The 72,089-nt window shown below is 40.2% G+C and overlaps 1 long non-coding RNA gene across 5 annotated transcripts; it reads left to right on the top strand.

Annotated features, from left to right (window-relative positions):
* Positions 1 to 47,107: 47,107 nt before the first annotated feature.
* LOC110343046 lies at positions 47,108 to 70,510 on the top strand. 5 transcript variants are annotated; one of them, XR_005879292.1, is made up of 7 exons: positions 47,108 to 47,148; positions 49,164 to 49,224; positions 51,765 to 51,834; positions 55,721 to 55,857; positions 65,682 to 65,809; positions 68,784 to 68,888; positions 69,247 to 70,510. It is a non-coding gene; the product is annotated as an uncharacterized LOC110343046 (long non-coding RNA). The 5 variants fall into 5 exon arrangements; XR_005879291.1 differs by having other exon boundaries at positions 47,109 to 47,148; positions 49,077 to 49,224; XR_005879293.1 differs by lacking the exon at positions 47,108 to 47,148 and having other exon boundaries at positions 47,468 to 49,224; positions 68,766 to 68,888.
* The last annotated feature ends 1,579 nt before the right edge of the window (positions 70,511 to 72,089 follow it).

Raw genomic sequence — 72,089 nt, 5'->3', positions numbered from 1 at the left:
ATGCAAGCCTTCAGTTAAATGCTTGCCCTGTGTGCTATCTTGGTATTTCACAGCAAGAGAACAGGATTTCTCTTTTTGCTCTGTTGTGGTGGTTTGAATAGGGATGGCCCCCATACACTCGTGTGCTTGCATACTTGGCCCGCATTATTAGAATGTGTGGCCTTACTGGAGTAGGTATGGCACTGTTGGAGGAAATGTGTCACTGTGAGGGTGGGAGTTGTGGGATATTTATACACTGTGTGAAGTTGTATTGTGATTGATATTATAAAATCTGAATGGTCAATAGCTAGGCAAGAGGTGTATGTGGGACTTCTGGGCTAAGAGACAACTCTAAGAAGAAGAAATGTGGGGTTGCCCACCAGACATCAAGGGATGTGCAGGAGGAGAGGTAACAATCATGAGCCATGTGACAGGATATAGATAAATAGAAATGGGTTAATTTAAATTATAAGAACTAGCTAGGAACAAGCCTAAGCTATAGGCTGAACTTTCATAGTTAATAAGAACTCTTCATACCATTATTTGGGAGCTGGCTCGTGGGACAGAGAAAGACTCATTACATATGGTGTCCAACATGGGGACATATATTTCCAAATAGGAGCTGAGGAAGCTTCAAAAACGTTTCAAACACAAAACATGGAGCCAGACATGGCTTCCCAGTCCTGTAGTCTCTCAAACAGACTGCATGTGGGCTTGAGCCAGCCAGCACCATGTGCAGAGTCACATAGCAGTAGCTTAGCAGCTTCAGGCTTGGCTCACATGGTCAGAGAATATGAAGATCTTAACTAAACAAACAAACTACCATAAAAAAAGCCAAGTCCAAGCAGAGAAAAATTCTTAAAAGGCTTTTGTTTTAAAATGAGCTTAGATGCTAAAGAGAGAAAATAAAATGGGTATAGGCAGCCATAGAAAATAAATAATTCAAAAATTATAAAGTCTTTAAAGAGAGAGTAAAGTAATATAAAGGGAAGAAGGCATGTAAAGATGGGAAATTCACTGGGTGTCCAGATCCTGCATGATGTTTTATTCACTTTGAATTTTTAAATGCTAATGAACAAATAACAATAGCTGTTGAGAGACACTGAATTATGGAAACTGATAAATTAAACCAAACTATATATTTTAATAATGTCTTAACTTCAAAATGGAAGTCAGAAAGTATGTTGTGTTGGGGAAGATGCCTTTGTTTATACAGGAAACAAAAATCTGTTGATGTCTTAAAATTAATAAAGGCCAGAATTGACCAGGGGAAATTTTCTGAGGATCTTGTCTATAGACATGTAGGAGGGAGACAGTAAATACTACAAGACGGGTGACCTGTGTGCTGATCCCTCTGCATGGGAACAGCTCTGAAACTAGATGAGACATATAAATCTTATTGGCTACAGAGTACTCAGGACTTATTATTAACATGCCATCCTTTCAGATATCATGGATAGGTGATTATATTACAGGGTGGTTATATAGTCTAAACAGATATATAAAGTTGATAGGTGCTTTTACCTGCTCAAACACAGAACAAGATACAACAGGAGGCAGTCTAGAGAACATTACACCCACATTTACAAGAAGTGGGGTGTGTGGTTTCTCATCATTTGACAGATGTTTGTTATTGTTTAGGGGGAGATAGTTGCAAGTTGTTATTGCTCATGGTCGAAAAAATTAAACAAAGAAGGTTGTATTCAAGGATCTCTTTCTGAAAAGAAAAGGGGTATATTGAAATAATAGGATAAGAGGGTAGATAATTCAATCTGCTTTCAAACTAAAAAAGCAACTACTAGTCTCAAATATCTTATATTGGTATGGATGCAAAGTTAAAGTTATTTTTATTATACTGTATTCTGTTTCTACTCTTGTTTAAGGTATAGTACCTATGCAGCTCATTTAACAATGTAATATAAATTTCTAGTCCTTGAAGGTTATTATTACAAACTGTTTAGGATAATTAAAAAAATATAGGTTAGTAGTTAATTATCTAACAATCACATTTATGGCCATGTTTGATATGTTTCCAAGGGTATATGATAATATATATATATATATATATATATTAGACAGAAAAGTGGTCTTCAACCACTTTACAGACCCACAGATTATGATATTTAAAATATTTTAATAGCCTAATGCTTTTCATGATAGTGAGATACATATATTCCTGGCAACACCAATTTACTTCAGAGAAGATGATGAACATCAAGGAACCTCCATATGGTTTTTGCTTTAAATATGGCAAAGCTAACCATTTGAGCAAAAAACTGCCCTTGCCTTGGCTGCTGACAGTATGTTGTCAAAAAGTAGAACACAAAAGAAAGCAACTGCCAAACTTTGTAAAGACAAGGTAGGACAGTCCTTCAAAATTCCTGATTCACAGAAGAGTCTGTTAGACATTCTAGGCTGGTAGGCCAAAGATAGATGCCCCAATGTTTCAGAGGAACCTTGGGTGACTGTCCAGGCAGCCAGATATCTGTTGTTTCTGTGGTTTTGGAGGTTGTTTGCCCTGCATTTTCTGTTTACTCAAGCAATATATTAACCTTCTTGGGTCACTGATGGGGATTGAAGACTATATAGTTACACAGTTTTCCTTACTATTAAATTCACAAAAAAACTTACATTAAAGATGTAGAGTTTGTAAGGTGGAGAAACATGAAAGCTTAAGTGGTTTTGTCTAAGATGCTTTAAAATCTAAAATGATAATTTTAGGATGGTAATATAAGTTATGATAGGAAGTAGTTTAGGTATAAAACTTTGGACTCATCAAGATAAAATAGATAACAGAGTCATTTCTCCAAATTTGCCAAATGCAAATGGACTTGATATTGTGAATGTAATTTTTATTTGATAATTGTTCTTATTGTATGTAATTTTCCTGTATTAGAGTTAAAACCTTTCCTTTTTATTTAGATAAAAAAGAGGAGAAATGTTGTGGGAAATTTGTATACTGTATAAAGATGTATTGTGTGATTGGAGCAATAAAAACGGAATGCCCAAAGGCCAATAGCTAGGCAGGAATTATAGGCAGAACTTCCAGGCAGAGAGAACATTCTGGGAAGAACAAAGGTGGGATTACCAGCCAGATGCCCAGGAGGGTGGATGTGCAGGAGGAGAGGGAATAGCCACAAGCCAAATGGCAGAATGCAGATTATTTGAAAAGGGTTAATTTAAGGTGTAAGAACTAGTTAGGAACCAGCCTAAGCTACAAGCCAAGCTTTCATAATTAATAAGAAGTCTCTGGGTCATGATTTGGGAACTGGCTGGAAGGACAGAGAAAGATTTGTCACAGGTGGACTTTGAGGTCTCAGAAGCTCAGGTCAGTTCTCTCCCTGCTGCTTGCAGATCAAGATGCTGAACTGTCCACTTCTTCTGCAGCACCATGTCTGCCTGCACACTGCCATGCTCCCTGCCACAGTGGCAATGGACTAGCCTCTGAACTGTGAGCCAGCCCCAGTTAAATGTTTTCCTTTATAAGAGCTGCTGTGTTCGTGGTGTCTCTTCAAAGAAATAGAAACCCGAAGATATCCGTATCCCAAAATGCCACTTTATCCTGACTAATATGGTGCTAAAAATGTCACCAATGGCCTCTCTCATCCAAGGACAAAAAGGGCATTCTGCAACATTCCTAGCCAATTCTGGACCAGTTTTGGTCAAATGATCTCTCCAAAACCATTAGCTGGTGAGAAGAAAGAATTTGTTGCATAGGTCTCTATCACTTTAAACCGGGAAAGGCTTCAGGCTGTGAAGATAATGCAAGTTTCAGAAATGAAAGTCAGAGCTCTGAGGAGGTAGAAGAACGTATCCCACAGTCTGCACCAAAACCCTGTACCAGCCCTTCTGGCCTTGCCTCTAAAAGAGAAAACATGTATTCAATACTCTCCCTCCCTCTCTCCCTCCCTCCCTCTTTCCCTCTCTCCCTCCCTTCCTCCCTCCCTCTCCCTCCCTCCCTTCCTCCCTTCCTCCCTTCCTCCCTCCCTCTCTCCCTCTCTTACATCTCCCCCATTTCCCCCTCTCTCCCTCTCTACCTCCCTCTCCCTTCCACACACATATAGACCAGAGCAAAATGCACCTTCTGGTTCCTAACAAGAAGGAACCTGGGTACTTGGTGGAGTAACCCGACCTTCCTACTCACTTTTCCTCCAAGATTTAAGGTTATTTTTAAAGACAAATACACATGACATTACAAGTTATATTATCATGAACTTCAAATATTTAGATTAAAAATAAATTCCATGTCACAGAGAAAAGGTTTTTAAATACATGACAACAGGGGTAAATATTTCCCTGATGCAGAAGTCTAATAGTCTTGCAGGCATTTACAGAGAGGATCTCCTCTTTGACTTTTCCTCGAGTTGTCAGTCCTTTTAAGTGTAGTTTCAGGAGGCGGTCCTTGTGTACAAGGGGTGAGATGGATGGGATATCCCTGTTGCTTCTTACTTAGCAGGAGCATGGCTGGAAACACAGATGCAAAGTGTGCAGGGAGTCTACAAATTAGCAACTCTTCCCCTTTTCCCCCTCACTCCTCCTTCTCTTCCTGTCTTTATTCCCCTCTTCTTGCCTTTCTTCCTCCCTTCCTTCCATTCTCTTTCCCTCCTTTCTTTCTCCCTCCCTTCCTTATTCGCTTTCCTGGCAGAGTTGTATGTTTTCTTCATCACTATTTCTTACCTCGGATATTTTTATTCTGTCAGAAAGTGTGACAATCTAAGGTCATTGCTCAGCTGGACTTAGACCTAAGAGATACTCTCAACAGAGATTTAGAGACATGAATGGCTCTCTTGGGTTATTCAGCTCCTCAATATAAGTCAAGTACAATCTCCCCTCCCTCCCTGCCTCCTCTCCTTTCCCTCCTCCTCTCACCCCTCCCACTCTAGGAAGGAGTGGCACCTGTGACATCACAGTGTTTGCAGGAATGGAGGGAAGAATGATGCTGTAGAAGAGGCCCATCAGAGTCTCTCTTCTCTAAGAATAACATCAACTTTCAGATTTGTTTTTTTAAATTACCCATAATGTTGCCTTTGTCTTCATCTCCCCACCCAGCTTTGAGTCCATAAAAATTGACAAGTACTTCCCAGGTTAGATAAGTGTACAGGAAGGAACCAGGGAAATGATTCAGTGTCATGACTAATTTGAAATTTCTCATTGGAGAACACTATTGTCATCTTGTCCTCTTCCCTAAAACATATCATGAAGGTTTCCATTCAGGACTCCAAGCCAGGATGGAATAGAAGCAACTAGCAAGTTTGAGAAGCTACCAACATTTCCCTACACGTGCTCACATTCCAGAGTCTCTGCAGATACTGTCCTTTGTAGGCAGGTTGCCATCTAGCTCCTTCAAATATATACTAACATAGGAAGATTTCCTGTCTTGCTGGGAACCTTATATGAAAAAAAAGACTGCCATTAGTCAATCTTGAATGTCTTAAGGAGATAGAGTATATAGGCAAAATACACTATTTTTCTTCTTATAAAATAAAAATGCATTTCCTACTTGGTTGACTAAGGCAAACATTTGTTCTGAACATGCTGTAAGATATTATTCAGAGTGCAGTGTTTAGAGGATTTGTGAGTCACAGGACAGTTGTGACTGTCTACTCTCAATAATCAGTAGTGACTCCTTTGTTTAGTGTAGTTTAGTGTCCCAAAGATCAAGTGTGACTGACTTATTTTAAAAAGCATCTCAGAAGAGTCTTGTACCAGAGGTTCTGTTACAATATCATATTCTATATAAAGCTTTATACCTTAATCAATCCCATGAGACACTTCTGAAATGAGACCTAAGAAACCCTAACTCTTGACTTGGAAGGAGTGGCAAGTCTGTGTGTGAGCTTGCCACTAATTACCCTTGACTCTGAGGCCAGAGGTCAGTGCTGTTCTTAGAGCTCAGTCCTCCAGGTGTATTGCTAGAGGGAAAGACGACCATTTGGAGTTCCATTTACTAAGCAGGTATAATCACCTGAAATGTTGACTCTGTGTCATCCTAGAATTGATGGTACCTGGAAGGAAGCAAATATGTTGTGCTAATTCAGGCAGTGACAGCTTCCTCCCCTGTTACACTGTACAGCAACCTCCTACAGAGGCTGTAAATCTCACCTCTCTGTGGAGCTAATGAGATGGTGTCACTATGTAAAGGAATGACCTGGGGACCCAGAGAGCAGAAGGAAGCCTTTAAAGGAGCTGAAGTTTTCACCTGGAAACAGAGCTAACCGGGAACATAGAATTGCTCCATTTGGCCAACGCCATCTTCCACATATCTGTGAGAAGTATGCTCACAACTGTGGGAATGGAAGGAAGGCTGGTTGGCCTCCCACTACTAGGCTATCTAATAATTGCTTTCTGAGCCAGGGATCATTTTTATTCTTGTTCTTACTGTTTTGTTTCTCAATTGATTTCTTTAACCAACAATTATTGACCACCTAAGCACTGTAGGCTCTAGAGGTGTGGAGATGAGTGAAACACATCGCCAAGGAATTTGTAGGCTGATAAATAAAAGGGTCAGGGAAACAACAACCAAGGCAATGAGACAAGAGCCACAGCGAGAGATGATGGCCTGATAATGGTCAATAGCAGGATCTGCAACAATAGTGAATGAATCTCAGAATTTAAAGCATGCACCTTTGTCTATGGCTTTCAAAAGTGACTGAACTACAGACCATTACTTCAGGTGTATATTATTTTACTAAGCACAGAAAACACAGTTCAGATAGTAAAAGAAAAGTCTCCAGGCACAACTCTCTGGACTGCTCCTTGCTTTTCAAGGTTGCCTCATCTATGGTTGAACTACATTGTTAAAATCTCTTTAGTGAATCTAAGCTACTTATTTTACATTGAAATTGAACCCCTGGGCATCCTTGCACATATTCTTAATTAATTAATTTCTTCTTTCATTAAGCAATAGATCATAGAAGATGACTTCAGGATAAGTATAGAATGAAGCTCCTGGATCAATTATAAATTATCAACTTGGGATGCCCAGCTTTCCTGTCTCCATGTTCTGGAGTTTCCCCACCTGAAACAATACAGACAATCCCAAAGGTAACTATGTCCCTGCTGGTCTCAATCTTTCCCCAGCAGAAAATTTGACTTTTGAGGAAAACTATTATAGTATTTTCATATAGGTAAAAAACAGATGAAACACAAAATTGTAAGAAAGGTTAATGCATAAAAATGGATGTGGCTATAATTGGATTGGATTGTAAAAACATATTATCTGTAGTTACCTTGACAGAGTAACATATTTTCAGAGACATAGAAGGATCACACCAAATGGCTAAGGGGTAAAGATGACTAACAGGGGTTAGCAGGGAGTGAAAGAGTGGCCTTTGTATAAGTGCTTATTATTTACTAGGACTCAAAAAGGCAAACTATATACATCATGTATTCATTATTGCTTGTTTTGTACAAATGAAGAAATCAAGGTTGAAAGGAAGGTGGAAACTTACCATGGGCTTTCCCTGAGTAATGCATCTAATATTTGCAGGGGCTAGAACTCCAAGTCAGACATGCACTGTGTTTTATTCCTGATATTTTTATTATATTATGCAAAGACTTCACTACTTACATGTATCCTTTAGATGAAATGGCTGTGGGTGTTGATGTGCCTGATATCAATGTATATATACACACACACATACACACACACACACACACACACACACACACACAAAGTGGGGGGTACAGAAGAAAGTGAATATTGTTGTTTGAGGAAAAAAATGAGGTGCTTCCAGATAATAGTGGAGAAAAACCACTTCTCTTCTAAATGGCCTATAAACAATAATATTCTTCCCCTCTCTGAGAGTGAGCTCTAGGTGAGTGATGTTGCGGTCTCTGTGTCTCTGTGTTCCTTCAGGAAGAATTTAGCAAAGAGTGAACCCTGGATGTCCTCTGGTGAAAGCTATGCTCTCTAAACTGTTATTCTCAACTATCTCTGTTCTTAGTAGGAATCCTAAGAACCTCAACTCTTCTGGAATCATATCAAAGATAGTCATAATGAATCAACAGAACACATACAGTAGTGAGTTAGAGTTCCCATTGGCACACTGTCATTAGTCATGATCCTACCCTTGCCTCTACTGACCCCATGCTGTTCTTAGGTTCTACAGAGTGGATCTAGCCCAACAGTTCTCTTTTATCAGTGGGTTAGTAGTTATCAGTAGAAATTTCAGTCTGTTGATATTTAAAATAGTCAGCAACCAATATACATTAACTCCAAAAGAACAGATTACAGGTATGAATATCCATGATCAAGGTCTACTTACTAAATGTCAGGCCCCCCGATTCAATCCAGACTTTCTATTTGTTGTAGAATGAAGATAAATAATGATATGGTCACACACACATACACACACACACACACACACACACACACACACACACACACACACACACACACAGAGGGGTGGGGGGAGAGATACAAACACACCAGTCTGAACAAACACCTAAATTCTGTCCTTCAAAAGAAGCAGTTACCTCAAAAGGATAATACATTTATTTAACTTGCTGTCATTGTTCAAAGCGCTTTTTAAAATTCCTCTTGGAATTGCCTTCATGGTCAACTTATGAAACAAAAACAACAAAAATTCAGTTTTGTACATTTTTTATACTCAATATCCTTGATCATAAAAAATTTGCTAAATAATTTTTGGTTCTTTCAAAAATAAATCACCCATACTTTTCAAACACAAAAAGTCACACTAATTAAATACAGATAAACAAATGTGATGCATACTCAGAAAACAAAATCATACTTTTCATGTAAATTTTTTAATACAGTAAAGAAAAGGCACATACAAGAACATGTATTTTCCACTGTTAACTTTGACTTCTGTGTTTCTCAGCTTCTCTCCACAGAAAACCCCCTGCAGTGCACACAGCTTCTTCCTGTAGTTTCATTGTTTGTATGCCTTCAGAACTCATGTTTAAACTAGATGGGCCCAGTCTGATAGTAGTAAGAGGGGGAGTCTGTAGGGATGATAAGGGCATGGGGACTCTGTTCTCATGAATGGTCTCATGTCTTCTAGAGCCCGGAGGAAAACAAGTAGTCCCCCTATACGCTTTCAGCAAAAATAAAGCCTTTTAGCTACATGAAGCCACATTCATTCCCTGTAAACCACACATCAACAGAGCATCATGATGGAAGCAGAAATGTCCCCAGATACTAAATCCACTGGTACCATCTTAGAATTCCAGACTCCTGGGCTGGAGAGATGGCTCAGAGGTAAAGAGCACTGACTATTCTTCCAAAGGTCCTGAGTTCAATTCCCAGCAACCACATGGTGACTTATAACCACCTTGAATGAGCTCTGATGCCCTCTGCTGGCATGCAGGCAGAAGGTTGTATACATAATAAATGAATAAAATATTAAAAAAAAAAGAATTCCAGACTCCATTCCTGAAAAAGTGTTGAGTATCAGGTATTTCATTTAAGTGGAATCAATGAGCTAAAGATATTCACTTATCCAAGTTGCTATGCTTCAGATAACATGACTGGATTCCCCTACTTTCTGCCTCCCATTTATAAAGTATTTCACTGGGAGTTGATGTCAAATTCCAGACAGCCAGACTGTAGGCTGACCAACATATACAGCCTCATTCAAACAACAAGAGTCATCAAAATCTAAATTTTAAAATAAGAATTAAGAGATAAAAATTTTTTTCAGCCATATAGGAACAGAAAAGTTGATTAGAGAGCGAGAGGTCATGATGAACAATGTAAAATGTAGTCATAAAGGATTAAAAACCATGCAAAATGGGAAACAAGGGAATGGAGCCTTGAAATTCACAGCAAACACTTCTTGGCTGCCTCTCCTACACGGACGTTCAACACCAACTATGCATCACTTGTGCAGCACAAGACTCTCCATAGTTCATCCTGTCTACAGAATGAAATACTGACCTGGGTGAAGCCAACGGATCTGCAGGTCAACAGGAGGTAGTGACTGACCCAGATATCTAGTGAACATCAGGATCTCAGCTGCACATGCCAAAAGAGATATCCTGTCTCTATTCACAGATAGAAATAGGGAAAGTGGATTTCTAAGACCCAATGAATCGCATCTGTGGTGGTTTGGATGAAAATGACTCCTAAAGGCACATAGAGAGTCACACTATTAAGAGGTGTGGTCTTGTTGGAGTAGAGGTGGCCTTCTTGGAGGAAGTGTGTCACTGGGGGTGGGCTTTGGGGTTTCAGATGCTCAACCCAAGCTTAATGTCACTTTGTTTCCCTTATGCCTGCTGATCTTGATGTATAACTGTCAGGTCCTTCTCCAGTACCAAGTCTGCCTGCACACCGCTATGCTACCCACCATCACAATAACAGACTAAACCTGTAGGCCAGCCCAATTGTATATTTTCCTTTATAAGAGTTGATGTAGTCATAGTGTGTCTTCACAACAGTAGAAACCCTAACTATGACAATGTCCATTTCAGTATTACAGTCGTGGGACCTTGGAGTAAAATCAAATACGATGCCAAGTATAGAAGGAAAGTAGGTCAATAATGGACATTTGTGTATGCTCGATTAAGTCTTCATTTTTTCAATTCCTTTCTTTTCTTTTTGTCTCCAGCTAAGAGACATTCAATTTCTTATTGTTTAAATCAACTCATTGGGTTTTTTCCTTGTTTGCAAACCAAAGTGTGCTCTCACAAAAGAGACACATCTGTCTCTCAACATTTCTTAGTCCCTAGAATTCCAGTTTTAACTCAGCTGTTTCTCCTCCAGAATAATTCCTTCTAAACGCTTACCTGAGTAAATTCTTCTTGTTGAACTTGAGAATCAACCTAAATGTGGAATGTGTTTGATATATCATGAAAGTCAAATAAAGCCAAAGGTTAAAGTTACTTCCCAGAGCCTTTACAGCCACTACCCATGTATAATCATATATGTAAGGGTATGACCTCCTACATCATAGTCTAGTTATGTATCATATTTATTTATGCTGGGACACTAAGGCTTAAATCCAAGGCTCATACCTGCTAAGCAAGTGTCCAACCGCTGAGACTGTTCCAAGTGTGAAGTTTTAAAGAAACAATGCTAACAGACTCTGGCTACTCCTGAGCTTACTTTGTGTCTCCCTCCTTGCTAGCTGCACAGACATTCTCACACATCATTTTCATGGCTGCACTATACGCCATGGCAGGGTCACAATCTACTTAATTACTGTGACGATGAACATTTGTGTCATCTTCTTAACTTTTTTGTCTTACAAGTAATCCAAATGAGCAGTTTTATGGTTTTATTTTTCTTCAGTTCTTGTGCTAGTATTTTTGGAATAAATTTTAAAGATAGAATTGTTCATTCAAAACACATGAATATTTTGGGCTAGGGAGTTGGCTCCATGGGTGAAGTGTTTGCTGCACATTCATGAGCACACAAGCTCGGGCTCTCAGTACCCACATAAAAGCCAGAACAGAGACTATCACCCCAGTGCCAGGTGCAGGGTCAAGGGCAACACAGGTGTATCCTGGGGATTTCTTTGTTAGATAGTCTAGTCCAAATGGTGGGCTCCACGTTCCATGAGAGATTCTGCCTGAAAAAATTGAGGTAGAGAGCAATAGAGAAAGATAACTGATGTCAATCTCTGGCATCCCCACTGTACACATAAGTGAGCATCCTGCCCACATCCGCACACTCATATAACATGCACACACACACATGCCCATGAACACACGTATGCATGCATACACAATGCATATTTTAAATTGTGATAGATTTTAATTGCCCCAAGCCAACAGGACAGAAGAGTACATTTTTACCATTCTCTCTCAAACACCAGTGTTGGGGGAAGTCCTGTGCATTTGTCAATAAAGTACTGTTGAGCCTATAGGAAACCTAGATAGGAGGGACTAGGAGTCCAGGAGAACTCTGGGAAGGAGAAAGACAAGAGAGTTCGAGATGTAACCGCATGGGGTAGGAAGCCGGGAACTATTCACCGGTAAGAAACATACTCAGATTAACAATTATGGGGTAATTACTTAAGTCAGAGCTAGCCAGTAACAAACAAGCAAGGCCAACAGCTTCATAATTAATATAGCCTCCTGTGTGTTTATTTGGGACTCATGCGGATCTCGAAACAGGCTGGCGCGGCAGAGCCCAGGTGACTGGAGGGGGATAAACCAAAGCGGCTAGCAAGGAAAAAGCTTCTCTTAACATAATGGTGTCAGGAGTGGGATTGAATTTCCACGCAAAACAACAAAAGCTTTAAAGGAATTTTAGAAACAGAAGAACGGAGAGAAGCATAGATTTTGGTAGCAGCATTTTCTCAGGTGTGCTCTGTTTTGCTAGCGACAAGCCGAGATTCACGTGGCGCGCTTACCGAAGTCTTCCTGACTTGGCATAAAAAGAAAAAAAAACCAGCAAGGTTGTTTTAAGAGACTCTGCTAACAATTAAAAGGTGTGTACGTACAGCTGGAAGTGGCAGCTTTTGCTGGATGTCAGCATGGACTGAGGCGGTAAGCTGGAGTCACGCTTACGCCCGCCATCTTGACAAAAAACCGGCAGTTTAAAACGGCCATGGTTTTACAGATAAGACACGTGGTCAGAAAAACATAAAGATTTACAGTAAAGTCAGACTTAAATGAAGAAAAACCTCTAAAGGTTTACAGTGTGTTTAAAAATATACGTGAGATTGAGAGAGAAAATGAAATGGCAAAGTGGTAAATAAATACAAAAGCCGGGGTTGTGGTGGCGCACGCTGGTAGGATTGCTCCAGAGGCAGAGGCAGGCAGGTTTCCAAAGAAACCCTGTCTCAGAGAAAAATAAATAAAAGTAAAATAAATAAAGTAATAATAAATAAATAAATAAGCCATGTAAAGATGGAAAATACACAGAGAGTCTGGATACTGTACGCTATTATGTTTTTCAGTTTTTTGCTTGCTCAGGAAGGAACTGCTACTAAAGTACACTTGCTTATAAATGCTGCTAAATTAATACAACTTATATCTTTTGAAAATACCTTGACTTCAAAATTTAAGCATAAGGATATGTTACTCGGAAAAGGAGTTTTTATTTATGTTTTATTATGGTATGGGTATTGTTTTTCATTTATTGATACAAATTCAAGGTCAATTTTGTGATGTGTTTATATTTCTCCTCTTGATTAAGTATTGTGCTTATACTGATCTTTTAAAATGTAATGCATAATTGAATACAGACTATAGATAGTTACTTATAACAGAATTTATAGTTAGGTAAGTTAGGTGTTCTAGATATACAGAAATATATTTGAGATAGATAGACAGTCTTCAAACCTCTCAAAGACCTTCAGAACATGGCATTTAAAATGGTTTATGGTTTTTCTTGACAATGAGAAATGTCTGTTCCTGGCAGCACCAATTACGTCTGAGAGGAAGATGGGCATCGAAGAAACTTGTTATGGAGTTTGCTTTCAACATGGCAAGATTAGCCATTTGGGCAAGAAACTGCTCTTGCCTAGACTGTTTGACTATTGTTGTATAATCTGGACATGCAGGACCCATAGGGATGTGACTGCTGAACTAAGTCTTACAGGGTTCCTGCTGCATGAAAGAGTCTACGGGACTTTCTGCAGGACACAGAAAAATGACTGACAGACTGCTGATGCAGATGGACAGTTTGAAATTTCCTGCTTTGCTGAGAAGTGTTCCAGATACATTGTGGCCTATGGGCTGAAGATGGATGCCCCAACGTTACAGAGGAACTTCGGGTGACTGTCCAGGCAGTAAGATATCTCTGTCAATCCTAGTGTTTATATATTATCCTTCTGTGGTCTTTGATGGAATTGAAGACAGATAGTTATAATTATAGTTTTCCTTAGTTATGATAAAAGATAAGCTACATATAGGACTTTGGACTCACAAGGATGGGATGGATGATATTTTCTTTAAATCTTGCTAAATGTTGATAGACAAAATATTACAACTGTATTCTTATTTGATAACTGTTCTGTTATATATGATTTGACTATGTCAAAGTTAAGACCTTTCTTTTTGTTTAAACAGAAAAGAGGAGATGTTGGGGGAAGTCCTGTGCATTTGTCAATAAAGTACTGTTGAGCCTATAGGAAACCTAGATAGGAGGGACTAGGAGTCCAGGAGAACTCTGGGAAGGAGAAAGACAAGAGAGTTCGAGATGTAACCGCATGGGGTAGGAAGCCGGGAACTATTCACCGGTAAGAAACATACTCAGATTAACAATTATGGGGTAATTACTTAAGTCAGAGCTAGCCAGTAACAAACAAGCAAGGCCAACAGCTTCATAATTAATATAGCCTCCTGTGTGTTTATTTGGGACTCATGCGGATCTCGAAACAGGCTGGCGCGGCAGAGCCCAGGCGACTGGAGGGGGATAAACCAAAGCGGCTAGCAAGGAAAAAGCTTCTCTTAACACACCAGTATATTCTTTGTTCTTCACCATTCTTTCTTGTCTTCAGGAGGCACCAATATAAAAGCAACATCTTAGGATGTAAGAAGAATCCTATCAATCAAATAATTTTGTTCAATGGAGTAAGAGACGTATAATATCTTATTTGAATTTTGGACAAAGATCAGTTCTGTATAGACAAGAATTAATTCTATGATGAAGATGAGATAAACATTGTTAAAATTCGGTCTAGTTTAGTAATAGACACCCATGAATCTCTCTATAGATTGGTGAATTGACATCATTTGTAAGTCTAAACCAAAAGAAACAGAGTCCTAGAACTCTTACTCAGAGCAATTAGAGAGACAGAAAGGCAACCAAATAGGAACTGAGGAAATCAAATTTTCTATTTGCAGACAAAATAACCAATGCTAATATTTATTTAAAATGTATGCATGAAATCCTTAAGATCACACCAAAAAGCTGTTAAAACTAGTAAGTGAGGCCTGTTCTAGGGTACAGAAACAACAGATAAAATTCAGTAATATTTCTATACACTTACAAATTCTCTGGGAAAGCAATCAAGAAAATAAATTCAATTTCATAGAAATAACAGAATCAAAGAGAATTCTGTGACCTAAAAACTATAAAATACTGATGAAGGAGGCTGAACAAGGCTGGAGGTGAAACACATGTACAAGACCCTGCAGCTGGCTTATGACACCAAACTAATTTGAACAAACAATGGGAAAGACATCCCATGTTTATGAATTAGAAAAATTAATATCATTCAAATGATCATATTACTCTATATGCATTGAAATTGTAATGTCATTTTTCACAAAAAAATAAAAATTTTATGGAACAATAAGAAAATTCAAATGATCACAGTAATCTTAAAGAAAAAGAAGAAAACTGGAGACATTATACTAGCTGAACTCAGAGTCTACCACAAAGCTACAGTAATCTAAACAGTATGTCACTAAAATTAAACACAGACACACAGATCAACCAGGGGAAATAGACCCCAGGAATAAAAGCATGTATCTATGTCAATCAACTTTCATAAAGACATCCAAGACCATTCAAAGGTAGAGGACGCTCTGCACTAAATGATGATGGGAAGATTAGATAGTTACGTACTGAAAAATGCTATCAGACATTCACATCATATGCAAAACCAGTTCAAACTAGATCAAAGGCTCCTAATAGCTAAGAGATACAATCCACCTAAGAGTCTCTCAGTGAACAAATAAGGAAAATGCAGTACACATCTATGCAATTGAATATTAGTAAGTCTAAAAAGAAGAAAAGAAAAGTGTGTCACTTGTAGCAGCATGGCTGAATCTGGGGGACATTACATAAATGAAATGAGGCAGGAACAAAAAGGCAACATGGTATGGCCTTGCCTATATGTAGAATCCAAAACTATGTATGTCATTGAATCATAGAGTAGAAAGGACTTACCAAGAATAGGTGAGATGGAGAGGAGCTGAGGAGCTGAGATGTCCAACAAAAGGTACAACATTCTAGGCAGGTACATATCTTAGCTTTTTTTGCTGCCCTGATGAGACACCATGACAAAGGCAACTTGTAGAAGAAAGAGAGTATTGGGAACTTACAGTTCCAGAGGGTTAGAGTCCATGACCATCTTGGGAGCATGGCAAACGGCAGGCAGGTACTATGCTGGAGCAGAAGCTGAGAGCTTATATCTTGGTACACAAGCCCAAGGCGGGAGTGAGGTGGGGGAGTGTAGCTGACTGTGATTGTCATGAGCTTTGAAACACCTCAAAACCCATCCAAGTGACACACCTCCTCCAAGTAGCCCATGTCTCCTAGTTCCCAAAACAGTTCTACTAACAGGGTAACCAAGCATTCAAATATGTGAGTGTATGGTGGCCATTCACATTCAAATTACCACAGTAAGGGGAAAAAAAGTTAAAAAGGTCTACTATGTGTATGGTAACTATGGTTAATAATCTTGTATCTGGCCCTCCAAGACCCCAACCCCAGCGAGTCCAGCTTCAGGTGAGATTGGGTCTCTGGCGGGGACCGCCCGCCCATCCCCCATCCCCTTCGGGGCCTGCTCCTGGCATCCAGAAGACCCGCCCACACAGGAAAGACATCAGCCCCTCCAAGACCCCAACCCCAGCGAGTCCAGCTTCAGGAAAGACATCAGCCCTTCCAAGACCACAACCCCAGCGAGTACAGCTTCAGGAGACCTGCCCACACAGCAAAGAAGTCAACAATTCCAAGACCCCAACCCCAGTGAGACCAGCTTCAGGAAAGACATCAGTCCTACCAGGACCCAAACTCCGTGTCAGCATCCCCAGCTTCAGCTGCAGGAAGGAAGGAGACCAGTGGAGACGGAAAGACCCCACCAGCACCCACTGAAAGAAGAGATGGGAAGAAGACAGAATAAGAGATCACTCAGCAATAGAAACACCAACATGACCCCACAAGAATCCAGGGATCCAACACCAGCAAGACCCAAAAAGCACTACATAGATGAAGAAGAGGAGACAGACCTTAAAAATTATTTCATGAAGATGATGGAGACCCTCAAAGAAGAAACAAGGAAATCCCTTAAAGAAATAGAAGAAAAAACAAACAAAAAATTCCATGAAATGGGGGAAAAAATTCAAGAAATAAACAAATCTCTCAAAGAATCTAAAGAGCACCAAGAAAGAAAAACCAAAAAAATTAAGGAAACAACTCAAACAGTTGAAGTATTGAAAACTGAAATAGAAACGATAAAGAAAACACAGAATGAAGGGATGCTGGAAATAGAAAAGCTGGGTAAACGATCAGGAACTACAGATGCAAGTATCACCAATAGAATACAAGAGATAGAAGAGAGAATCTCAGGTGTTGAAGACTCATTAGAGGATATAGAGTCGTCAACCAAAGAAAATCTCAAAACCAACAAATCCTTAACACAAAATATCCAGGAAATATGGGACACCATGAAGAAGCCAAACCTGAGAATAATAGGTATAGAAGAAGGTGAAGAAATTCAACTTAAAGGTACAGAAAACATATTCAACAAAATCATAGAAGAAAACTTCCCTAACCTAAAGAAAGATATGCCTATGAAAGTACAAGAATCTTACAGAACACCAAATAGGATCGACCAGAAAAAGAAGTCACCTTGCCATATAATAATCAAAACATCAAACCTACAGAGTAAAGAGAAAATATTAAGAGCAGCTAAAGAAAAAGGCCAAGTAACATACAAAGGCAGACCTATCCGAATTACACCTGACTTCTCAATGGAAACGATGAAAGCCAGAAGATCCTGGACAGATGTCCTACAAATGCTAAGGGAACAAGTATGCCAGCCCAGACTACTATATCCAGCAAAGCTCTCAATTACCATAGATGGAGAAAACAAAATATTCCATGACAAAGCCAGATTTAAACAATACGTATCCATGAATCCAGCTCTACAGAAAATGTTAGAAGGAAAACCTAGAGCCAAGGAAGATAACTACATTCACAAAGACACAGGCAATATATAATCACACTTTACAAAATTCCAAAAGAAAAAGGGAGGAGAAACTACACAAAATAACTTCACTAACAATAAATCAAGCACAAACAAGGATCACCAATCAATGGTCATTAATATCCCTCAATGTCAATGGCCTCAACTTGCCTATAAAAAGACACAGACTAGCAGAATGGATACGAAGACAGAACCCTTCCTTCTGCTGCATACAAGAAACACATCTCAACATCAAAGACAGACGTTATCTCAGAGTAAAGGGTTGGGAAAAGATCTTCCAATCAAATGGTCCCAAGAAACAAGCGGGTGTAGCAATCCTAATATCTAACAAATTAGACTTCAAATTAAAATCAATCAAAAGAGATGAAGAAGGACACTTCATATTCATCAAAGGAAAAATACATCAAGACGAAGTCTCAATTTTAAACATCTACGCCCCAAATACAAAGGCACCTACATTCGTGAAAGAAACATTACTAAAGTTCAAAATGCACATAAAATCTCACACACTAATAGTAGGAGACTTCAACACTCCGCTCTCACCGCTAGACAGGACCTCCAGACAGAAACTTAACAAAGAAACAAAAGAACTAATAGAAGTTATGACCCAACTGGGTTTAACAGACATCTATAGAACATTCCACCCAAATACAAAGGGATATATCTTCTTCTCGGCACCACATGGAACCTTCTCTAAAATTGACCACATAATAGGAAACATAGCAAATCTCCACAGATACAAAAAAATTGGAATAACCCCCTGCATCTTATCAGACCACCATGCATTAACATTAGAATTCAACAATAACACAAATCGCAGAAACCCTACAAACTCATGGAGATTGAACAATGCACAATTGCACCATCCCTGGGTAAAGGAACAAATAAAAAAAGAAATTAAAGACTTCCTTGATTTCGATGAGAATGAAGACACAACATACACAAACTTATGGGACACTTTGAAAGCAGTGCTGAGAGGAAAGTTTATAGCACTAAGTGCCCACATGAAAAAACTGGAGAACAGTCATACTAGAGAATTAATAGCACAGCTGAATGTTCTATAACAAAAAGAAGCAAACTCCCCCAGGAGGAGCAGATGCCAGGAAATACTCAAATTGAGGGCTGAAATCAATCAAGTAGAAACCAGAAAAACACTGAGAAGAATCAATGAAACAAAGAGTTGGTTCTTTGAGAAAATCAACAAAATAGATAAACCCCTGTCCAAACTAACCAAAAGACAGAGGGAGAGCATGCTAATTAACAAAATCAGGGATGAAAAAGGGGACATAACAACAGACTCAGAGGAAATCCAGAGAATCATCAGGGCATACTTTGAAAATCTGTACTCCACAAAATTTGAAAATTTAAAAGAAATGGACAATTTCCTGGATAGATATCACTTGCCAAAACTAAATCAAGAACAGATAAACAATCTAAACAGACCTATAACCCCTAATGAAATAGAAGCAGTCATCAAAAGTCTCCCAAATAAAAAAAAGCCCAGGCCCAGATGGCTTCAGTGCAGAATTCTACCAGAAATTCAAAGAGCTAACTCCAATACTCCTCAAAGTATTCCACACAATAGAAGCAGGAGGCTCACTGCCAAACTCTTTCTACGAGGCTACAATTACCTTGATACCCAAACCACACAAAGACACAACTAAGAAAGAGAACTATACACCAATTTCCCTCATGAACATTGATGCAAAAATACTCAATAAAATACTCGCAAACCGGATTCAAGAACACATCAGAAAACTCATCCACCATGATCAAGTAGGCTTCATCCCAGGAATGCAGGGATGGTTCAACATTAGAAAATCTATCAATGTAATCCACCATATTAACAATCTGCGAAAGAAAAACCACATGATCATCTCACTAGATGCTGAAAAAGCCTTTGACAAAATCCAGCACCCCTTCATGATAAAGGTCCTAGAGAGATCAGGGAAAACAGGAACGTACCTGAGTATAATAAAAGCAATATACAGTAAACCAACAGCTAACATCAAACTAAATGGAGAGAAACTCAAAGCAATTCCTCTAAAATCAGGAACAAGACAAGGCTGTCCACTCTCTCCATATCTCTTCAATATTGTACTTGAAGTTCTAGCTACAGCAATAAGACAACAAAAGGAGATAAAGGGGATACAAATAGGAAAAGAAGAAGTCAAACTTTCACTATTTGCAGATGATATGATAGTTTACATAAGTGACCCAAAAAACTCCGCAAGGTTACTCCTAGAGCTGATAAACACCTTCAGCAATGTGGCAGGATACAAGGTAAACTCAAAAAAATCAGTGGCCCTATTATATACAGATGATGAAGTGACTGAGAAAGAAATCAGAGAAACATCACCCTTTACAATAGCCAAAAACAGCATCAAATATCTGGGGATAATGTTAACCAAGGAAGTGAAAGATCTGTATATCGAGAACTTTGTGTCTTTAAAGAAAGAAATCAAAGAAGATACCAGAAAATGGAAAGATCTCCTATGCTCTTGGATTGGTAGGATCAACATAATAAAAATGGCAATCTTGCCAAAAGCAGTCTACAGATTCAATGCAATCCCTATCAAAATTCCATCACAATTCTTCAAGGACCTGGAAAGAACATTAATCAACTTTATGTGGAAAAACAAAAGGCCCAGGATAGCTAAAACATCCCTATACAATAAAGAAACTTCAGGAGGCATCACCATACCTGACTTCAAGCTCTATTATAGAACTATAGTCCTGAAAACAGCTTGGTATTGGCACAAAAATAGGCAGGTAGACCAATGGAACCGAATCGAAAGCTCTAATTTTAACCCACACACCTATGAACACTTGATTTTTGACAAAGAAGCTGAAACTGTACAGTGGAAAAAAGAAAGCATCTTCAACAAATGGTGCTGGCATAACTGGGTACTAGTATGCAGAAGACTGCAGATAGATCCATGTTTATCGCCTTGTACAAAACGTAAGTCCAAATGGATCAAAGATCTCAACATAAATCCAGCCACACTGAAACTTTTAGAAGAGAAAGTGGGAGATACTCTTCAACGAGTTGGTACAGGAGACCACTTCCTAAACATAACACCAGTGGCACAGGCACTGAGATCGACAATTAACAAATGGGACCTTCTGAAACTAAAAAGCTTCTGTAAGGCAAAGGACACAGTCAAAAAGACAAAAAGGCAGGCCACAGAATGGGAAAAGATACTCACTAACCCTACATCTGACAGAGGGCTAATCTCCAAAATTTACAAAGAACTCAAGAAACAAGTCTCCAAAACACCAAAGGATCCAATTAAAAGGTGGGGTACAGAGCTAAATAGAGAATTCTCAGTAGAGGAGGCTAAAATGGCCAAGAGACACTTAAGAAAGTGCTCAACATCCTTAGCCATCAGGGAAATGCAAATCAAAACAACTCTGAGATACCATCTTACTCCTGTCAGAATGGCTAAAATCAAAAACACCGAAGACAATTTATGCTGGAGAGGATGTGGAGAGAGAGGAACACTCCTCCACTGCTGGTGGGAGTGCTGACTCATACAGCCTCTTTGGAAATCAGTATGGAGATTCCTCAGGAAAATGGGAATTAATCTACCACTAGACCCAGCAATTCCACTCTTAGGCATATATCCAAATGAGGCAAGTTCATACAACAAGGGCATCTGCTCCACTATGTTCATAGCAGCATTATTTGTAATAGACAGAACCTGGAAGCAACCTAGATGCCCCTCAACTGAAGAATGGATAGAGAAAATGTGGTACATTTACACAATGGAGTATTACTCAGCAGAAAAAAACAATGGAATATTGAAATTCGCAGGGAAATGGATAGCACTGGAAGAAACCATCCTGAGTGGGGTAACCCAGTCGCAAAAAGACAAACATGGTATGTACTCACTCATATATGGATTTTAGACATGGGTCAGGATAGTGCCAGTCTGCACTTCCACAGATAGAGAGTCTGGGAAACAGGAATGAACCTAAAAGATATGCATATATGCATAGTACCCAAGAGAAGAGGATGGAGACAAGATCCCCTGAATGGATGGGGAACACGGCGAGGGGTGGGGGGGGAGTGGGACCTGGGAAGAAGAGAGGGGGTGAAGAGGAAGAGAGTTGGTCATGGGGGAACAGGAAGTTGAGGGAGTGGGGGTAGAATAGGGGGAAGAGGGAATCATAGGACCGAATACAGATCAGGCACCAGAGCAACCTTGAATGATCTAAAGGGATAACACCAATTGGCAAGCTAAGCAATAGTGGAGAGACCACCTTGAATGCCCATTCCTGATAATGAACTTGATGCCTATAACCATCCGGGAGCCTTCATCCTGTGACTGATGGAAGCAGAGGCAAACACACAATTAATCACTGAACTGAACCCAAGGAACCCAGCGACAGAGAGAGAGGAGTGATGAGCAAATTGGCAAAGAATGGGCTGGCAAAACCAGCAGAGACAGCTGATCTGAACAGGGGAGAGCTCTTGGACCCCAGACCGACAGTGGGGAGGCCAGCATGGGATTGATCTGGACCCCCCATTTGTGAGTGTCAGTGAGAAGGCCTGGGCAACCTATGGGGCCCTGAGCTGTGGATCAGTGTCTATCCCTGGTATACAAACAGTCTTCGTGTGCCTATAGCACAAAGAGGGATGCTCTCTCAGCCTGGACTCTTAGGGGAGTGCCTGGACCCTACCCAGAGTAAAATGACAGACTCTAGATATCCCCTCTGTGGAAGGATTTGGCAATAGGGTGGGAGGGTGGGGGGGGAAGAGGAGTGCGGGAGGAGCGGAGGGAGAGGGAACTGGGATTGACATGTAAAACAAGCTATTTAAAATTAAAATAAAAAATGAAAAAAATAAAAAATAATAATCTTGTATCTGAAAATTGTTGAGCCAGTAGAAGTGTTCCCATCAAAAAAATGTATGTAAGATAATGTGTATGCTGCTTCAATTTCACAATTCTACAATGAATACATGTTTCATGTCATAATACCATAAATATTTGATTTTGTTTACCAGTTAATAATAAATAAAACTTAAAAAAACAGAGAAATTAAGTTAGAAGTTCCCATAGAAGAACATTTATACAATAAGACAGCTTTTTAAATATTATTTGGGATGCAGAGATGTCTCAGGAGCTAAGAGTAATTGTTGCTCTAGCAAAGGATTCAGTTCCCAGCACCCACATCAAGTGGCTCACAACCACTTGCAACTCCAGTTCTAAGGAACCTGACTTCTTGTCTATGTGGACACCTGCTTGTGTATGGTACATTTTCATACACTTAGGCACACATCTACAGAAGGAAAATAAATCACTAAAAAATAAAATATTATTATGACTACTATGAGAAAAAAGTCAATAATGTTTAAAGGAAACAAACATGAAGAATGTGTTAGAAGTACAAAGCACTGTGGAAAGCATCCCAAAGAGGAGGCACCCCATAGTTCACTAATTTGCAAGGCAGCAATGAAGACCAGACATACATCAAAAAGATATTATGTGCCTTTAAGCAAGGATTATGATGTTGACTGTTGAGCCAGCACTTTCAATTTGCAAATGATAGACCAACTGTGAATAAATTATGTCTTGAAATTTTAGTTGAATGTCTTCCCTGGCCCCTATTCCCAAAAACTGTGGATACTAGTATTTGGTACTGTGGTCAAAGGGAGACAGAGGTTTGTGGGCCTTTGTTATTCGATAATGCAGGCACAAATACACCTCTTCATACCTACTGAGCCTGCCTGTTTAGTCACCTCTTTATGCTAAAAGGTTTAAAGCTAATCTTCATGTCTTAAAAATACATATGTCAGAGCGTGACTGATTTACTTGTCTTTCTTTGATGCCCTGACTTAAAAGACTTGAATGCCATCAAATGTTGATCATTTATAATAGACAACTCAGTGGTGCAGGTTCACAAAAAGAAATGAGGCCAGATACACTGGAGTTTAGTAAAGAAAAGAAACACAAAAGTGGAAACTAGGGAATACAACAGCATTGTAAACTTCCTGATGTAGAGCCATCCTGTGAGTCTCTGGCTCCTAAGGATGGGAAAAATTAATCTTGCCTCCTTTTTGGCAGAATATAACATTTAGTGGTTGTTAGCCTTTCCAGTATGAATCTGGCTCATATATGTTGGTATAACCCCTTAAGATTTTAGGTGGCTGCTTTAAATGGAAATGAAAAAATAAAACCATTCAAATCCTCCTCAATGACTCTGATTATCTTCTATTTCACATAACATGTATTTTATAGAGGTGCTAATCAAAAATCTGAGTTCTCCATTTCATGAGTAAGTAGCGCTTTTACATAGATAAGTGTAAATGAAGAGTAAACTCTCTAGTTGTATTCGTTATAGTCTTATTTTCAAAACCATTAAGTACCTTAAAAGGAGCCCAATTTTCATTTGATTCCCAGACATATAGCTTTATTTGCATCTCTCCATAAAAAAACAGGCAAATATCCAACAGGATAGAAAAGTCCAAAGAAGGAGGCAATCATGACTTTGGAGCATGGAAGGTAACAAAAGAGGATCTGTGTATCGAATGTGGGTTAAGTTCCATAGCAGAGACAGAAGAGTGTTATTAAGCAGCAGGCTGAGGCAACAACAGGAAAAACATCTACTTCTGTCTCTGCACTCTGGGTCCCAGGCCCCAGTCCACTCATACTCCCCATCTCTCCATTGTCTATACACAAGCTACTATGTCCTGAGCACCAAGGAAGACCCTTGGTCCAATGGAGGGCACTTTCTCCAGAAAAGAAAGCAGAAGTGAAGATCATGGGAAGGAAGAGGAAGATGAGTAGGAAGACATAAAACAGATGAAAACCTGTATGAGACACACCAGTGAAGAAACTATCCAAGAAAATGGATGGAATCACAGCTCTTCATCCTAGTCTGTCAATAGCACCCAGAAACCTCGAGTGCAGAGAGATGCCGATACCATCACAGGTGCTGATGAAGAAAACACACCCAGACAAGCTGCCCTCACACCAAACCTTATTGATGGCAATGTGGGGAGATTTTTGAACAGGTGAAATTTCACCTTTAAAGACAACATTAGATAAAATAAAAGTCAATAGGATTATCTTTTATTGATAAATATAATTAAAGACCTTTTCTTATCATATCACAATTTCCTGAAAACCAGTAGGTTTTGTTTGCCCACCATTGAGTAGTTTGAGAAAAAAAAAACAAATAAAATAATAAAGGCAAGTGGATTTGTTTTTCTTCCAAACAATTTTGACAACATCAGAATCTGAATTGAATACACTTAGGGCTTTTGTTACAGAGGACAAAAGTAAGCTTCCGTTCAGTGCTAGGCAGCATCCAAATTTTGATGAGTTTCCAAGTAATCCGGACACTGAATGCATGGAGGTAAGACTCCACACAGCTTTCCTCTGGGGCCTGGGGTAGTTTCCGTTTGCAGTGCAGGTCTGGAGATGAGGAAGGGGAACAGTAGCTCTAACTGATGGGGTCTAAGCTCAAAGAACATTCGTGCATCAGGGGGCTTGCTGTCTGTCTTTGGTGAAACAAGGTCTCTATTGCTGGGACTTCAATATTATGTTTGTGAGACTTGCTTGTCCTTCAGAAATGCTGCAAATGAGACCTGGGAAAAGCATAAAGGTCACGTTCTAGTGGGTTCCCTTGATTGCTTTGTCTGACTATCACGTCTTGACTAGAACTCCTGTAACCTGAGCACTTGAATGTGCTCAATTTAGAATAACCCCGTCCCTTTGCTTCGTTTCACCCTTGGAAGGAATATTTGAAGCACTTATGAACAAGTTTTATTCTCTCAAACTTGCCCTCATCTAAAATAATTAGCAGTAACTATCCAATGCATCCAGAGCAAGAGAACCAATGGAGGGAGGAAAGACTCAGAGTCATGTGTGGAGATTTTAGTCCAAGATCCTTGTGGTATTTCACTTTTGAAATGTGTTTAGCACAGACTTTAAGGATTGGCAATTTGTTTAAAGAAATGGGTAAAATATTTAAAACCACCACTTTATTTAAACTATTGTGCGTTCTTCAGTAAACATTCAGTACATGATTGAACCCTGTATGAACTTGTGCTTTGCAGTAGATAGAATCTAAGCTGGAAATGAACGGGGCTGCTATTGAAAAAGGGACAAAAAACTTACATGTGCATTTTTTTTGCCCACACACAAGCACTTACCCCCCAAAATACCATGTGAGTGGAATCCTTTATTAAAATGCCCCAAGGTTTTTTTTTCTTTTTCTCCCCCTCTTGGCCTCAAAGTGCTAACCCGAAAGCAAGCTGTTAACAGAAATGAGTAATTATTGAAGCTCTAACAGGCAGCTTTCATGGAAGTTGATTACAGCAGCCATATAATCACTTTTACGGATGCGGTAATCACAGTAGCAGAGAACGCTTCGCTTGGCTCTTATTGTCTTTGCTCAGGGCGGAGGTAGGGGGCCTGCAAGAAGCCGGTTTTACCACCTCCGTACAATTTCAGCTGCAAAAGAAATCTACGCAGCCCTGAATGGAGCGGAGAATCATTTATTCTTTCTTTATTAGCATTTTCTCCTCCCTCACACAAGAGTCAGGAAACGGTTGTTATTCAATATGCAAGCCAGAGGTTGTAATGACCGCTTGGAAGGGTATGACCAACAATTACAGGCCTTAATGAATTGGTGTAATCTAGTTGAGACTAAACACTAGTCGCAACTCGGGGCTGTCTCTTGGTTAAATTAAAAGAACAGCAATGCAAAGGAAGTTAACAAGAATTAATTAGTTAGATCGAACTGAAAACCTACTCATTAGAGATGTTATAGGCAAAGTGAAAGCCTATCTTCAGTGCAATTAGGTAGACAAATGAATTGTACAACTGACTGACTCACACCTGCTAACAGCTAAGGGCTACAGCGCTATGTATGGGCTCCACTTTCTCCAGTTCATGCATACTTGAAGAGTTTAATGGCTCTGACACTCTCATTTTAGTCTCCATTCCTCCAGATTTGGATTGCACTTTTGATGTAGCAGGACCAGTTTCATGGCAGCAGAGTTTTAGCAAGTGCTGGCCAAGGGGATATGTTTGGAAACTCCTCAAAAGGGGGACATCACCTTTAAAGGCAGCCCAGGGAAGGTTCTGGACTTTTCATCAAAGAAGGAAATGGCATCTTAAAGGGTATTTGTTTGCAGATATGCCTGTTTCCTAATTATTGAGCCCTAAATCACTAAAAGACAATCCGTGGTGCCTGTATGTTAGAAGCAAATAAATATTAATAATAGGACAGTAATTCTAGAAAGGTTTATAGAGCAGTTGTCGTCTTTAATGATGGCTGTGTGGATGGCTGTAGGGAGGCACCCAGGCTGCTGTCCTTTAGAGGGGCCTGCACACAGATAAAGCACAGAGCATCCCTAGACATTTCAAGCTGGGACTTTTGGGGGAGTTGTTATCACAGTCATAGATGCTGATGTCTCTCTGGCCTGTTTCTGCCGAGGAAGCTCTCTCCAAGTTCTGATAGCTGTTTGACTCATATGCTTGGTCCCTGCCCTGGACTTTGAGATGGGCGTTGATGAAAACAGCGGCCGTCGGGAATGGAATTCTGGAGAGGACTCATCGGCTTATATTTATGAGTGGGGTGACAGGCAAGGGGTGGTGCAATCCTCCGGGGGGGGGGTTAAAGGACAGAAATCTGGAGTCAGAAGTTTACTTCCCAGTGCTGCCCCGGTGTCTCAGGATGAACTTGGAATAACCTCTCTGTGGCCCATATTTTTGCTTTTTTAATAGGGGTGATCACCAGGGTTTCCAAAATTTATGGGTCAGTCACAGGGGGGAAATTTCTACTAGTCCCCCTTTTCGCCACCTCTTAATCACTTCCCCACTGCCATCCCAGCGCTCCTTGGAGAGGCACCAGGGAGTTGTTCCCCCACCAGCCTCTCGTTCAGAGGGGCAGAGGAAGCACTAAGCCAGCAGACATCCTCTACTGCCCCCTCCTTGCTCGGCACTCTTGTCACTGACAGCGGTCAGCCTACCCGGTGCGACAGAGGAAGGAGCCTTGAAATAAAGCATTTGCTAACTGCAATTAGTGAGCGAGTTTCTGAAGCCTGACCATAGCTTCTACTGCCTTCACAGAAGGCTGGCAGCGGCTGGGTTCACTGCTTAGAGTCTCCAGAAGGGGAAGCCATGAGCGTACCAGCTGTAACCTTTCACTTTATTATGCCATGCTAACAGTGGTTACAAAACCCCAGGATAATTCAAGGGCCCTCTGAGGCCGCCATATCCTCTAAGCCTCTAGAGTTAAAGCTATTGAGCAAAAGCTTCTTTGACATTTCAGCCACTTCTGCTAATACACAATAAGCACACAAGCCATCAGAGAACTGGTTTAGTTTATTTAACACAAGTCTTCCTCCCTCTAAGCTAAAGAAAGCCCTTACGATGCTGCCCAATCACAGGTCAGAAATAAATGACTCAGGCAACAATGTAGGGTAAAGGCTGCAGAAAGACAAAGAAGAGAAATGGCCTCTTCAACTAAGAGCAAAGAGAACAAACCATGAATATGCTCAGAAGGGTCAGAATACAAAGCGTGCTTGGAAATTTTCCCAGTCTTATTTGAGAGCCTGCAGACAGGGGTGAGGCAACTGGGAGCATTTAAGGTTCTCACCCCACAGACCACTTGTCAACCCGTGGGAGAATCTTCTTCGGACAAGAGTGGCATTGTTAGAGACCCAACCAGTGACTCTTGGTCTCATCGCGCCAGTTCCGTTTACGCAGTTGCTGGACTGCTGACAGCTTAGGCCTTTCTATAAGGTCCATTCACGTCAACTTACCTAGATCTTAAATGCTCTTTTGAGTGGCTTCCTGCTCCCTGGAGCAGCCCTAGCGAAGATGGCAGCATTTGCACTTGTAGGTAAGATGGAAGGCACTTCTCTATTCAGACTTACTGAGTAGATTTGTGTTACTTTCTTGAGCTTCTGTAACAAATCTTTACAAACTTGGTGGCCTCACAAAATATATTATCTCAGTTCTGAAGGCTACAGGGCGCTAACAATGCCTGGAATTAACAAAGCAATCCTGGAGAAATCTTTGAAGAGCCACAAGTCAATCCATCACAAAACCGTTATAAGTGATTTTGGTTCTTTAATCCAAGGCATCACGTCCAAAGTATGTTCTGCTGAGCACTCGTCCTTGGAGATTCTTTGGATTTCAAAAACGTAGGGATTCAGGGTTAAGACATTCTAGAGTCAAATGGATTTGGAAAAGCTGCACTTCTCTTTGTGGAGTCACAAATCACTATGGTTCACTAAAGGTTTGAGGTGACCCGTGCTTGGGAAGCTGTTTAACTTTGTCAAATTCGTTGTTTTCCTAAACTTAATTGACCAAAAAAGAGCTCTTAAATGAAGAGGGGGATGGAGAAAGAAACACATTATTAACAACCCATGGAATACACTAAAACACAGGACCCACGAGACTTCAATAAACAAACAGGCTTCTATCACTCTATCATCTAGTCTTCCCTGAAGCTCTTCTCTATGTCTAGGAGGAGCTCATAACCTCACTCATCTCTTTTAAGTTTTAAGCAAGTCCAGTTATAATGCAGGCAGAAGTCCCATGAATTCAGCATGGATGTAGCATTAGCCTCAAGCAGAACACATTTCATAAAAACAGGCTTTTGAAATTCTTTACACTTTAGTCCAAACCAAAAATTATGAGAAAAAAATCAAAACCTCATTTCACAATTTTTTCTTTATTTCTTATTCCAAGGTTTCCTCCTACTTGGTGTTTAAATGCTATGCTACCTGGCTCCCTTTTATTCCAAGCAGAGTTAAATGTCAAGACAGTTGAGCCCCAATTCTCGTTCCATGAGTAAAGACCTATGAAGATTCAGGAAAGTCAACCACGGAGATTGCAATTGCAGACTCTCCATATATGAGATGTTTTGGCCTTATTACTTCATGAGATTATCCTGAGGACACTACTGGAAAACACATGTAAAAAGCTGCACACTCCATCTTCCCTCAAATATTTTATTTGAGCAGCACTGGGGGAGGGAGTTAGGTGTATTTTTATTTTGTAAGCAGAAGAATATAGAACCAGCAAAGTCACAACAGACACATGTAAACTAACTCCTAAGTTAATGATGCTCATGGGCTGTGCGTTAGAAACTGTTAGGTCCTTAGAGAAAGCTAAACACTTAACAAAAGAAGAGGAAGATGAGAACACAAGGCTGGGACCATCTCTGTGTGAGACCTCATACCTATGCCAGCCCTTCACTTGCTCTCTATCGTGAAATCCTTAACAAGTTTCAAACAAGGCACCATATTTCCCCATTAGGACTAGGTCTAGAACCTGGGGCCTTGTGAGTACTCTACCACAGAACTGCTCAATCAGCCCAGAGACTCTTCATTTTCATTTAATCTGTGGGCCTCATATGCAGCCCATTCCAAATCCATCTCTTCCTTCTTGTCCCATAACCCTATTAGGAAAATATGGAAAGACACCCCCACACACACACTAGATGATATTAGAAAGCATTCTAACTAAATTGGCCCTACCATTTCATGTCTGCAAGTAAAGTTCACCATTAACAAACTCCATTCCAGTTCACCAAACACTAAAAACCAACTTTGGATCTATTCCAAGCCTTGAGTTCCTTCATATTTTAAGTTTATGCGTTTTGAAAAAAACCAGGCCACAAAGCCAGCTAGAAAATTTTAAATTATGGGCGTGGCCCCAGTGTTATTTTTAAGCCATTAAATGAATCCTTTCAAAGTTTGAACTCAAGCTTACTTCTGTGCCGAAAGCTTTTTAATGATCAGAAAATGGGAATTTGCAATAAAAATGTTGACACAAACCAACTCCAGGGGCAGAGGTTCTCGGCTCTCATCATAGCACGTGGGCAACATGGGAATAAGGGCAGCAATCCGTAACTGACAAGAAGCAGAGTCCCTGAGCAGGCTTGGAGGTCAGAATGTGAGTTTCTGAAGCTGGGATGGATTATGTCATTGGACTTCGCTGAACATTCTTGCCAATTCACTTGGCCGGGGGAGTCAGCCTTTGCTTGTTTTGTTGAATTATCTTTGAGGTACAAAAAGAATAGTGCTGGTTCTGCTTGCTCACAGAGAGACAAAGAAAGCTTAGGAGAGGTTACTGATGGGTTAGGCTTTGATTTTTAGAAATTGCCAGTATCTTGGTGATGGAGTTTGTTGAATGACTTTTAGGAACCACTGCTCCCCCCCCAATATATATCTTTACCTTGGGGGCACAGCATCACTTTCTGATTTTTTAATGATTTTGCTCTTTCAGACTCAGAAACTACACCCTGGGTCCCCCTCCCATCTTTCACTTTGTGTGGAATTGGGATGACATTGGTGCTTTTCTTCAGCAACAGTGACAGTAGCTTGATTTATGTGGTCTGCATGCTGCCAAGTCATCTCACTCTGTAGCCCATCCGAATCACCCAGGATGGCACGGCTCATAACAATACTTGTTAGCACCGGGGCTGACTCAACAGATGGAGTCCAAAAGAGTGTTTACAAAAGTTCTGAAAAAACAGTGCCTTTAAAAACACATGGGCAATTTTATGGTAGATTGAAGAAGAAAAAAGAAACTACTTATCATTTAGATTAGTTTTTTCCTATAAGATTGTGAAAATGTTAAGGGAGATTAATCTCAGCCCCCCACCCCCAAAGAAAGGCGTACCTGGTATGGATTAGAAGCAGGTGTATATTCAAATGGAAAATGACTTTTTAGATAGATGCAGAAAGTTGAAGCTGAGACCAGTTTAGCCAAACTGTATAGTATTTTCAACAAAATTGGTATTTCTTTGGCAGCCATTAGTGAGCATGGTACCCATCAGACTAACAACTAAAATCATCTCTCTCATCTTTTTTAAAAATCTATTTTAATTCTATTGATGCTTTGCCTGTGTGCGTATCTGTTTAAGTGTGTTGGATCTTGGAGTTACAGACAATTGTGAGCTGCAACGTGGATGCTGGGAATTGAACCCAGGTCCTCTGCAACAGCAGTCGGTGCTCTTAACTGTTAATCCATCTCTCCAGCTCCCTCTCTCATCTTTTAAGGAGCATTTGAAGGGCAGTGAAGTTATTCCAACATAGAACCCCCAAACCTTAAAATTTTAAAAAATAATAAGTAAATAAATACTTGAAAATCACTGAGTCTTTAATATCTAACAGAACTTTCTGAAATCTTGGAGATGAGTGAAATCTACATTGCCTTACTCAATTGTCACTAGGCACATGTGGCTTCCAAGCATGGCTAGTGTGACTAAGAAATTAAAGTCTGAATTTAATTTAATTAATGAAGCTCTCCCATTGCTGAAGCACAAACTCCAATCCAATGCTTATTTTACAAAGGAGAAAATGGATCCTGGATATGGTCAATGCCTTATGTAAAGCCCCACGTTGACTTAATGAAAACGAGGGTGCCCTGTGTACTCAGCAGTGGTAGCTGCTGACTGGTCCATAAGAAAGTGGGGCTTAGTATAAAGTAAGAAAGATCAGAGCAAGAGTGCATGTTTTCCACAGGGCTCAAATTAACCAAGCTTTAATGTTTTATGGATTTTTATTGGTGCTATAGTTTTATATAGTACTATACACAAAATTCCCAATATCATTTCAAAGCTATTAAAGAGGAGAAATTTTAGAAATTGAAAATTTAGTATTTGTCCCCTATTGTTTTCTTTAATTTTTTACTCATCACATAAGGCTAATTCTAAAGTCTTGAAATCATAGATTAAACCCTTGGTAGGAAGCTCATTAGGATGTGGTAAAACTCACTATCATCAGCAACCAGCCTTTTTTACATCTCTTTTAAAAACTCCACTGAATAGAATCAGAGCTTTGAAATGATGTCCTCTTAAAATGCAAGTGTGCTAGTTGTCTGAGAAGCACTGGAGTTTAAGCTATTGTCCATCATTAACTCAACTGAGGATGGCCATGGGAAGTGCTCCAAACACGCAGCACTTTCCTACTCCCAACTCATTCAATCCCATCAATTTTACAAAATACAAATGAGAAAAGTGCTACAAATGTCTTATTTACAATCTGAAACAGGATACAGAAAGCTTAGGTGACATGGCCAAGAACTCATTCCTGTAGAATCAGGGCTACCACTGTGGTCTGAGGCTATGGCCAGGTCTTGCTGTTATGGTACCTCAGAGACAGAAACTGAGGAGATGAAAGTTAGGTGACAGACAACAATGCCATTTTAGTGGCCTCAGATTTAACAAAGACACACACTGATGCCCTTTCATAGCCCAGGCTCCAGCAAGGGTAGAGAACACAAAGAAAAAGGTTTCTAAATTTGACCCACACTGCAACTCCTCTGGAAAGGCAATTCCTGCGGGAAAGGGATATAAGCTGGTGAGTTTTGTGGGAGAGGAGTAATGGATAGGAACTGTCGGGGCAGAGGACACTGTCCCAGTAGACAAAGCTAGAGTGGTAGGGAGGGAAGGGAGCCATGCATACCCACAGAACAAGACACAGCCCTGGGAGCTTCAAGCTGGAAGGTGACAACAGAGACTTTAGAGGCAGTTTGTGGCACAGAACAAATCAACCAATTGGCATCTGCTACTCCCTGGGACTTACTGAGGTCCTTTAGTCCACTATATGCTGGTAGGCAATGGAAGAAGCATACTATGTGAACTGGATGGACCTGTCAATCTGGCTGCCTGAGTGGGAAGGTTGCATAGTGAAGGCTGTCTTGTTAGCTGCCAGGCTCCTGTGGGCTGCACCTGACAAAGCCAGGTTGCCCTCCAGCATCAAGTTGAGCAAGCCCTTTGAAGTGCCTTGCATAAGTCCACCTGTGCTGGCTGGTGTCAGGGTCCTAATAACCCTGTTGCCACACTCCTTTAAGAAGCTGCCAGAGAAGACAAAAGCTATGAGGACCCTTCCTTCAAGAAGATGACAGAGAACTGAAAACAGGTAAGTTGGAGGGCATGACCCATATTGAGAATGAAGGAAGAAATGTTGACGGAAATGAAGTCAAGGACATGTGTGGGAGGGCGTGAGGGAAAGGAAGCCACAGGAGGAACCACAGAACTATCCAGGAGATCCTAAGAAACGTAGATCCCAGATGGTGTGTGCCCCAGTCCTGATGCTAGGCTACGAGGATGTGTCCTCTACAATCAATGAAGTTTTTGAAGCATTTGTAGATGGTGGGTGAACATTGCCCCAGGAGCCAGTCTCTAAGATTTGTCAAACTAAAAAGGAGCAGTGAAGAAACACTTCCTGTTACTAATCAAAAGTCCCATTGCTTAACTATTTTGTTTTCTCTGGATTACTCACCTGGGACATAGGGCTTCGTTTTTTAAAATTAATTAATTAATTTTTTAAACTTAAATTAGAAACATGCATGCTTCAAATGTTAATCCCATCTCCCCACTTCTCCCTCCACCAGTCCCACCCCCACCCTCCCACCCCCAGCCCAATCCACACATCATTACCCAGGGAGGATGAGGCCCTCCTTGGGGGGATCTCCAGAGTCTGTCATTTCATCCAGGGCAGGATCTAGGTCCTTCCCCATGTGTCCAGGCTGAGAGCATCCCTCCATGTAGAGTGGGCTCCCAAAGTTCATTTGCATGCCATGGTGAACACTAATCTACTACCCAAGGCCCCAGAGATTGCTGAGGCTTCCTCACTGACACTACATTCATAGAGTCTGGATCAGTCCCATGTTGACCTCTCAGCCATCAGTCTGGGGTTCAAGAGCTCCCCTTTGTCAGGTCAGCTGTCTTTGTGGGTTTCACCAGCATGGTCTTGACCCCTTTGCTCATCACTCCTCCATCTCTGTCACTGGATTCTGGTCAAACAGAGCTCTCCCACCCCCAAGCTCACACTGGTTGAGATTCTTATACTCTTCTCAGGAGACACACAGGACCTTTGCCATATGTATATGCTCTCCCCCTTCCCTGTTCTAATTGAACATAGATTTTTTTCATCACATGCATATTCTGATTATAGTTCCCCTCCCTCCCATCCAAATCCACCCATTTCTGACTCTCATTAGAAAATGAACAGGCTTCTAAGGGATAATACTAAAATAAGTAAAATATAAGATAAAACACATCAGAACTAGACAACACAAACAGAAGAAAAGAGCCCAAGAGAAGGCACAAGAAACAGAACCCTACTTGTTCACTTCAAACATTCAGAAATCCCATATAAACACTGAACTGGAAGTCATTATATAAAGGACCTTCAGGATAAAAGGAGAAAAGAAAAATATATGAATAAAATTACATATAAAAGTGAGATAGAAATAAAAGAGTAACAATTGTCAGTATCTGTTAATTCTTGTAATTTTGCTCTTGTGGTGTGTGTGTGTGTGTGTGTGTGTGTGTGTGTGTGTGTATGTGTGTTTCCCCTCTTTTGATTTGCTGGTATGGAATTATTTATTCCTTATGTTTTCTTAGATGAAGTTAACATCTTTATGTTAGAGTTTACCTTCTAGTAGGACTGGATTTGCATATACATATTGCTTAAATTTGGTTTTATCATGAAAAGTTTTGTTTTCTCCATCTATTGTGATTGAAAGTTTTACCAGGTTCAGTAGTCTGTGTTCGCATCTGTGTTCTCAGAGTCTGTAAAAGTCTGTCCAATACCTTCTGTCTTTTAAAGTCTCCATTGAGAAGTGAGGTGTAATTCTAATGGGTCTGCCTTTATGTTGGGAGATGTCATTCTGTAAAAATGTTTCTGATTGGTTTGAATAAAGCACTGTTGGCCAATAGGGAGGCAATATAGGTGGGACTAGGAGTCGAGGAGGATTTGGGGAAAGAGACACAGGGAGACACCATGTAGGCAGCCAGAGGAGTAAGAGGTCTGGACCTTTTCTCTGGTAAGAGAAATACTTAGAGTAACAATTATGGGTTAAATAATTAAGTCAGAGATAGCCAGTAAGAAACCAAGCAAACGGCCAATAGCTTTATAGTTAATATAGTGTCCTGTGAGTTATTTGGGGACTCAAGCAGCAATGGGACAGAGCCCAGGTGACTGGCAAGGAAAAAACTACACTCTACACCTTTACATGTTACTTGTTCTTTTTCCCTTGCAGCTTTTAATATTCTTTCTTCATTTTTCACATTTAGTGTTTTGATTATCCTGAGCCTAGGGTAATTTTTTTTAGTCTCATCTATTTGGTGTTCTGTGTGTTCCTTGCACCTTGATAGGTGTCTCCATCTTTAGGTTAGAGAAATTTTCTTCTATGATTCTATCATTTTGTTGAAAATATTTTCTGTGCTTTTGACTTTGGTTTCTTCTTCCTCTATTCATGTTATTCTTATACGTTGTCTTTTCTCAATGTCCCAGATTTCCTGGATGTTTTGTGCCAGCATTTTGTTTTGTACATTTTCTTTGACCTAGGTGTGCATTTCTTCTATCATATTTCCAATGTCTGAGACTATCTCTTCTTTTCTTTTGGTGAGGCTTGACTCTGAGGTTTTTGTTCAAGTTCCTAAATTTTTCATTTCCAGAATTCCCTCACTTCTGGTTTTCCTTGTTGATTCTATTTCTACTTTTAGGTCTTGGGCTGTTTTATTCATTTGTTTCACTGTTTGTGTTTTCATATATTCCCTTAAGGGATTTATTCATTTCCTCTTTAAGGATGGCTATCATATTCAAAAATGATATTTTAAGGTCTTTGTCTTGTGCTTCAGCTATATTGGAATTCTCAGGGCCTGCTGTGGTGTGGGCTAGGCTCTAGTGTAGGCATATTATCCTAGCTGTTACCATGTTTTCGTACTTGAATCTAGACATTTGGATTTGGTAAAATTGTAATTCTAGATGTTGATATCTGGTCTTGTCTTTTTGGGGGTGATTATTTTGTTCCTTGACTTCTGTTGCCCTTTCTGATTCTTAGATGAGTGTAGCTGTGTTTTATATTGCCTGGCTAAAAATAATTCTTCTGGGATCCTGAGATGCGTGGCCACTGAGGATTCTGGATCAAATGTGTTTCTAGGTATTGGGACCAGACAGTAATGGGGATAGATTGGGGTAAGGGGGTCCACAAGAGAGAGGAAATCAGGCTGTTCCACAAGGATCTACTTAGTTCCTGAGGAATGGGGGGAAAGGTGAGGAAAGGCCACAACATGGAGTCTGCTACAGAGCTGGAGATGAGACTGGAGGATTGGACATAGAGGACAGGAGGCAAAGAGCTGAAGCTCCCCTACCTACTGAGCTGACCTACCTGCTTCTCCAGTAGGCTTGGCTGGCAGGTTCCCAGAGAAAGCCTGCTAAAGTTGGGAGCTGGAGTAACAAGATAAGTTGAGAGGAAGCTTTGAGTGGAAGGTGTCTATCATCTGCTGCAGATGGAGGCAGAGAGGAATGGGAGACCAAAGTAGATCTGCTATGGATATGGAGGTGAGATTGGGGGACTAGATTAGGAAGAGGGGAGAGAGAAGTGAAGATTTGCAGTTGGGCTACCTGTTTCCCTGGCTGGAGTGACCTTCAGGTTTCTAGGGAATGGGCTGGAGTTGGAGACTGGGGCAAAGTTATGAGTGTGAGAACGAAAGCTGAAGAGTGAGATCTGTGTGTTCCACTAGAGATAGGAACAAGGAGGGAGGCAAGGCTGCGTCAGGTGGTCTTCTACAGACCTAGGGGCACAAAGGGGGAATTGGATTTGGAGATGAGGGAGAGGTGAAAATCTGCTGTTAGCCTACCTGCTTCTTTGGCCAGAGTAGCTTGCAGATTCCCAAGGATTGTCTGCTGGTGCTTGGGGCTAGGATGATAGAATGAGTTGGGGAAAGAAGGTTGTAGAAGGTCTATGTGATCCATTGGAAATTGGAGACAGAGAGGAAGAGGAGACTACAGTAGGTAGTTTGCTATAGAGTTTGGGATTAGATTTGGAGGAGAGGAGGGGGAGGTGAAGATCTTTAGTTGGCCCCTTCCCTGGTGGAAGTGGGATGTGAGCATTCTTTGAGTAGTCACTAAATGGCTATGGTATTTGAGTCACTTATGTGCAAAAATGATGAAAACTTCTCTTCTAGCTCAGTTGTTTGTGATATAACAAAATATATCACAAGCAGCAGTGTTTTCAGGAAGCAAGCACCATGCCAGCAAGGACTAAAGGGTGAGTTGTATACACACATACACTGTAGCTTCAACTGAATTACCCTTTTCAAGATGCAACTGTGGATTCTATATCATTGCCATCTGAGTCTGGCCTGTTCCTGGTCCAAAGAAGTTTTTCTCTACATTTTCTTTGTAATCCATCCTACTATTCCTTGTGCAAGCCCAGCTTTCCAATGAACTCTTCATGGCACCCAGGAAAGATATGCGAGAGTTTTCCTCACCCCTCTTCTATCTCATGCTCTGCCTCAACTGAGCTCCACTCTTTTCTGAAGTCTCCTTATATCTCAAACTAGGGCTTATTCATGGCCCCAGCTCCTAGAGAACTGATCCTTCAAGCTTCCTATAGCTAGCCCTCGGAGACTCCAAGATAAGTTCACATTATGACTTTTTTTTTCTATAACTCAGAACTAGCATGCCTTGTGTGGGAACCAAAAAATCCTTTTCCTTTCAGATTTAACAGCTAAGTTTAGTCAATTTCCAATATTTTCTTTTTTCATTCATTTATCCTAAACCATGTGTTTATTAACTACATATATTAGATGCAAGAGACCAAGACAGTAAAAAAGGATGAGAGCAGAAGAAGAGCAAAGAGGGGAGAGAGGGGGGAGGGGAGATGAAGGGATGAGAAAAGAGGAGGAAATAAAAGAAAGATAAAGAAGGAGAGGAGATGGGAAGAGAGGACAGGAAAGGAGAGGAGATGGGATGAGGAATGGGGAGGAGAATAGGAAGGAGGGGAGGGGAGGGGAGAGGAAGGACTAACAAACTCTTTCACTTTGGAATTTTATAGTCTAGCAAAGGACAAAGACAAATTAACAGAAATCAGTAATACAATGTCATTAATGTTATGATTACAGAAGTTCAGCTTGCTAAACAAGTGTAAGCGCCACTGAAGCTTCACTTAGACCCCACTCAAGAGCAGGTTCTGTGTGGCTGAAATGTCCCTATTAATAGTCTTCATCAGATGGCCATGGCCATTGGTAAATCATCACCTCCCAGATTCCTGAGTTCCCATGCCCACACCACACTGGCCCTGCTCCATTCCATCACTGAGCCTTTCCCTCTACTTCCTCACTCCTGGCAGAGTGAAGGCTCCTGACTCCGACCTATGCTTGCAGCTTGGCAGGTCCATGTACTGTCATAGTGACACTCTTCTCTGTGCCCTTCTACACCAATGACATAGATGACAAGAGGAAACACTGATCGATTTTAGAGCAATTTTAAATTTGTGTTCACACATGTGTAGGTACCTGTGTATGGGGAATCTGGAGACCAGAGGGTACCACCAAGTGTTTTCCTCAGTCATATCTCTACCTTATTTTTTCAGACAATATCTATCACTAAACCGGAAGGTTGTCAATGGTCTAGACTGGCTGGCCAGCAGGCCCTGGGAATTCTCTTACCTCTACCTTCATAGTGCTGCCATACCCAGCTTTTACATAGGTGCTGGGAATCTGAACTCAGGTCACCCTGTTTATACAACAAGTACATTAGTGACTCAAAATCTTACCACCTCCTTCCCCAGGTTCCATTTCTACAAAACACAGATGTACTCCTGAATTCAATATCCTAAAATGTGGGGTGGTCTCTAAACAGTTTAAAATCTGAATTGTTGAGATCTCTTTCTAACCAACTACATGTATTCACTGAATACAGTATGACAAGAAAGCTCATGTTTTGGGAGCTTCCATGTTTAGAGAGGGTATTGATAGGAATTCCAGTGGGGAGATTTCCATTAGTATAAAAAATGGGGAAAATGTCAGGATCTCTGTTTGTTGACTTAGCATGTGATGCTTTGGGACATAACTAGAAATACTCCTGGCTTGCAACCACTTAACCCTATAGATAACCTTCATGAAAACTTTCAATAGGAGGTAAATAGTATAAGTTTGTGTTTTATTTAAAGATCTAATAGACCAAGTATCCTGATCCTCAGACTCCATTCATGTTCATGAACATATAACCTTTATCCCAGAGCCAAGCGTCTCTGAAGTTAAGGCCCCTCTTGGTTTAAGAGGTCAGGATCTTCCTTGAATCCTTCTTGCTTATTATAACAGTGATTTCCGGTTTTAATAGGAGTCAGAATCAAAATCACCTGGAATGGTGGTAACAATGAAAAGTATTGGGCCCAAGGAACCATGTGTTTAATGAAGCCTCAGTGGTAACAGTTTTGGTCCCACCGACGTGTGATTCTCTTTAATTTTTTTATTGTTACATATTGAACTCCTCTGGACTATGTAAAGCTTTACAGAGTAAATCAAAGAGAAAATATAATTTGGCAATGACACAATTACTAAAAGGTTTGCAGTTCTATACATCATTCCAACAGCTGGATTCTGTATCCTCTTTCTTCCCAGGGGATTTGGAAAAATCTTATAAACATTCTTAAAGTTTCATTTGTTTCTCACATTTGCAGGGGCTTCGCCACCCATGTTTTGTGTGGACACCGGGGCCTAAACCGTATCTTCTCATTGTCCTTATGACAAAGAACACATAGTTCAGAGAAAGGCTGTTCTTCTCGCTCAACACAGCCCTTTGGAAAAGAAGAAAACTGAGAGGTATAGCAAGTGTTTCCTTCAGAGTACCCTTCCAATTCTTTTTTATTAGTATTTTTATTTTGTTCAATATTTTATTAGTTTGAGTGTTTTGCCTGCAAGTATATCTTGGCACCAAATGTGTGCCTTGTACCTGTGGAGGCTCAATGGTGTTAGATGCCCTGGAACAGGGGTTCCAGACAGTTGTGAGCTTCTTTGTGAGTTCAGGGACTCTGGAAGAGCAGTCAGTGCTCTTAACCACTGAGTCACCTTGCCAGTTAAGAGCAGAACACATTGTTTTCAGCGTAGAGTCTCAAAAAAAACAAAACAAAAAACTAATGTGCAAGTTATTGTGGGAATATTGTAACATGTATTACTTCCTGACAAAGCCATTTCCCCCTTTTCCTTTCTCTTCTTTAATAAGTGATTGTGTTCTTGGTAAAATAAAACAGACCTAAACATTCCACTTTCACTGGCTTTAAAGACTAGAGGTGCAGTTGACTTGAGCATGTGCTTGTGTGTTAATTATACGGTAATTTTTATTTGAAACACGATTCTCCCTATCTGCCTACACAAGAAGGAACATACATATTCTTTGTTATCACTGTTTCATCAGAGAGTTATTAATCAATCATTAAAAGTTGCTTCATATCACCTACAGAAGATTATTAATGTCTTCTCAGTGCAAAGCTCACCTAAGCTAATGTTTTCAAAACTGTAACAGTTCATCACCCTAGGCATATTTCAGTTTTTGTTTAAAATACACAAGCCTACCTTGTCTGAATGAAAGTGTCAAATGACTGGGCTCACCGGGATCTAGCTGATGGGGCGATAGACGCAAAAAATGCATTTGAAAGCATCCAAATATGTTTTCACTGGCAAGAATCAATAATGAAGACGTGTATTTAAAAGAATCTAGGAATGTCTCATTTTCAAACTCAGCATTTAGACCAAGATATTTCTATTTTTCAAAATCCCTATGAATATTTTTCATTTCCTATTTTGCTGTCTGTTAATAGTTTCAGTGCTTTTCAAGGTCTGGAACTTTTCTGGGTGGGAGATATTTGCAAGTCTCACAATGTACATCATTCGACCTTCTAAGTAAAACTTGTTATTACATTTTTCCATCTCCCTGTTCCTTAACAATACAATAAAGCACCCACTCCCCTGTTAAAGCTGTGCCCATCCATGGCCTCAGAGGCATCTGATGGAGCTGTTAGCTGGCTTGGCAGAGCCTTGGGTACAATGCATTCTCCACCAGAAATTGAATTTGTCATTTACATTCTCAAGGCCCAGGTCTCCCACAGCACGATGAGGACAACATTACTCCGTATAAGTGTGATGAGAATGAATCTGTGTTGGTAACATGTAGTCAAGTTCTATGAGGAAAACATATAACACAGACGCAGGTATTTGGCCAGACTTCCTTGAGCCCAGAGGGAGCTGAAGAAAATCTAGTCTCAGAGGAGCGTGAAGGATGAACTCTCTCATTATGATGCTTACTCTACAAAATGAGACGGACACTTACGTCTTTGTATTGGGTTGTTTTTGTTTCTGTTCCCAGAAGTAAAAAGACATTATAAGGTCAGTAGGTGATTATTATATACATGAAAATATTCTCTGCAACTCCACAGAAAGGACAGGATTTGAAGATCATCTCCTATATAAGTTCATTAACGTGGAACATAGGTTGTTGTAAAATCAAGGGTAAGATTAGTAAGTTTTGTAGAAATTAAGTTGACCAAAGTAGTATTTAATCATTTCCCCATTGGGAGTATTTGGACTGGAAAACTCAATATGCTCAAGAGAAATAGAAATTGCACCACATGTAGGTAATTTCAAATGCATATACATATAGGCATACATATACCCATGGAGAGTACTAACATACAATTAGAGAGAAGGGAAAAAATATGACTGTGCCATTCAGTTCCTGGTGATTATTTTGTGTATAAAGGAGGCATGGACCTCGGGGCAACATTTTAATGTTAAAAACATCTCATCTATTGTCTAGAAGCAATTTGACAGTTGGGAGTTGGAACCATACAAGTTCAATCACTCATTCCTTGTCTTCTAAAAATGGCAGTCACTAAGTTCCATGAGCCAGTTTATCTAAGCAACCTGAGATTATAATGATTTAATTAGTGGTTATTGGTCAAAATGGTATTATTGTTAACCTTTGTTTTACACAGAGAGAGAGAGAGAGAGAGAGAGAGAGAGAGTGAGAGAGAGAGAGAGAGAGAGAGAGAGAGAGAGAGAGAGCACCACTGTGGAACTTTAAAAGGAGAAAGAGCAAATCTTTTAAAGCCCTGATATATGGCAGTGGGAGGGAAGTATTTATCAATAAAGCTCTAAGTATTATAAGAAAAAGTCACAGTTATATTATGAAATAGCATACTAACTATCCATTTAGTAGTCATCTAATTATAGATGTATCATAAGCAGCAAGGCAAAATAAAGTCAGTCAATGACAGGATGTCACTTGGTTCAAACCTAACAATTATCTAATTTAATGTTCTAAGTACTAATTGGGGGAAAAGTCCAAAGAGTGACTAGCCTAAGATCACTCAGGCAATTAACAGAGCAGGAGCAAACAATTCAGACCTTATAAATCTGGATCCATTTTCCCCACCATTACTACGGTATCACTTTAAGAACTATTCCTTTCAAAACACAGAACAACTAAACAACCGCAGTTCTGAAATTTGGGGTTGATCATGAATAAAGACATCACTCTCAGATTTTCATCCAAGTATTTCCACTGATCAAGTCTGAGCTAACAACTTAGAGCAAGATATTGGCATAACTGTCTTTAATAACACACTGCAGTTCTCTCAGGTACAGAGTGATGGCTTTCACACCACCCTTTGCAGTTGCATGTGGCATGTGGTTGATTCCAACCAATGGAATATGAGCCAAAGTGATACTTGCCAACTCCCAGCCAGGTTCTTAGACCCCTCCTACTTGATACTCATCATCAGTCTTTCCAAGTTTACTAGCCTGATATATATTCATATGGTGACTTTCACTATGCCAAGCTAAAGATGTTACTACAGACCCACAAACTGAAAGAAGTCTGGGTCCCTCAACCCCAACTTGGAAAAAAGTCAACTCAATACAACATGAACACTCAAAGAGGACGGAGATAAGCTCCCTTTATGATAAACCAGTGTATTGTGGGAAGATTCAGTTAATGGCACCTTCACTGATATACAGATTCAAACACAATACACACACACACACACAGAGACACACACACACACACACACACTTATATTATACATATATATCCAGCTTTGAAAATGCTTGAGTGGCTTTCTTCCATCTGTAGTGGACATGTGGCATTCTTTATAAAACCTTGACAAATATAGGTGTGACATTATCTTTTCCAGAGAATGTAGCACAATATGAAAGTATATTGTTGATGGCAATTAAATATATATTTAAATATAAGACATGAATGATTCAAATGAAAGGAGTAAAAGTTTGAGTGCATGTAGATGGTTTTAACTCAGCTAGAACTGCCGTATGCTTGCTTCATGCCTTGTATTTCTAATTATGACTACGAGAAAATTAAGATTTGGGCTCTAACCTGACAATTCCAAAATCATATAAATAATGGACCAAGTAAGAGTTTGTGTGATCTGGATGGTTTGAAATGACACACGTTGCCAATGGAAACGTATCATCTGCAAATGCCTATTTGAATAAACAGCTCCATAATTTCCACAATCAGAGATATTGCAAAGATAAGCCTAAATATAGAAATACAGAGACATATGTGTGACTTCAGACACAGGAGGGTGGATTTTTGTGACATGTGTGAATTGTCTGTTGGAAGCTATCTTGTTTTCTTTCGCTTACTTTTGTCTTCTGCTTTTCCTGTTGCAGATCTGCCGTGAGACGGGAACAACAACCGTGTTTCTTCCTCACAGAGCAGGTTTTCTTTGGGCCCTGGAGACATTCTTCAGTCTTAATAACTGGGAAAATGTTTCACTTAGACCCAAAGTTATATTATTATCCTAGGAGGTCAAAGGCCTTTTGGAAATATGCACACTTGTGACCTCAAAGAGATTTTTATATGGTGGAAAACTCTTCACAGAAGGAACTGACATCATCCCTGAACTAACCTATGCTAGACTGATGAATTAGAATGGACATTCAAAAAGTACAGTGGCCACATTTCAACTCTGGCTACTACTTCAAAATGTTCTAAATCCCTGCTAATGGATTTATGCCCTTCTCTCTTAGTCATGAAACACTATCCCAGAGGGTAAACTAAAAAAATCTAAATAACCATCACCAGATGGAATTGATAGTCTACCAAACGTATGTCTTGACAAAGGCATCAAGCAATAATACCATCTCCTAAGAATGAAGAGTGGACAATGACTATTGCTAGAACAAACTGTGATATCCAAGGACTTATTTTATGACCATAAACACCACGGCACACAAATTCAATGTGGAGGATTCGTCTTCTTTAATATTAGCAGGAAATTCTGCTTGGTGCTATAATTCGAGTTCACCTACACAGAACACATGGTCCTGAGTCAAATGGATGATAATCCCAAATGATCTATGTCAGTGTTCCTGCTCAGCCAGGGTGGCCCTGGTGACTCCTAACTTGGATCTGTCTCCCTCTACAATGTAAGTTCCAGTACAAGTGAATCCCAGAGTGAAATAGCAAACAATTCAAGATTGTTTGAACAAGGCTGTTTCACTTTTGAACCAAGAGGTTTATTTTCTCTGTTTGTTTTTAAAAAAAGTTTGTGTTGTCTGTATTTGATTTTAAAACTAAATTATCCTATAAATAATTTTTAAAATAACAATTTTCCTTCTATGCAGTAATTCTGAAGTTGCCCAGGACATTCACCATACGTGATACAGAGTTAGTATTCCATAAAGAGTTGTGGGGGTCTTTAAGAATTTCTTCTTGTTGTGGGTCATTCTTACACAATCTGCACTTAGACCATTTTTGTTAAAAAAATTAAAAACCATAGTTGTATACAACGACTTCCTAAAAGTTTTACAACTTTGGACATAAGCATAAAAGAAAGTATATAATATACTATCTGGTTCATTTTAAAAGGTGATCTGTCATGAAAACATGTAGCTACACAATGGCACATTAAGACAAAGAGCTGAACCATTGAACCAGATGCTGCCCACATGGACAAAGGTCTCCGGAAGGCAGGAGTCAGAGACAGTTCCAGTGCTCTGCAAAGTCAGACATTCTTACTCTGCCTAAAAGATAGTGAGTCCCACTCCTAAGTCTGGGATTTGTGATGTCATTAACTGTGAGGCTAACTCAGTCTGATTCTGAAGAGAGGTTCATCAACTATTACATCATCAGGTTCCTCCAAGTCAAAATTTTACAGTCAGTTCCATCATTGACAATGTCCCTTAGGACACAAACAAAAATAAAACCCACATACTCTGTATTGAGAACAAATACAGTCAGAAAATCACAATTTAGGATTATGTTTAAATAACATTAAAACATATATACTGAAGGATAAATTTAACAAATCTATATAAGAACATTCACAATATTATAATATAAAATATCGTTGAAGGAAACTGCAGATTTAAATGAATGAAGAAATAGAATAATCTTTTATCTTAAAATTAAAATATTATTAACACTGCCAATGTCTTTATATTGAGATGAATAGTATCAAAATGCTAATTATCCCCAAATTGATCTAGAAATTAAATTAAATCATAGCTAAATACATCTTTATTGATAACAAATGGGTTTTTAAACATTTGTAGCTGACTCTAAAATTTATATGAGAATAAAACCAGGTCAGGAATGGAGGGGTCCTTGTAAAAAGTTAAAGGGTTCTACTTGTCTGCAGACATAAAAATATTCCCTAAGGATAAAATAATTATATCTTGATAATATTGAGAAGTACACAAATGTGTCCATACAACAGGAGAGGAAGCTCCCAGCCAGACACGGAATGCATACCTGGGCAAGGACAAAGACACTAAAGCAACTCAAAGGGGAAAGGAAAATCTGTCTATAACTTGGTGCTAGAGCATCTGAGACTGAACATGAAAAACACAATGGTTGCTGACTAGGGACTGGAGGAACGGCTCAGTCAATAAAGCACTTGCAAACAAGCAGGAAGACCCGAGTTTGATTCCCAGAACCCACCTAAAAAGCTGAGCATGATGCTGTACTTGTAACCCCAGGTTGTGATGGTATTAAGAGAGTCCCGGGGCTCGCTGGGCAGCCAGACTTCCTAACTGGTGAGCTCCTAGCCAATGAGAAACCTTGTTTCAAAGGAGATGGATCACAGTCCTGAACATGACAGTCAAGTGGTCCGGCCTCCATATGTACTCATGCATATACTTGTACATGCACTGCCACAGATGTGTAGCTGTGACACACTAAAGTGCACAAACACACACATGTCTACACACATCAAAAGGACCTTCATAAGCAGTAACGTCAGATGGAGCACACACCTAACTGCAGTGATATCTTTCTTGCACAAATAAAGCCAGTCTGCGGGTCAGAGAATGAAGCTTGCCACTAGCTAACCATAGAGGTCTGGAGGTCTGTACAGACAGGCAGGAAGTGATGTGGCTGGGCAGAAACTGCCACTAGCTAAACATAGAGGTCTGGAGTTCTGTACAGACATGCAGGAAGTGATGTAGCTGGGCAGCAGCAGTATGTAGGCAGGGACAAACAGGAAATTGCTCTCTTCTCTGTGGAGACGCTTAGGAGGTAAGGAGTGCTGTGGCTTGCTCCTTCTCTCTGCTCTCTCAGAATTTCCCTCTATATCCGACTCCGGCTTCTTATTATCTAGACCAATTAAGGACTCTGCTTACATACTGGCGCCCCATATTGGGCACAATTTTGTAACATGTGCTCTTTCCTGGTAGCTGCCTGGGTCCTGCCACCCTTATCTGCCCCAGAGAAATACATTGATGCTATATTAATTATGAAACTGTTGGCCATTTTCTATGGTTTCTTATTGGCTAGCTCTGACTTAATTATTAATTCATAACTACTAATCTATGTATTTCCACGTGGTCTTGGCTTGCCAGACCTGCAACTCCTTTGCCTGCTACATGATGACAGCTGCCTCAGGGATTTCCTGTGTGTCCCTGCTTGTATTCTGATTCTGCCCAGCTACATCACTTTCTGCCTGGCCAATCAGCAAATCAGTGTTTATTTATTAACAAATAAGAGAAACATATACACAGAAGGACTTCCCCCATTGCCTAACCATGAGGATGAAAAATAACTAGTCAGTAAAGAAAAGCATTGAACTTCATAAAAACTAAAAATGTTTGCTTGCCAAATAGCACTGTTAAAAAGAAAATTCTTGGGCTGGGTGTGGTGGCTCATGTCTTTATTCCTAGCTCTTAGGAGGCAGAAGAAGGGCAATTTCTGAAAGTTTCAGGAAATCTAGTGGTTGTAGGACAGTCAGAGGCTACACGATGAAAACAAAGAAAAAAATTAATACTTTCCTTTCCCCAATCAGTGAGCGTGTGTATGCTTGTGTGTCTGTGCTTGTGTATGTGTGTAAGAGAGGGGGTGGTGATTGGGAAGGCAACACAGGAATATCTGCCAATAATAAGACAAATCACTCATTTTAAAACAATGAGAATAAAACACCTAGGCACTACAAATAGCCTATAAGAATATGAAAAGTGATAAAAAGTACTAGTCATCAAGGAAATATAAATAAAACCTGAGTGAGGTATCTCATACCTATAAGAATGTTTGAGAGGGCTAGAGAGAGCTCAGTGGTTGGAGAACTGACTGCTCTTCTAGAGGAACCTGATTCTCAGAACTCACATGTGGCTCACAACCATATGTAACTACAGTTCCAAGAAATATGATACTCCATGCTAGCCTCTGTGGATACTGGGCGTACACATGGTTCACAGGCATGCATGTATGAATACACACACACACACACAGAGTAAATAAATCTTTTTTAAAATTTTAAGTATTGACAAGAATATGATGTAAATGCAGATTAATATTGTATATTGTTGATAAGACTATAAAATGGTAACAATGATGATGAGGAAATGTTTGAAAATTCTTATACTATAAAACATACACCTACCTACATTCTTGCCTAGTAACTTACCCAGTAGAAATAAAAGCAGATGCATGCAAAATGATTTGTATAGGAATGTTTATAGCTGTTTTTTTCATAATAACCAAAAACTGTAGAGATTTAAATGTCATCAAGTAGGAGAGAACAGATAAACAGGTTGTGGTATAGTCACACATTGTAATATTCCTCGGCAATTAGAGGGAGTAACTTCTGAAACACACAATATGGATGCATCTCATAGCCACTATGTTGAGTCACAAGCCAGACACAAACAAATGTATAATGCGTATTTCCATTTCTATGGAGTCCAAGAACAGATGAGGGGAATCTACAATCCCAGCAGTCAGAAGAAGAGAGATGAATTGACAGAAAGCTCAGGGGAAACTCCTGTTGACCTCTGTTTCTTGAAAAGTATGCCCATGTGGGTATCTATGTTTGGGAAAAACAACGTAAAGTTGCTCACTGAAGATCTGTGGGTTCCAGTGTGTGTGCATTTTATTTAAGAGAGATGTAAAAAGTGAAGGTAGCCATGCCAAAGTTCTCTGAAGAAGAACCGAGCTGATGCTGATTTTTCCAGGTGCCCACTCTGCCTTTCCTAGCCTCACTGTGAATTCTTCCTGGCTCCTCCCCTCAACCTCCATTTGAGGCTCTTGCTTCTCTCCAGATGTAGCCCCAGTCTACGAAACGTTTCCACAGATGAAGAATAACGGAAGTCAGGAAAGAAGGTACAAAGAATGTTTCATTTAATATGATCCACCCTTATAGCAAATATTTGCCACTTTTCCAATGTGAGCTAAGTATACCTCTATCCAGGTGATGATGACTAACGACAGCCTTGGTAGGTCATAATTAATATTTGCATGATTTATGGAATACTTCTCATGCATGAGTTACTGTCTTGAAACTCCATTAATATTCAAACCTTCCATTTGTTGATTTGCTTCCATTTATTGAAATGTACATGTATACATACATACATATATAAAGCTATGTAACCCATGCAGATATCACCTTTGTGATCCTCTTGATTCATTGTCACAAATGCTGGGGTTACAGGTATGACCCACCATGACAGCTAGATGAACTAGTTTTCTTTTCAGCTAGTAAAAATAGAGTGAAAGCTAATTTGACCATCCATCCACTTGGATCTAGCAAGAAGAAGCAGCATTTTGACTTTACTTACACAGTTCTAAAACTCAACTGTTATATTCTTTGGATTCCACTGAATCTACTGAGCTGCAGTCATTCTGGGTAGTGGAGTACTTTAGGCTCCTTTTTCTCACTCCTTCATTAATTATGCCCTCACCAAATACCATCCATTGTCTAGATACAGGAGTTTTGTATTAAATAAATCCATAGTCCTTGCTATCAAGGTCAATCATAACCGATATTTAAATAATACAATAAAGGAATGACAGTGTAAATGAATTCATCTCAAATTGTAGTGGGCATCCAAATGAAGAGACTGTTGACTGCATAAGGACTGTCTTTGGAAAACAGAGACTTTAAGTAAACGACGAGGAATCAAGAATCCGGTGCCATGCAAAGGACACATTGTGCTATACTCATTGTTGAAGAAAAGATGGCTTAAACCAGAGAAAGAGTATGTTGTCAGAGAGAAGGTGGGAGAGGGTTGGTGACAGTGAGAATCAAAGCATAGTCACTGTGGGGGTGTTAGATAAAGATGGCCTCTACAAGAAACTGAGCACTAGCTGTTCTTTCAAAGGTCCTGAGTTGCCAGCATCTACCTGGTGGCTCACAACTATCTGTAACTGTAGTATCATGGGACTAGATGGCGGCCTCTTCTGATGTACAGATAAATGTGCATGCGGAGAAAGCATCCATATACATTTTTTTGAGACCGGGTTTCTCTGTGTAATAGCTTTGGCTGTCCTGGAACTCGCTTTGTGGCCTCAAACTCACAGAAATCCACCTTCCTCTGCTTCCCAAGGGACTAAAGGTATACACCTTGCCTGGTTATAAACAAACCTTTAAAAAGTTAAAAATGAAAATACTGGGCAAAAAGGAGCAAAGCAGTCAAGGCTTTGTGCCTTTTGTCTCTGCAAGGGCACCAGAAAACATACATACACATCTCTCATACTTTTCAGTCAGTAAAGATGGCAGGGTCTCTTGAATTCCAAACTATATGGTATAAAGGAGACATGAACTCATTATAATGCTCAGAATTATGATACACTGAGAAGACAAAGGGTCAGAGCAATTGTGGACCTTAGCAACTGGGTGTAAAGAAGCTGTCTTGGTCTCTTGGTCTAGGTGGGAAATTCACTCTGGGTAGAGATGTGAGAAAAGCTGATATCTCATTATGTTACACTCTTTTCATCCTTGATATGCCTTCCTGATTAGGTATAGAAAGTGATAGTGGTGCTGCTGGTGTAACAACAGTCTTGTATCTTTGCTGTGGTTACACTGTGTTTCATATCTTTGCTGTGGTTACATTGTGTCAATGGGCCTCTGCTGCTGGGTAAATAAATAAACAGCTGTTGCAACAGTTTGAGTACAAAGAATGAAGACACAGCCTGAATAAACCTCAGTAGGGGTACAGAAGAAGGGATGGATGCAGGATGAATGTAGATCCTGTAGAACTTGGTGAGATATCTTGATTGAAGGCTGGTTTTCTCTAGTAGAGAGTCGTTGAGTGCTTTGTGAAGATGAGAAATTTAGTTTGGGTTAAAACTCGGTTTTACTTGCCTATTAAATGTTACAATGGATATATTCATTTAGCAACTGAAACTACAGACACAGTGCTAAAGGGAGACATCTGGATTAGAGGTGTGAATACATAAGTATCATCATCATCATGCAATAGCTGACTCTAGGAGCAAAGACTTAATGGGTTAGAGACTTACATAGAAATAGACCAAAACATTTATTATTTAAGCACATGGGGAAGGAAGGGTGAAGCAGTCAAAGAAAGAAAGAATTATCTGAAGAAGCTTAAGGAGAAAGAAGAAGGAAAGGGGTCTCTGAAAACAAGGAATTAGAACAGGAAGGTGTAATCCAAGGTACTAAGAGAATGTAGTAATCAGGTAAGGTAAGTTTAGGCAGAATCCATCAGATTGAGTAATGGGGAGAGCCTTGAGCCCATTAACTGGAGCAAGTTCAACAGAAATAAGAGCATACAAGCTGAGTTAATGTCTCACATAAGGGGGGTGGCAATCTCAAAGGAGAAGTTCGTGTCTCTATTGAAGAAGCCACAGTTAAAGTCACAAGAACTGAGTTCTTTTCCTCCTCCTTCGTTGTGTAGCTGAAATCAGTCACTTGAAGTTCCTTCCTTGTGTGACAGAAAAAAAGACCACTGTCCAGAGTCAAATGAGGTAAGAAAATGTGTTATTAACCATGCACTGTGTTCTGTAAAATGGGATGCTATACAATAGAGCCAGGAGCTTTATGCCATGAATGAATCCTGAAAAGGCACACAAATCAAATCGCATTCAGTGTTTAAAGTCACTTTGCTATTTAAGGGACCAATGATGACTTTCTGCAAAATTGACAAAGCTTCCTTAATGTGAAGAGTCATTCTCTAATTTTCTCCTTCTTTCTCTATTTTGTTCTTCTTTCCTATCCTTTCTTCCTGTCTTCTTGTCTGTCTTTCTCCCTCCTATTCTCAGCAAGCCTCAGACAGTACACAAATAAAGCTGCGATGTGGCCTTCTTAGAATAGAAACTAATAAAGTTGGATGTGGTGGGACAAAGGAGGCATATGCTAAGGGAGGCCTGGGAACAACAGAGTGCCTAAAACCAGAGAGAGAAATACATCCTTCTGTAAATCGCCACATCAACCAAGGCTGCCATTGCAGAGCCCATGGGCCATTAACTGACTATGGAATGCCCAAGGGCATCATAGCAGACCGGAGATGCAGCAGGGAAAAAACATAAAGATGGAAGCAAACATCAGAGGAAAGAAAATGTGCTGCAGAAACATAAAGAGAGGGATAAAAAAGAGGAGATGAAGACTAGATAAAAAGGATGAGATTTGGAAAGCAAACGTTAAACTTTGGAGATCAGCTGAGGCTGGAATTAAGAGTAGTATATCCTCTGACCTTTATTTCAGACTGCTTGAGCACTCTGAACATATTTTCTCAGCTATTAACATAATCATACATAGTTGATTCTGTGAAGGTTAAATGAGAAAGTAAGTGACTAGATGATGGTCCGTACCCACCATTTCATCACAAATGGATGTTGCTGTCTTTCACTAGAGAACTTTGTTTCCCAGGTCCCACTTTGAACACTGACCAGAGAGACCAGAGTCAAAGAAATCCTACAAGAAACAGTTTTGCAAACAGCAGTCCTTGGACTCTGGCTCTTGGAATATTTGTGAAGCCATGAGTGTGAGCTCATTCAAATACCCCCATGTTCATTTACTTCTAATGGTGCTCTCTGCCTTTATTAAAAATGAGTGACTTTTTCCACTTCATCTGACACTGAGATTCTGAATGCTGAATGCACCGGAAACTGCATTCATAAACTGCTAAAGTCACCACATTATCTATTCAAGATCGTCAGCGTCCCTTCCTCCTCACATGACCCTGTATTAACACACTGAAACTGGAAACCCTACACTTCAACACGAATTTGTTAGATCCACATTTCTACAATGTGTAGTTTGCACTTTAATAATGCTTACAGATCCTTCATTTTTTCTATAGAAATTAATTGCCTAAACCACAATGATTTATAGTCATACTGAACATGATTATTAATTTTCCTGATGACTATACCTGTGGGCTGCAACAAATGGGCCCGACTTTGTATCACTCCTAAACTGAAAATGTCCATAAGGTAATAACAACTAATTTTTACCTTAATCAACTTACACTTAAAAGAATTTAATATAGGGCACTCGTGCCTTCTGGGAAAACTTGTGTGAAATATAAGGTGCTGAGTTATTTATGAGAATAATTATATATTTGTTACTTTAGTTTGTGCTGGGAAATCAGGATCTGAAATGAATCTGAGATACATTAAAAAATATAATGAACTCAGTGGAGTTATACATGTTGAAGAACCTTAGCACTGAGATAAATATATAACAGAGTGTAGCTACTCTGATTATGGGGAAAAAAGATTATTATCACTAAACTCCACTGCCTTTTTTTCCCTCCTCTTTTCTGGCTAGTGCCTTGAAATGCTATCATTATTAACAGGACAGAGAAGGCACTGATACCTATGTGAGCAGTCTGGCCTTTCCTTCCTCATTACTCACCTAAAAATTACTTCCAAGGGGTTTGTCACTGTGTTTTCATGAGTACAGGTCTCTATTTGTTGCTCCTGATGCAAGTAAAAGAAAAGCTGGTTTGGAGAAACTGAACTTAGACCATGCAGTTTGGCCCCTGCCTAGCATGCCCAGTTTTCAGTGCCTGGTGCTGGGGAGGTTCATTTATTTCTGTGGATGTGTTTCTCCTTATCAGGACACGAGTTGCAAAAAAGAGAAGGCACTGATTATTGGTTGATATGCATACCTTATATAATTCTGTATGTTCATATCCCAGAAATATTTAAGGCTTTTTCCCTGATTAGTGGCATTATGCAGTTATGCAAATAATCTGTTATATCTAGGCACATTATGCCGTTATGTAAATGATCTATTTCATTTATATTTCCCACAGAGTAATGGAGTAGGGGAGAAATGTTCTCCTGCATTTCCCCTGGTTTTTAATGAGTTTTTCAGACATATTCAGTTAGTGATCAGTCTGGATTTCTGACTGGGTGTGAGTTAGTCATCCTGGCCCATCCCCAGTCCCTGTCCTTAACTTTCCTATGTCAATTTGATGAGTATTTACTGAGCACTTACTGTGTAGAAGGGTTTGTACAGGTGGAAATCAGAGAAAGCAGCTAAAAAACAGCTCTAAAATGGAAATTATTCACCCTGTGACATCCTTCTCTGCCCACCTGGACATGTAATAAACATTATTTAAGCCTTACCCATTTCCAAAATTTCTTAGCCAGACTGAAAATGATTTTGTAAATTCACATACGTTTTAAATAAACAGGTAAATAATTTAGTATGCTGTAATAATAAAATCTAAAGCATAAGCTAAATAATTTAAATATAGATATGCCATAGATAATGAACTACCAATATGGAAATACAATTACAATGTGGATCCAAGGGAGACTGAAGTTGGCTTGCACTTGGAAACTGAGTTAAGTCTCTGTTCTCGTCTTTCCCATCACACATGCTAGTCTACAGGAATTCAGACCAGTTGGCCATTTCCTTTTATCAAATCTAATCAGCTCATTGTTGAGACTTCAGCTTCCCAGTCTGCAAATGCTTGACTTTGAATCTCTCAACAAACCCAAGTTCCTAGCCTACATAGGTACCCCTGCTTTCACAGAACTTGAAAGACTCTACTAGGAACACGTGGTCAACTTGTGATTGCTGCTTAGGGGCAGAGACTCTTAGACTGTAGCTTGCGCTCTTTTCGGGAAAGTCAGGAAGTTCAATGAGGTCCTGAGTTTCCATCAACCACAGTGATAATAACAATGTGAGCTGTTGCCCTTATCTGAGCCAAAGCTAACATATGATATTAGAAAGACAATTATAGATTCATATCCTCTCCCCTCCCCCAAACCCCCCCCCCCGGTGGTAACTCTAGAAAATGGGATTATGGGATTCAAGCTTTGGCTAGAACAAGTTTGGGCCTGAAGAACTCCACCAAGAAGTTATATCTGGATCTTAAAGGAAAAGAAACCACTCTAATTCTTCCTGTAACAGATCTTCTTTGTTCTTTAACCATTTCGTGGCCATGTATTTAACTATTGTATTGAATTAATGCTAAGTACTCAATCAGATAATGTTATTCAACTCCACTTATAAATGGGAGAAATTTGCTGAGGAAGCTAAACAAAGAAAAAGTTCTTAAAACTATCTCCTGCCTATTCATTCTCAAGAGAATATACTAATAATTTTATTCTCCTGGCTATAATTCATTTCAATAGCTTTTATTATGTATGGAAATCATAGTGTCCCTGTCATTCTCTCCCTTTCCCTGTAAGAATGTTCTATTCTCATTCTGTTGCCATGCAACTACAGCTCCTTTCTTGGGAGATGTGAACTCTGTCTACCTAGGCTCAGTCTTGTTCATGTGACTTGGTTTGGCCAATTGCAAGGGGGCTTACATCAAGTTTAACTATAGGTGGAAACTTGATGGAGTTGATGAGTATTATCTCTGTCTTTCTTCTGTTTTCTCTCCATCAGAAGCATGGCATATACCAGACAGGAATGGCTACTTCTAACTCTGGATTGTAAAGTGATGAAGTCATACGGAGCAGAACAGAGCTCCAGTCAAACAACATAGGGGAAGCTTGCCAGAGGAGGCAAAGCCAGCATGAGAGGTGTGCCTGGCACTGTGGTGCTGACCTAGAAATGTGCACAGTGCAGACAACATACTACTTCCTACCTGTGGGGAGGGATTTAGAAACAGTGACTACAACAGAGGCAGCGATGAGTTTGAGTGATCAAGATGAATTTCAAACACACAGTACTCTACATGAAATGAGAACACACTTCTCTCTGAAACAGTGTTTAGAGGGTCAATACAGTAGCTCTGCCAATTGAGTGTAAAAATAAAGGAGAATCCAGTAATCTGCTCTTGGTTTAGTGATCTCTGTGCCCACAACCCATTACTTCTTAACTCAAAACCTAGCAGCTGAGGCTTAATAGTGGGCCTTATATTTATTTGGTCTTGCAAATGAGCCAAATAATTTGCTGAATTCTTCTGCTAATGCTTCAAGGGGGTGCCTGATTTTGAGCCATGATTTTGAAATTAAATACTCTGATTGGAACTGTGCTAACTCCCAACTCTAACTTACAACCAATTTTACCATTTCCTGTAGTGTCTGAAGGCCAGTAGTCTATCTGCAGCGTTGATATAAATCCTGCCAAACCATACCGCACAGCGTTCCGAGACCTGTGATGAACTCATAAGAGTTGGTGGATTCTAATAGAAGTCTAGGATATGTATGGGCTAGGATAAAATAACACAATTATGATCTGAGGGTTCCTGCATGACATGCAATTCTAGTGTCTATGCATTTCTAAGTATGTAAGTCAACCTGATCTAGAGCCTTGTTCTAATATTTTCCTCATGAATTATCACACCTTGTGCTTTTCCAGTGTTTTCAGTGTTCCAAGGACGAATGCAAGTTACACTTTAGCATCTCCACATTCACCCTAACAATGGAGTACATTTTACAAAAAAGAAACAAAATGAAGGCGACAGTAAAGATAAATTTACAGATACGAAAGGACATAGGAGGAAAAGGCGGAATGGAGAGAAAGATGAGGACGAAAGTAGGAAGACGGAAGGAAGGTGAAGACTGAAAAGGGTGTGACTAAGGAGATGGACTGGCAAGAGGACCTGCGTTTGAGTCCCCAGCATCCATGTAAACAGAGAAAGTGGGCACGGTAGCGCGTGCGAAACCCTAGTGCGGTGGAAGTGGGCACGGTAGCGCGTGCGAAACCCTAGTGCGGTAGAAGTGGCAGTATCTTAGAGCTTGTTGGCCAGTGAGTTGGTGAGCTCCAGATACAGTGGCAAACTGTTCCAAAAGTAAGGTAGCTTGCATCATGGCACAGGCCTTAACCCTAGGCTTCAAAAGGCATAGGCAAGAAGACCTCTGTGAGTTCAAGACTGTCTGCTCCACATAGTAAACTACAGGCCAGCCAGAGCTACATACAGTACTACCTATTGAGACTCTCTCTCTCTCTTTCTCTCTCTCTCTCTCTCTATATATATATATATATATATACATATATATATATATGTGTGTGTGTGTGTGTGTGTGCGCGCGCACACGCATGTGTTTGTGTGTATGTGTGTGTAATTTTTTTACATGCACACACATACACATAAATTGAGAAAGGTACCTAGTATCAACCTCTAGTCTCAGACCAGACACACATGCACACATTCCAACACACACACACAAACATACTCACTTACTTCTGAATATGACAAGCACACACACACACTCACCCACACCTACCCTCATAACCACCCACATAAATGTTTAAAGTTTGTAACAAATAAGAAAATAGGAGGAAATATTGGAGATCTGAAACTCCTAGAGGGACACAACAGGAAGGAAAGCAAGGAAGTGAAATAACAGGCATGGGTTTAGAACAGTCAGCTGATGCCCACCAGAGGAGACACCAGAGAAGGAAAAGTCAGGATGAAAAGTTAGAAGAGCGTTGGTGCTTTTTGTTTACTATTATCATTACATTTTGTCTTTTTAACTTTTTATTATTGTAAATGGATAGCACCAACAATCCCAGTATTGCATACCGTTCATCATTCTCTAGGTTATATTACATATATAAATCTGCAATGGTATTGGATGAAAATGCACCCAAAAGGGAAGGCACACATAAAAGTCAAAGATAAGCTATAACTTGACAAAGTACACATACACAAAAAAAAAACCCAGCTCTTCCAAATTATATACCCTTAGCTTTCAAACGCCTGCTTTAAATTATGTCTGCCTTTCCAACGCACTGCCAGTGCTAGGAATAAAGCTGTGAGGAACTCTGGTGGATTCCATGGCAGGCAAGGGTGACCGAGGCAGGCGGGCAAACATACCAGGCAGACAGAGCTTAAGTGAGAAGTTTTATTACAAACGGAAAGGGGGGAGAAAAGAGAAAAGAGGTAAAGAGACACAGGGACAGAGGGACAGAGGGACAGACAGAAGAGGGAGACGGGAAAAGTCCTGTCTGCCCCAGGAGAACAGCAGGAAAGATGGAGGGCAAAGAGAGAACGGAAAGAGAGAGGGAGCAGAGAGAGAGCGGGAGAGATCAGAAAGAGTCTGTAAGTGGGCAGACGTCTTTCTTTAAAAGGGTCCTTTGCACCTAGTCTGACCAGGGTACCCCCTGAGTGACAAGGGCAGACCAGCATAACGCTTGAATCCTTAAGTCAGGCTTGTTAAGCAGAGTCACACACTGGGGAGGGAAGGATGCTGTTTATTTGGAACAAAATCATTTCTTATAGCAATCGAGTCATTGAGGGTGGTAGAATTCCAGCACCCCAAGCTTGAACAGGTACAGGTGAATCGCCTCACAACAAAGTTTCTTCCAACATCTCCATGGGGACATCTTCCTGCATCATCAGAAAAGGCTCTCTTCTGACTCAAAAGCACTGTTACCTTCAGTGGGCATTTTATTTTTTTTTACTCTTGGGTCTGGGAATTCAGTTCTGTCCTTTGAGAGTAAGAGAATAAGTCACAGAAGAGGAGAGGATTGAGGTATCAATTCCTCTCGTGCAAGAAAGGACCATAAAAATGAGAGATTTCCTTGCCAAATCTGTGCTTGTTGTTTGCCTGGCCGTAGGAGAGTTTGTGTCTTCAGCCGTAGGACGGGGATGCAGAACAGGCGGTTTGCCAGGTTCCGTCTAGGCCTCATGAGCCAAAGATTTACAGTTTTTAATCTTTTTTTCTGATGGGCATTCTAAATACCTGCTTCATGCAATGTTTAATTTCTGCACAGCAGGCAGTAGTGTGTCCAGAAACAAGAATAAACCGCCCGTTTCTGCGTGTGATGGAGTGCCTAAACACAGCTAGGTTTTCACTGCCTCCATCCTGTTATCCTCTCAACAGCGAGTGCCTTTTCATTTAAATGTGGGGTTTTTTATTTCCCCGATGGCTTAAAGATAGCTTTCTGACATTTCATTGTGTGTGTGTTTTGTATTCTGTGTGATATATATATATATGCACATATGTGCACAGGGATTTGGAGTCAAGATGTCAACCTTGGGTGTCTTTTTCTATCACTTGCTACCTTATTTTTATTTTTGAGTCAGGGCCTTTTGCTGAACCTAGAACCCAATGATGCAGCCAGAATGGCAGACCAATAATCCCCAGGTATCTTCCTGTCTCCCCGCACCCGTGACTCTAGCACCAGGGTTACAGACATGTACCACCATGCTCAGTCTGTCATGTGTTCAGGAGCTCAAGCCTAAGTCCTTATACTAACACAACAAGCACTCTACTGACGGAACTATCTCCTGGCCATCTAAGATGATTCCCTAGAGGTCACTTTTCTCCCTGTGAACGTGAAAGTCCACAGCTGTATTCTTTTAGATGCTTTTTGATCCAAGACTAACAAACAACAGGAAAATCTGGGGCTGCTTCCCTTCAACAAAATGGTGTCTGAGGACATCAAAGGAAGAAAAGCTTTCTAAATTTTTCTGCAGAGACATCAATGACACAAACATTGTTTTCAGGATCATGGACAACACTATGAATGATGAAGCATTCACTGATATCTATACAATCTAAAGGTATATTTGGTGTTTAGTGCTTAATGAAGAATTTATGTCAGTGAAAGAATTAAGTAGAGGTAATGTAACCACACTCAAATAATGCTCACCACAGTTTCTAAAACAGGTTTTTGATGACTTTAGTGAGGCAAGTCAAACATTTGAAACTCAGGCAAATAAACTTAACTCACAAGCACACACACACACACACATCTCAAAGGAAAGAGGTAAGGTCAAAATTTTTCATATAGGAAAAAAAAAAGCCAATGATAGAAAAGCCAGCTATTCCACTGTGGGAAGGTTTCATAAGTTAAAAGAAAAACTAGGCCAGTTGAGAGGTATTTATTCAGTGTGTGTACCTAACTGGCCCATAAGAGATGCTGTCCGTGTGAAATGTATGCTTCTGCATAATGGAAACTACTGGACAACATTTCTCCAAATTCTATCCATCCCTACTTCTTCTAGAGCCGCCTCTGACCTTTCCTCACTTAGTTTACTTCAAGGCCAATGCTGTAAGAATCTTTACCAAAGGACACACCACTAACAGACCAGACATGTCTCGAGAAGTAAGGAGAAGAAATTTCCAAGAACAAAGAACTCAGAAAAAAATGTTCTGTGCCTTCAGTCTTCTCCAGATTGAAACCAGAGGGAACACTCCACAAACATAATATAGTAATGAATAGATATTAGTGGTTGGAATCAATAAATATAGGTGATTATATTCATATTAATGGTAACCTTAACCCAAGCTAACACATATGGATTACTTAGCATGTGCTAACATTATCATAAATATTTTCTGTACTGGATTTCTCCTACCCATGTTTTCCCCTCATTGAAATATCTCTAGTGGCTTTACACAGGTCTCAGAATAAAGTCAAAGTCCTAAGATGACACACAGAACCTTGTTTAGTACAGCCTCTCTTTGCCTGATTGCTCACTCTGTTGCTTTCTATATGGCCAGCCATCAAGGACATCCTTTAGTTTTTCTAAGACACCTGATTTCTTTCATCTTGGGATCTGTCCTATTTATTTTGAAGGTCTCAGCTCCTCCATCACTTTCTCTATGGAGTGTCCCTTGGCCTAACACTCCCTGGTGACCACTTCCCCCTGTCCGTGCTGCCATTGAGGCATAGATCCTTACTTCTAATCAGTTTCTGTCTACAGTTTTCCAGTAAGACCCCACATTTCAGACAGTCAGATACACTGAACACTAGAGCTTACAGACTCTCAGTAAATACAGAGTAAGCAGACAGAAATGTTCCAACTCCTGAATGATTCAGACAGAGCCAGGGTATGGAAGTGATATTCCTGACTATAAGAGATGGGGAGGTAGCATGTGACCTCATGCATGTTCGTGTCAGGTGAATTTCTCCAGAGAGCATCCCTAGAACTTTAGCACAGAGAGTTCCAAAACAAGCTGTGTAAGATGAACCTACGCAGAAAGAAATAATGGGATACTCACTTATGTTCATGTACAAAGTCAACCTTAGTTATATTTTTCCTGTACATTGACACTCATGTCTACCCTGGTACACATCAGAAAGCTCTAAGTGGGGAGATAATCCCTGTATCCTGAGGGAGGGAGTGTTAGTATATGCCAATAATGCCATTCCTTGCATTACTAAAACAAGCTCATGGGCCATTATGTGGCATCAGTTGTATTTGTTCACAAAATAGACATCTTGTGTTTTAAAGTTGCTGTAGAACTGGAAGGTTAAAATTAGCACAAACTGCAAAATCTATTCAGATTTAAGACAAAGTCGGTAACAAAAGAACAGGCTTCCATGAGTTCAAAGCCATGTTATTAATTTAGTTCATTGACCTAGCTATATTAATTTCACAAACTTGTGGGCTTCATTGTGACATTTTGACATGTACACATAACATATTCGGATCATATTCACTCCTCATCTCTGCTCCCCTTCATGCTTTTTCTCTTCCCCAATAAGGCCAATACAACTTTATATGACAATGAGTCAACCAAAATAATTTTTTAAAAATTTAAAAGATATCCATCTTCATTATCATCCAGGATAAAATTATGCTTTGCATATTGTTGCTGAAGCTGTTAAATATATACAGATACATACACATACATATACATATATGCTCATGTGCTAGTGTGCATTTCATGTACTTGTAAGATGATATGTATCAGTGCCTGCTCCAGGGATTTTTTTTATCAAGGGTGCTACGCAGTTGAATGTACTTAAAGTAAGCCATTTCAAAAGGTACAAGGACTGAGGAGTTCCCTTTTTCTCTACCTTGTTTTGTATCCTGTCTCCCAACATTCTCGTGGAAGGAAACTTTCAGCACTGTTTGATGACCCATTCTCTTTCAAACCCACTTCTCAAGTGCCCTTCATTCAGGCCAGCCCTCTACTGAAGCAGAAGACGATCCCCTGAATTAACAGAAAGCCAGGAGTTTTCAGCAAAACTGCAGGACGGTGATGCAATAACTCCATTAGATCATCTCTTAATTACTTTGTCAGTGCGAAAACCATGTCCTAGAAGTTCTGAACACAGTAAAAATATAAGCCATGGCCTTCTGCCTGGATTAAATGGTTAGAAATATTACTGTGAAAACCAGAGAAGAGTTGCAGAAGAGAGATTCCTGTCACTGGCATTAAAATTTTCCTCCTTCCCCTAATGCCATGAGCTAAAGGCAGGACCACAACTTTAGGTGAGCATTGACCCAGGGATAGAATCTGATCTCCCACTGTGATATTATTAGGTACCATTTTGCAAGGGCTGCCCATGCTTTATAATGTGTTTTTATAACAAGACACCTTAGAAAATTTCACAAGGCCAAATCATCAATAAGTAATGCTTTCCATTTTTATTGGCTGAGGATTGAAACTACAGAACCCAACAGTACACAAGGTTCTGAGGAGTTTACTGGAAAGTCCAGCAAAGAAACAGCTATCTTGAAGCAAAGGGGCAGTCTGTGAGCATCAGCCTCAAGGAGATATTCAAGACACCGCCCCGGTAAAATTTGATGTATTAATGATCTCCTACTCAACCCAACATTTTTCTCTTTGAGAACATCTCGTGATCCCAGTGGCCATTGTCCTCTTTAGTGGGAAATAAATGCTTATTGATCACAGGTATCGATCTAGTACTTTAGATAAAAACAATAGTTTTCAAAGTCCACTCACAGGAGTTCAAGGACTAAAGCAAAAGTGTAACTTGGGCTGGTCAGGGGGTGATTGATGACCGTGGGTTCTGTGCCATAGAGCATAAGTTACTATGACACTGTGTATCTGGGTGCTGGAGCCAGCCCTCATTGAACTGAGCATTGTGTATGAATGATTGATGGAGCTTTGCATATTTTGTTAGATTCACTTCCAATCCATTTTACATACCTGACTTACATAAAAGATGAGTCCCACTGGAAATCCCTGAGGAGGAATGTTACAGTTATGAGTTCCAGAGATCTCTGCTGATCTTGTTTACCCGATAAAGCCAAAGCCTGCTTTGTTTACAATCAAAGTGTTAAAGTTGAACATGGCTCATTTGAACAGTATTTTTCCAAATAAAATATCTTCTGCCTCTGCATCAGTAATTTTAAAAGAAAAACAGTTAAAACCCTGCAAAGGACAAGGAAAGAGAGCAGACAGTTCCGGAGAAAGAGAAGCTGTGAATGCTTCACCTCTCGAGAACTGTAACATTTGGACTTTATATCCTGACCCGCCTTACTTAAACCTCATTTATTCATATCATTATTACTAAGTAAAATATATATTTTTAACATTTGCAAGGGATTAAGTTAAAGCCCATAGAAATGGCAGTGGCCATACAGTGACATAATGCCTTCTCCTTCAGAGTCTGGGATGGGAATCCGTGATCTCTTTGTCCACAGAAGAGAGGGTCTCACAATGGAAAAGACAGCTGTTTTCATCCATCTCATCTTCCCAGTTAGTGGATTTCATACAATAGTCCATCATTAGGGATCATTACCATTGTTAACGAGGAAGAATAAACCCCATGCCTTCATCTTTCTTAGATGTAATAAGTCTCATGGAACAAGAGTACCCTAAAGGCCCTTCGCTTCTAAAAATGATTAAACTGCATTCAAATCACAGCCTGTAACCCAGTTCTGGGCATAGTATCAAAGTCAGCTCCATAGGTGTGAGCGAAGGCAGTATACTATTCCTGCCTCCTGCCTCAGGTTTCGCGCAAGAGTAGTTTGCATGTATTATCCTCAAAGAACAGATTGCCTTTTACCAAAATCCTATGCATTTTGGCACTTGGTGAGTGTCTTAGATGGCATTAACTGTAAAACATTTCTTTTTACATAATTATGGCTTTGTTTTGAGTGTGTGCTAAGATGGTTGTAAAAGTTTTAAATGTGAAGGGCTTCAAGAAGAAGGGAGGAATCTCTGAGTAAAAAAAAATAAAAAATAATAATAAAAGGAAAGCCTATTGTTCACAATTAAAGTTCAAATTTTCCTGACAGGCTTTCAAACTGGGAAAGAAATGAAAATGCTACATGGTTATTTTAATAATTGTTTCCCAAATTATAGCATTATTGAAAATGTATAGAAAATACAAGTCGTGGTAATTGCGCAACACCTGCAGAATTAGAGCTATTGTTTTCCTGGTGTATTTATGTAGCAATAGGACAATCTTTGTCAATAACCAATGATGATAGATGCCAGGAGACCTGGTGCTCTTTCTAATAATGAGAAAGCTTCCTGGGACTCGGCAAGGTCTTTGCCTCAGGCGTTTACACAGATTCCCAAATCTACTGTCCTTGCAGTGAATGTGTTAATTGACACGCTTGTATAAATTTTAGTAAAGCCATAATATTTTTGCATGGCAACTATTAAAAATATTTTTTCTCTTAATTTCACCGGGGAAGCTGAGACTATGAATTTTTCCCTGTTGCAGGAGGGAATAATTTAGATTTTCTTCCATCCCTGTCAGAAGTTGAACAGACGAACAAAACAGATTCTTCAGAGACAATTTTACACAGAGTTACATCCATCCAATTCAATTATAAATTAAATTGACTAACGAACCATAGCTCATTATGGGAATCAATTACTCAGAACTGTCTTTGGACCAAAAATGTGGAAAATAAAAAATAATGGTCATACTTCAATATACCAGATTGTCAACGTTTGAGAGCTCTGTTTTTCTCTAGCTTGGCATAGTCCAACGCCAAGAAGAAATGATAATCATTTGTTTTACTGTTCCTGGAGATGTTCTCATTTTATGAAGACTAGTTAATTCTTGAGTTTTGATCTCTTTGGAATGAGTACCTCAGGCTTTTCTGAGATGACAGGCCAGCCCTGGAGTCAGGGACTCACATGGGGATCATTCAAACCAACTTATGCAAATGTGTTGCTAAAGGAAGCCCTGCCTCAGCCTCTAGTGCCACCTAAGCAATAAGAGTCAAAAGATCTGGGGAGGTCACCATAGAAGCATTTTATTAGTAAAGCAATTCTAACCATGGGGTGGGAGAGGTCACAGCTATGCACAATATCTCCTATTCAACTGTTAGATAAAAATAAATCCATAGGGGAATTCAGCCACTAAAGCAATGGCATCCTAAAGTGTTTCTCTTATTGTACCCATGTCCCAGGAATTCTCCACGTATTTTTAAAAAAGAGGAGGGGTCTAAAACAGTCCCCCTTTCATCATGCCTATTATCATCTGACTTTGTTAGCAACATCCCGGGAAATTGGTACTTTGAACATGGATAAGTAAAGGCAGAATGTATATGGAAAAACATAGGGGTAGGTTATTTCTCAATATGGAAGTCTGTTACAGATTCATCTGTCATGACAAGAGGGTCAAACATTTGTATGCACAGGGACATTGGTTCAGGGACACTGTTGCTGAAGATGCCTCAATTTCACTTACCCCTTATACTTCCTGTTCACTGCTTGGTGGGAAATAGCAACGAGTGTTTCTGAGGACTCACCTGAAGAATGGAGCCCTCTCTGGAACGTTCCTATGGATGTTAGTCTCCCTCACTGAAGCAAAAAGGAATTCATTCAGGAAAAGCTTCACTCCATATGAAAACAGGTTAGTCCACACAAACGTACAACTCAACAGCATGTTGTTTGGAAGCTAGGAGTTTTAAAACACACATTTCTTAGAATGGACCAAATCTCATTTTTCCCACTAGTGTGATTGTTTTTGTAACATCAAATATAGAAAGCAAAACCACTGGGAATTTGCAAATATGGGCAGAAAGAGAAGATGGGGGAATGGTCCTGTAATTAAAAACCTAAGCATCTAATAAAAGATTATGTTTAAAAAATGTTTCAATAAATTAGGCTACAGTTCAAGAACAGAGGTGTAGGATTCAGCACTAAAAGCTCAAAGATTACATAACGTGCTTTGAGTTGAATAATTCCAAAGAGAAGATGGGTAGGTAGTAGGTCAGGTAGTGCAGGCCTATTGTCTTGTATTAGTGTTCCAACACTAATACAAGAGCATTGTAAGTTCAAGGTCTTTGAGAGCTGCTGAATGGGTTAAGGCTAGCCTGTGAAGTTTCATGAGAGTCTGTGTCAAAATAAAGGTGAAACAGAGGGTAGGGGATACAAGCCTGTAGTGCAATAATTGTCTAGTATTCATGAAGCCCTAGACGCCACCCCAGTACATAAATTAATATAACAATAGCGACAAAAGAAAACCAGGGGTGTGCAGGCTGTGCTCAACCCTAAATGAACATAGACCAGCCCACCATTTTCATGGATTTCTTTAAGTCAGGCCTGGTTTAGGAGGCTGCTGCTTCTGCCACTGTCTAGTAGACAGTGAGCCCATCAACCTCCCTAAGCTTCAATCTCCTGCTCCTTAAGACAGAAAAAAATAACCATTCCGAGGTAATGTATGCAGATTACTTAGCACAAGGACTGCCATACAGTGAGACTCAGTTCATCCAACTATCATTCCTGGTTTGGTTGTTCTTTTTACCATCCCAGAAGGTATGGTAGCACAATTTCAAGTCCAAAGGGGAAGAAGGAGCTTATCTTTTTACCTCATTACCAGGTAGTTTGTTTAGAATATATCATACCCCATTTACTAAGTGGCTAGCAATGCAGGACTCTGGTTGCCTGTAGGATCTCTTGTACGTTCTGGAGGTAATGCTTTGGGTCTGAGCTGAACAGAGGACCCCTGTGGAGCACAGCTGTCTTCCTTTGGTCCCCTCACTCTGCAAAGACCTCCACTACTAACTACCCAGCTCTTTTCCACATCCCCAATACAAGCAATGCTCAGGGACTACCATCTAAATATAGGCTGTCACAGAAGATGTCTAACTGAATGATGCCTACCCAACAGGCTGTAACACTCAGGCATGGGAAATCAGATGAACATTTTTTTGATAATTTATCAGATTTTTGAAAGGTGTGTTTCTTCAAGGCCTCACACACAGCCTTAGGGCCTTGTGTGAAGGTTTTGTTCTGGAGTCCACATTGGGCAGTCTTAACTTTATCTCAACTGAATACCTTTGTCTTCACTCCCATGTAGCAAAGCTTCTAAGTTAGAGAGGCTGAAATGGGACTGGCATTATTCTGCAGGGGTTCTTGCAAAGCCTTCTGCTGTTTGAATTTTAACCAATTAGAAGAGCCAGCCTTCTTTTATTTCAGAACTGTATTAAAAGATATCACATTCAAAGGCTGGACATGCCTGCAATTAATTACTGGTGTCCGGCCAAAGGTCTACCATTAGCCATTGCCATGACAACCTTTAGAAGGCCTTGGCCCACCTGTTGCAAGATAGAAACAGCATTAGGCAGTTGGTCCCTGCACTTGGCCTCCCCCTGGCCTATGGGGAATTCGTACTAATTAGAATTAGTTGTCCTTCTGTAGTCCAGTTCCTGACACAAATTGCATTCTGTAGCTTTTTGTTCCACTTGAGTTCACAGACAAAATAGCCCATGCCATGTTTGAAATGAAGCAAGGCAATATAAAAGGATTTTGTGTAATTGGCTAATATACTTTAACATTTTAACTAATATTTTCAGTGAGTTGGTTTTTTTTGGAAGACTTTTACTTATGTTCTTTTTGTCTCAAGAGCTGTTTATGATCATACAGGCTATAGTTTTAATATAGCTTGCTTGGGTGTCATTAACCCATTGTTGGAGAAGGGAACCAGTGACCTTTCAAAATGATGGTTTGAAATGGCCCTGTGGGGACGGCAAAGAGACACGCAAACAAAGGTGGAACAAAAGGACAGTTTCTCCCATCTCACTAAAGAAAAACTTTAGAGCCACAGTGAAGCAGAAAAGCGAGAAAGTGAAAGACATGATCAGGCTGTGAGCTTGTGTGGCTTTGCCCAGAAGCAGGGTCCACAGGCTGTGAGCATTTGCAAGCAAGGTGTGGCCACAAAACCTGCAAAAGGCGGCATGGGGGGGGAGAGAGAGAGAGAGAGAGAGAGAGAGAGAGAGAGAGAGAGAGAGAGAGAGAGAGAGAGAGAGAGAGAGAGAGAGAGAAACTCTCTTCAGCATCAGCATCCCACCCCCATCCACCCGCCGCCACAGGGCCATTTCATCATAGCATCAGTAATAACCCACGCGTGGGGTTAATTCTTAAGACTTGTTCTCAACAGTGACATTGGGGGGTGAAGTGAAGGTTTGCTACCCCTTAAGCTGCATTTTGAGGGAAAGGAGACCATCGTGTGGAGTAAAGCCCTTGAGGCAGGAAGGTCCATGTGATTTTTATAACCTCACAGTAGAGTCACTTTCTAGAAAGAAGAAGAAAAACAAAACTCCAAAACCCAAGGGAAAGTCAGCAATCAGCAGGCTAAAGAATGCCTAAACTCTTCACAGGGATGAAGGAGTTCCAAGAGCTAGTTCCCATTCCCTGTAAACACGCTGCCAGCCATCCTTTCTGAGCCCACCCCTTCCCAAATTGAGTGGGTGAATTTCAGAGATATCAGAAGACAAATGAGCTCATATTTTTGCTGAATTTCTTTCTATTCACCGGGTTTTCTAAGCAAAGTCTCTTAGTCTTCCTACAAAACAAGTGAGATATAGTTTTACTTTTATTAAAAGAGACCCGGTAAGAGCTGAGCGTTCCTTTCACAATGTGTTCTTCGCGGAGGACGACTGTTGCGAAACCACCGTTTGCTTGCTCGCAAAGAAGGAAGGTGAGCTAACGTAAGTAGTTTTAAAATAAAATCTATCCCCATCCTGCATCCATTCTCTGAACTTCCATATAAACCTCGCATTGTTCGGGTTGGGACTGAGGCCAAGAATGAAGCTCTCTCTTCCTTTCTCAGACTTCAAATCTGAATTCTGAAATGATAAGAGGCACTTTTAAAATTCTTAAAATAGATGGATTTAGGAGTGTCTGAGCCAAGGTAGAGCCTAGTTACTCATAGATAAGCCAGAACTGCCTCGGTGAGTATATTAAATGTAAAATGTATAAAATGTGCAAAATGTGCAAGAAAAATCTCAAAAAAAAAATCCAAGGAAATTTTAACTGGAAATTACCTGCCTTTTCAATCCTTTGCAGACCTACTTAGAACCAGCAACAACAAAAAAGTTATTGCTTAGAAAACAAGAGTCTTCCAGATGAAAATGCCATGCATTTATCAAGGATCGGACTTCATCGCATTTTCTCTATGATGGACAATTTCAAGTTTTTTAAAACACCCCTTTGCTTTGAGCCACCAGGGAGGAAGAAAACATCTTCTCAGGCATCTATGGCTGATAGCATCAGTAATAATAACAGAAGCGAAAGCTAAGCACAGAACAGTACAAACCCCATCGCACCTCCAGCTGAATAGGCCAGGGGAAGTGATTGACTTGCCAGCATGAAGAAGCCAGGTACTCCACAGAGGATTCCCCATGGCCTGGTGGAGCCGTAGGGACGTCTGAAAGACACTGATGCTAGCATTCCTATGAGTAGAGCGTCTCCATCAGGGTGCAGGTTCTGTGGAGAACTCATCCAGTCTCCTTTGTCTGCACTACTGCTCCAGACATCGAATCATGCTAACATCAAGGCTTACACGAGGGTGGTAGAGGTGGCTCAGTGGTTAAGAAAACTAGATGCTCTTCCAGAGCACCTGAGTTGCATTCCCAGCGGCCACATGGTGGCTCACAGCCATCCGTAACTCCACGGGATCTGGCCCCTTCTTTGGGCCTCCACAGGCACTGTATGCATGTGATACATACACATACATGCAGGCAAAACACTCATACACATACGACAAAAAGGATTATATATGAGAGGACACTTTCTAAAAATATTTTTCTCCTTTGTGTTTATTCTTTGTGCCTTTCACATTTTTGCGTCTCCATCCCATTCATTTCCCCATCCTAGATCTTTTCTTATCCAGTTTCATTTACTTTCTTCTTTCCTGTGCATGTGTGTATGTGCATGTGTGTGTGTGTGTGTCTGGGTGTTGGGGAACATGCACATATATGCATGTAAAGACTAGAGAACAGTCACAGAAGTCATCTGGAACATCATCTACCTCCTTTGAGACGGGGTGTCGCCTCATCGGCCTGGAGCTCACCAATTAGATGAGAATGGCTATCCAGAGAGCCCCAGGGACCTGCCTGTCCCTGCCTCCCAGTTGTGGGATTGTAAGCACATGTTACCACACCTGGCATTGGGGGAATTGTTTTATTTTTGAACATTTTATTTAATATTCATACATGCATAAATTGTGTTTTGAACAAACCCATCTACATTCCCTCCTTTCCCTTTGCCCACCTATCACAAGTTTTCTGGTACAGGCATGTCTATGTGGGTGCTAGAATCATATCATAAAGGGGAGGGGAGGGGAGAGGAGGGGAGGGAGGGGAGGGAGGGGAGGGAGGGGAGGGAGGGGAGGGGAGGGAGGGGAGGGAGGGGAGGGGAGGGGAGGGGAGGGGAGGGGAGGGAAGGGAAGGGAAGGGAAGGGAAGGGAAGGGAAGGGAAGGGAAGGGAAGGGAAGGGAAGGGAAGGGAAAGATGAGACTGCATATGATTGGGAGACAGTCCCAAGGTCTAGTACGGTGCCACATAATCTTTTCTATAAAAAACGATCTCCCCCTCTCTCCCATGCCTCTCTCCCATGCCTCTCTTCCCTCTCTCTCCCCTCCTCACTGTCCCTCTGCCCCTCTCCCTTTTAACTCACCAAGGCATGTTTCTGAAGATTCAGGCTGCAAAAGACCCCAAAGCAAGTGTAAAGGGTGGAGTACAATTATTTGTCAAAACTGTATGAATTTGTGATTCATAAGAAGCAAGAGGCAATTTAAGGAGATTGTTTTCCACCACTGACATGGCTGTCAAAATAAATGTGGGGAGATAATTATAGTAATTAACAAAACAGTTAATTTTTCTTTGTCATGGAATAAAGTTCAGTTTGATTTCTGATTAAGAGACGATTAACACCAAATGCTTTTCTTTTATTGCTGCTGACCATGACAAATTCTGCACTAGGGTACATACCCATTTCTTAACTATTGACTCGCACTGGGAAAACACTCTGTCAGCATCCAAGGGCTCTGAATCCAGCTCTCAGCCTTTTCCTTTCCATGCTCACCCCACTTAGCTATCAGCAAAGAAAATTTACATCACCGTCTGCTAAAATTATGTTATGGAAGAGCTCTCAGGCCTGTGCCCTAAATGACTTTGGTCCTCAACATTGCATGATGCCACAAGTGAAAGTTTTTACACAAATAAGTCTTGGGTATGACCATACCCTCTGACAAAAAAAACTTCTATGACCATTTAACCAGTACAAGAAAGGGTGTTGTGTAAGACTAATAAGCTTCGAGATGAGGGGGTTTGAATGTTCTCATATCTATCTATCTGTTTGGGAAAGTCTTGGCATCAGAGTACCCCACAGTGAAGGTCCAAAAGTCATTATAAATAGGGCAGGAGAAAGTACATACACGGAATTTCTTAGTAATTGAAGTGATTAAATGACTTGTTCTTGGATGCTCATATCATTCCTCATTAAGCTGGACTGTGTTTATGAGCACTTCATTCCAACTGTACCTTGAAAAAAAACCAAGAGCAAAGCTTTGGTGATTAAAGCTTGGCTGAGAGGTGGCAAACCTGAGGCTGTGGAGGCCCACAGCTCCCAAAAGGCACCACAGCAAAAGAAGTCTCTCCCTCATTCGCCCTTTGGGGACCTTGAGTCAATTACAGTAATTCTCTTGTTTCCGTTTCTGTTTTCAAGAAATTCGAGGATATTGATGAACAACAGGTCATTTGCAGCTCTAGCATTCAGTGAGGCCATAATCTTTACCTGGGCTAGAATTTTGAGGATAACGTAGGAAAGACAAATGATACACTCTGTTTCCTGTACAAAATGCTATTTGTGAATTTTGGGATGTACGGTCTTTTGCTTGTTTGAATGAA

This window comes from Mesocricetus auratus, unplaced genomic scaffold (genome assembly GCF_017639785.1).
Source record: "Mesocricetus auratus isolate SY011 unplaced genomic scaffold, BCM_Maur_2.0 Super-Scaffold_100009, whole genome shotgun sequence".
Taxonomy (NCBI): Eukaryota; Metazoa; Chordata; class Mammalia; order Rodentia; family Cricetidae; genus Mesocricetus; species Mesocricetus auratus.
This window is presented reverse-complemented; position numbering and strand designations above follow the sequence as displayed.